The sequence below is a fragment of the Anolis sagrei genome, chromosome 1, assembly GCF_037176765.1.
Source record: "Anolis sagrei isolate rAnoSag1 chromosome 1, rAnoSag1.mat, whole genome shotgun sequence".
NCBI lineage: Eukaryota > Metazoa > Chordata > Lepidosauria > Squamata > Dactyloidae > Anolis > Anolis sagrei.
Genome location: NC_090021.1, coordinates 313770058 through 313823292, shown reverse-complemented (window position 1 = coordinate 313823292; position 53235 = coordinate 313770058). Strand labels below are relative to the sequence as shown.

The 53235-nt window shown below is 38.6% G+C and overlaps 1 protein-coding gene across 2 annotated transcripts; it reads right to left on the bottom strand.

Annotated features, from left to right (window-relative positions):
* Positions 1–1136: 1136 nt before the first annotated feature.
* SPATA7 (spermatogenesis associated 7) lies at positions 1137–52606 on the bottom strand. Of its 2 annotated transcripts, XM_060757097.2 has the most exons (12): positions 52166–52606; positions 38816–38890; positions 36457–36552; positions 30358–30405; positions 24759–24892; positions 13319–13797; positions 10714–10777; positions 9732–9787; positions 8880–8933; positions 4629–4706; positions 3204–3261; positions 1137–1997 (listed from the first exon to the last, which is right to left on the bottom strand). In XM_060757097.2, exons 1-12 carry the CDS (start codon positions 52218–52220, stop codon positions 1524–1526), a joined length of 1671 nt encoding a protein of 556 aa, XP_060613080.2. In that variant the 5' UTR covers positions 52221–52606; the 3' UTR covers positions 1137–1523. The 2 variants fall into 2 exon arrangements, with proteins under 2 accessions (XP_060613080.2, XP_060613089.2); XM_060757106.2 differs by lacking the exon at positions 38816–38890.
* Positions 52607–53235: the final 629 nt, after the last annotated feature.

Sequence of the window (53235 nt, the reverse complement as noted above, 5' to 3'; positions counted from 1 at the left end):
GACCCCTTGGGGGTCGTGAGGGGGGTTGCCAGAAGGGTCACCAAAGACCATCAGAAAACACAGCATTTTCTGTTGATCATGGGAGTTCTGTGTGGCCCAATTCTATCGTTGGTGGGGTTCAGAATGCTCTTTGGTTGTAGGTGAACTATAAATCCCAGAAACTACAACTCCCAAATGTCAAGATTCTATTTCCCCCAGACTGCACCAGTGTTCACATTTGGGCATATTGAGTATTTATGCGAAGTTTAGTCCAGATCCAGCATTGTTTGAGTCCAAGGTGCCCTCTGGAGGTAGGTGAATTGCAACTCCCAAACTCAAGGTCAATGCCCACCAAACCCTTCCAGTATTTTCTATTGGTCATGGGGGTTCTGTGTGCCAAGTTTGGTTCAATTCCATCATTGGTGGAGTTCAGAATGTTCTTTGATTGTAGGTGAACTATAAATCCCAGCAACTACAACTCCCAAATGCCAAAATCAATCCCCCCTCAACCCCACCAGTATTCAGATTTGGACGTATCGGGTATTTGTGCCAAATATGGTCCAGTGAATGAAAATACATCCTGCATATCAGATATTTACATTACGATTCATAACAGTAGCAAACTTACAGTTATGAAGTAGCAACGAACATAATGTTATGGTTGAGGGTCACCACAACATGAGGAACTCTATTAAGTGGTCGCGGCATTAGGAAAGTTGAGAAACACTGATTTAAATGCTTCCTTGGTTGTACTTTCTATTCCTTTTCCTTCTGAATTAACATTAGTGATGAACAGCCTCTTATGAATGTCCTTTCAAAGGCTCTTCTGGTTTTCTGTCGCTTTTCCTGTTGCGTCAAATGTGGCTTTCCTAGACATGGAATAGTGTTGTTGCTTCCTTTGGCAACTTGCAATTGTCGCTCCCATCAGATGACCACCTCTTGGTGAGAGATGGTTGGAATTAGTCCCGTAAATTATTTGATCCATGTTTTGAAAGCTGACAACACCATTACTTTGTCTAGGCCTTGCACTGCAATGCATAACCCTTTCCCGTTAAAATATATGTGGCAGCCTAGGATTCAGATAGAGTCCACGCAAGTGTAAGAAAATTCCTGTAAAAGAGTGAATTCTTTCTTGTAAGGAAATCAATAGATGCACATTAATTCAAAAGCAATTTTATTGTTGTGAAGTAGGATCCATTTATTAAAAATAAATCTTATAAATAATTAAACTGCTCTATACATATATCTATGTATACATAAGTGTACACGCATTTAGCTACAGATCTTGCTCTACAACCAGAGTTTTTAGCAGTTAATGACATTATGCTATATTACATATCACACATTGCTTGATAACGTGCTTTAGTTCATTAAAGTCTGATTCATAATACTGGGACCCCTTTTACAAGAGGCTGCCAGTGCATCCAGACAGAACAAAATTGAAAAAGGATTCTTTACTAAGGTTTTATTGAGTTCACAAAGATCAAGTCCCTCGCACAGTTGACTAGGTGTGCTGCCTGGCTTGGCGCTCCAGAGCTTGTTGTTTAATGCAGTGCGTTGTCAGTGGAGTTGGGAAGGGATTCGTCTAAGCTTTCTCTGAGATTGCCAACCTCCCTCAGGGAATCACTCATTTCAAAGTCAGCGTCACATGTGGTCGAACTGCATGTTGGTGGCAACATGCATGACGTTTCCAGCTTCCCATCTGTCACTGCAATGGAGGATGAGTCTGATTCAACATGTGTAGGCTCGTGGACCTCTCTGGCATTTTCATCCTGGCTTTCTAACCCCCGGAAATGTTCACTGCATGCAGGGGACTCCCTTGCTAGAATATCCATTGCCTTTAAGAGCTCCTCGTTCTTTGCCAGCTCGCTTTCTCCTTGAGTTTCAATAGGAAGTTGGAGACGTTTGGCTTCTTTGTTCTCTAGCATACCATACTTGTCAAATCCCCTTGAAGACTTCTCTTCCTTGTTGCAGCCCAAGTCTATTTTCAGTATTTCCAGCAGATGGCGCATTTTAGTCTAATATTTAAAGGAAGAAATAATACAGATGTGATGTGTGAACGCCTTCAAACTGCCTGTTAAAATTTCATAGGGTTTAGAAAACGTATTGCTGGAAAATTAGGTGGAACCGTCAGATTGATACCCAAGAACCAGCTGCAAAGCATTTCGAATTCCCCAGACATTGGAATATGGGACTTACACATGGTAATTCTTAAACACGTTTTAGAACTGAGTCAAAAAATCCCGGACTTGATAGCAGGTCCACACACAGACCTGTCAGTCCCGGGATATGGCCCCTGCCGTCCTCATAGCTGTCCTCTGTAGCGGATCAAGATAGAGAGTGGAAGGGGAACATTCGGCAGAATTTTTTTTAAACCCGTCTCTTATGTGCTGGATTGTATATGTATACATGCAAATATCTTAATATAAACACAAGCAGATTGATTCGCATATGTGCATATGAGGTCCAGCGCATAACCAAGGGAATGAAAAAAACCCACCTTCTGCTGGATCTCTCTCTTCCCCCCAATTCTTAATTCAACCTCTGTTTAAGATGATAAAGTGTAAAATAAAGAGTTATAATTGTTTTCCATTTGTGCTTCCTTTGAATCACCTGCAAGTCGTTCGACAGCCTGATCAGCTGATCAGCTGTTTCGGGCTTTTAAAAAACGCACAGCACTGGAACATGTGTTTTGCATGCCTACAGGGATATACAGTCATGCAAAGGTGCACTTTTTTCAGACTGAATCACGTTTTAAGCACGCCTTTTCAACACATGCTTTTTTTCCTCTTAACCTGATCCCGTCCGCACTTTGGCTAAATGTCATTTAACCACCCCTTTAACAATTCTTTAAAGCTTTACGGCTATAGCCACAATCTACATTTTTCTTTATCCTGTTGCATATTATACTACTCTCACAGCTGTGTAAGTTTGCTTAATAACCAGTGGCTTTACTATCATTCTCTCAACACATATGAAGAAGTGGGCTGATATCAATAAAAGCTCATGCTAGAATAAAAGTGCATGCTTTGGGTATTAAAGTAAATTTACTAGGGAGGTGTAGCTGGATGTGACAAGCACACCTGAGATTGCTGTAAATGTGAGTTGATAAACTATCCCTTCTCAGGTTATCTTCTTAAAGGAGTATTTTGGAAAGTGGACCTGAATCTGCCTTCCTGTTCCTCAGATTAGTAAAAATATATTTGTAAACAGGACATACATACCTCATTCAGATGACGCTTGTTTTGTTCTATGTGACGCTCAAACAACATTTCCAAAGCCCTTTTAAAAATGGGAATGTTTTGAAAAGGCGTTACTCAGAAATGTCATTTTTCAAAAGCAAACTACTAAAAATGCTAAACTTATTTTACACAGATATTCTGATCGCAGGACAGTTGGAATCTTTCCACAAATTATGATAGGACTTTAAAAAAAAATCAAACACTGAACCCAACAATACAATTTTCAGAACATGCCCCTGGACAAAGTTCAGTAAGGAAAATCAAGAAAGCTATTCATTCAAACTACCACTAAATGGGAAAGGGAGGAAGATTTATTCATTGTACATTTTATATATTCAGTTTTACATTTTCTATATTCATGTACGATCTTCAATGCTGCTTTAGTTATCTACACCTAAAAGATTTTAAGCTGGTACTTAAAAAGTAGTACTCTTGGAACCCAGAAAACCATACAAGAGAGGGGATCCATAAATAGGAACAACCAAAAAGAAAGCTGTAGTCCCAATAGCTGCCTATCTCACCTCCAAAGAAGGTCCTCCCTCCAACATATCTTAAAAACTGAATATGGGAGTTGGCAGAACCAATTCAACATCCAGCAACCCATGGCATCTCTGGGATTACAGACACCCATTATAGGTTCACACTGCTGTGAATCTTCCCATTATTGTTACAATTCTTTTATAATTTGCAGTTTCTGGTTTCTACATGTTGATTTGGGTATTTTGGAGACGACCTTGAAGATGAAGAATCATTGAAGCAAACCCAATGATAAACATATTTCCTAACTTATGCTTGCCTCTAGCTATGGCAGCAAAATGTTACCAAGAACAGCACATAAATTCACCTTGATTTTGAAAGCAGTTCAGTGTGTGGCCTACATTTGAATTTTCTTGAAAAACTGTAATTTATTCCTAAAATTAGAATCCTCTCTCCTATAAACACTTAGATAAAATGGAGTAAGAACTGTTAAAAATCTTTTGGCTGCAGATAACTAAAGCAATATTGAAGATTATATATGAATATATAAAATGTAAAACTGAATATTTAAATGTACAATGAATAAAATACAATAAATGAAATTGTTTTCATTTTCTTCTGCAATTGTCTTCTAACATCTGTTTGTAAGGATTGTATATGTGCCAAGGCACCTGCTGACTTATAGTGAGACCATGAGTTTCAAAGGGTTTTCTTAGGAAAGGAATACTCAGAAGTGGCTTTGCTGCTAGTTCCTTCTTCTGCAAAATAGCCTACTGCACATGGTATTCATTCATCATCTTTCATAAAAATATTAACTGATTTGTTTAAAAACTGTCCTTTAGTAGCCTCATTTCAACTCCCAAGTACATGTAATATAGACATGCCTTCAATACAATTCAAAATTAAAAAAGAAACTCAAATATTCCCAACCTGTTGGAAAACAATCCGAGTCTGAGAATCTCATCTGTGATGTCCTGGATGAAACTTAAATACATAAGTTCTTCTTCCCTATAAAGAAAACAAAATTATTGCCTTTAGCCCTCAAGTAATTATTTATCATACAAACGATAAGTTAGAAGAAAGGGATGCAAAAGTTAGATATAAGAAAGGGATGGAGATCAGACAAACATTAATCATTAGGAACAAAACACATTTGCTGAGCTTTAAAAGCAACTGCAACAAAATATGGAAGGAGATATTGGCTGGTATCTTATTTGTGATATATGAATCCATCTAATGCATAAATCCATCTTTTTGGTCAGTATGGAGGTTGGTGTCCTCTTCCACCCTTTGCAATGACCAAAGCCTCCCCAAACTCAAGGTTACATTCAGTTTAGTTGTATTTCAATGCTCCCTTTTTATATGTTTTGAATTATATTGTTCTTTTAAAATTGCCTTTGAAACTCAAGTTTTGGAAGTAGTCATCAAAATTAAATAATAGTATCTAGAAAAACCAGAGATGACAAACATTACCTTAATAGAGGCATTCCTCCTTCTCCCTTACATGAAGGAATGCAAGTTCCAAGATAACACTTTGGCTAAGGACCTCATCACACTAGAGAATGAATCCAGTTTAAATTCGGTTGCTGCCTCCTGCAGAATTCTGGGGTTTGTAGTTTAGGGAGGAGCCTTTAACAGCCTCACTAAACTAGAAACCCCAGAATTCTGCAGGAGGCAGAAACTGGATTTAAAGTGGAGATGCATGAGACATACAGGGAAAACTGGCACTGGGGTGGGTGCCATTGTTGGAGGAGACAAAGAAAAAGAAGGAGAGGGAGAGAAGGAAAGAAGAAAGGAGATGCCAGTGCATTCCCTCACCCTCGCCAGCTCTTTGTTAGCCTTGGTCTCACACTCTGCTTTTCGTATTTTTTTTCGATCTCAGCCCCCTCCCCTTCTTCTTCTTCTTCTTTTAAAAAACATGAGCATTAACAAAATCTATGGATAATAACACAGCCCAACCAAAAACACTTTTTTCTTGATGTCTTGTTCCTAGGGTTATTTGGGGGTGCTGATTCTGAAAATTGCATTGGATAGACAACATCAGCTTTAGATTATTAAATATAATTTTCTGTGGATGAGCAGATGGTAACTACTGGTTGGCATATACACTGTATCAGAAACTAGAGCTGATGTGGTCTATCCAATGCAATTTTCTGAATCAGCACCCCAAACCAAACCAAATCTAATGTTGACCAAAAACTGATTCATAACCCTTTTGGTACTAATTTTGGAGAGCGGTTGCTGGTTAAGTGTTCCCTGGTCCAAAAAAGGTTGGGAACCACTGCTCTAAAATAATTTTGTATATTCTAAATTCATACATTAAGCAATGAAACCCTGTATTATTAATTTGTGGTGCAATGTTATACATGTCTAAAAAGAAGAAAGCCATGGGGTGTCCAGTGATACCTACTCCCAGATAGAAATGAAAATGTATATATTTCAAAAGTCCTATAGTGAGACAACCTTTCCACGTTTCTTCCTTATAGTGTCCAGGTTAATTATGCTACATGTGAGAAGTGATGCTCTATTTCTATGTTTTAACTTTAATTGCTCAACACAACAATGGATGGGATCACTTGCCTAGCCAATCTGAAGGCAAGCAAATGCCACACTGGTTAGCTTTCCCTCACTTTTTACTGCATAAATGATTAAGAGAGATAAATGAAGACAAGTGGCCTAATACATTGAAGACTAGCAAAACTGAACAGATTGCCTTAAAATAGACCAGTGACACCCAACTTCCTCCTATCTATCCATTTTAAATTAGCTGCCACTAATATCTGACAGAATCCAAAATCCTGTTAGTCTTACAGAATCTATTGCTGAACAGTAGGTCAGAATGTAGGTAAATCCAACTCATTCAATGAGACTACTTGACTCCAATAATATGGTTTAAGCCACAGTATGACTGGAGTATTTGCTTAGTCCACATGCAAGGTGAGTATCTCTGCAGAATAGAATACATTTTGTTGCATGCACCTGGCATGGGACCTAAAACAACATTTCTTATTCCTTCAGCTATTTTAATTAATTTTAAAAGCACATCTAATGAAACCAGACAACACATTTGAAGTAACAGGAAAATAATTTAATGACTGAGATGTCTAAACAGAAGCATGCAAACGCAAACTAATGTACTACATACAAAACGCTTAATAGAAGGCATCAGCTGGCAGCATGCAAATCTGTTAATGTGCTGCTAAATTTCCTTCTATAAAAACAGCAGCGTCTTTCGAAGAGTTGCCTTGAGTGAAGAGTGTTAAGCATCACAAACACCTTATATAGCTTTGGCCCACATATTTGTCTGCATTCGGCATTCATTGCTTAGATTTGGAAAGCTTCCAGCTACTTGGAATTCTGTTCAGATTTTCAGTTAGCACTTTTAGTACAGCGGAAAAGAAATGCATTCCTAAAGCACTTTCAAAGGATTGGGGAATAATTTTCCCACCTACAGAATGATCCTGAAGGGCACAAAGAGAAAGAAAAAAAACTGCCTGATCTAAAAGATTAAGCTATCAATGGCTAGTAGTTAAACAAGTTACATCTAGCATCACAGGCTGTATACCCTTCTGTGTCACTTGCTGGGGAACACAGGGGACAAAAATGCCATACTGCATCCTGCTTGCAGGCTTCCCATAAGCGAGTGGTTTCTAAATGTTGATCCTCCAGCTGTTTGGGACTTCAACTCCCAGAATTCCTGCTGTTTGGTCAAGTTGGCTGGGGCTTCTGAGAGTTGAAGTCCAAAGCATCTGAGGGATCAAAGTTTGGTGATAACGAGAAGAGACTAAAGGACTAGATAGTTCATTCATCTAACCCAACACAGCGGTTCTTAAGCTGCCACAAGTCAATGGCAAAGATGACAAAAGGCAATTCTCTCAACACCATTTCCTTCGATTAGTCAAAATGTGTGTGAGATGTGATAGCATGGTGACACTCTTTTCCATGTGATGAAGGAGCAGGATTACCTTCTCTTCTATAAGAAACAGATGACAGACAGTCCATATCTATTCCTAATCATGCTGAGGTTTAAATAGTTAAAGTTCTGTGTTGCAAAGAAGTATGTGTGTGAGTGTAAAACCACAATTGGAATAGTGATACATGTAAACTTCCTTGCTTTCCTGTTGTCTTATGGGTACGTTTTTCTAAGAGAATGTAATGCACCGAAGGAAATAAAATAAACTGATGAGAATTAGAGAGTTCCAATCATTAAAAACATGCAAATGTGAGTAAATCAATAGGTACTGCTTCAGCAGGAAGGTAACAGCGCTCCATGCAGTCATGCCTGCCACATGACCTTGGGAGTCATATACGGACAATGCCGGCTCTTCGGCTTAGAAATGGAGATGAGTACCACCACCCCAGAGTTGGACACGACTAGACTTAATGTCAAGGGAAAGCTTTACCTTTACTTTAACCTATGGTATCACGTTCTTAAGTGCTACTATGGGTGATCATTCATGCCTGAGGATTGCCTTCCAGGGGTAGAGTCTTAGCATTGGATCCATAAATGACTGTGAAGACTTATTTTGGATCCACATGGTCTTTCACATTAAAGACATGTGTTTCCAGATGTGCTACATACTGATGGTCACTACTTAGTCCCTGCTTCAGACAGCTGCTTCTCAACTGACAGGGAAATGGGCTGCTGTTGATCCAAGCACTTGCTTACCAGTGAGTGAGGGAGCGGAAATGGGTTTGGGGTGGAGGGAGGTCAGGGCACTGTAGTTATAGTACTACTTAGGATGGAAGGGGCACATGAAATCCACCAATTATCTTACTTAATTACTTATTTATTTAGACAATTATACCCCGTCCTTCACAATCTCTGAGGAGGGACTCAGGGCAGTTTCCAAACAGGCAACAATTAAATGCCAAACATAATATAAAACACAGTAAAATACAACCATGTACATCAAAGTAGCTTATTTATTTATTTTATTTAGGGCATTTGTATCCCGTCCTATCTCACCTCTGCAGAGGGACTCAGGGCGGCAACAACCGGCACAGCATGGTGCCCACAACAAGAAAAAGCATAAATATACATATTATAATAAAAACAATATAAAAACATTAAAACAAATTACTGAGTTTAAGTCATCATCCTAAAAGCAGTTATACAATATACATAGCTGTAGATTTAATTTCTTTCTGAAACTCTAATGCTGAAATGTTGTTACTTACTCTGCCTGGATTTTTCTTATTGCTTCACGCTGTGCAGAGCCTGGAGAAGTCACCCTAGAAAAAACTGCAAAATTAGAGACTGTTCTACACCTCTATCTCATGTGTAGAATTAGCATATGGAAGATGTCAAACTGAATGTATGGGATAGGCAAGACCATAGAGATAGGCCCAGCAAGGACACACTCTGGTGTATGTGTTTAGTCTGTACATAGAGGTGATCTTTAAAGTGATATTGTTTTAAGGATTATTAATCCAGCACATAATTTAAAAATGTATTTTGGTGATATTACTGCGAGTTCCCTGCTGGAGACTGCTAGTGCTGTAAGAGAATGGTATTTCCCAGAATGTCTTCAGAAGATGACATGACCAACTGCCAAGATTTTTCAAACTATATCTTGTTTCTATTGTGCTTCCACCACTTGTCAAATACATCCCCTGTGTATTAAGCAAGGCTATATGACACAGGTCCAAAAGCAGCAGCATTTGAGGGATCATGAGACAGAGCCCTGGTTTTCTTCTTTAGCAGATGTTATTACAGACAGTCAAAATTTTGGCCTTTAACTCAAAAAGTGCATTATTTTTACAAGCCTTTGATTTTACATTGACTCTAGATTTTTAATGAAAAAACTTCAAGCAGGGCTGGAATTCATTGATTTTACAGTCTGCCTACCATACAGCTCATATGTTTATGAAAACACCACCTGCTAAATCTATTTTATGTTGGTATCTTTGCCATTAAAGCTGTGCACAGCCTGCATACAGACATAGTGGGCAGAAAACATTACCTTGCACCAAGCAAAACATGTACATATGTATTGTGTGTGTGAATATCTCCCCCGCAATTCCATGTACCTTGGTGAAGAAACCTGAGAAACAGTGCTCATTTTTTCAGGCCCTGCATCTTCTACCTACAATACAAGAAAACAATCAGATTAGGGGTAGAAATCTAGAGAAGTCATTAAAGTGGGGGGAGACAGGGGGAAGAGAAAGAAAAAGAGGAGCTATGTCTGTAAATAAAACTAGATAGATAGATAGATAGATAGATAGATAGATAGATAGATAGATAGATAGATAGACAGATATAGATATATAGTAAATCAAAAGGGCAAGGAGCTAAGTGCTGACCAACAATCCTTGGTACATATTCAGTGTTTTTCATTTTCTTGAATGTCTCTTTTAAGACAAATGGCTATGCCTTTCTACTCATATGGTTTTAGCTGGCACAAGATATTCATTCGCTAAAAATAGTTTGGACAATTCTACATTTGTTGCAAAACAAAGAAAAAGAAAAAAGGACTCCATCCTATATGGACTTTTCTTCAGTGGAGAAATCATGGAATGCACTCCTTCCCTTGTCCTTGTTCTAAGAAATACTCTGAAAGCAGTGTGAGAGAACCTGACTACCTTCCCTACTCAGGCCCACAGCAGTCCACTGGGGCACAACTGCTACCTAATCCAATGGTAGTGCAAAGTCGTTATCAAATACAAGTCAGTTTATCTGCATCACCTATTTTGGACCCTCCTATTTAATTGTTTTGGCATCACAGTACTTGCTGTGCGGAATACTGACAATCAGTCGATGCTGTACAATTACTAAAACAAGAATACTAGTGCTCTCTGATCTCAGAATACACTCACAAAAGCATATAAATAAGAGCTGCAATCCTTCACATTTTTACTCCTGCAGACGATACTGAAATCAGTCAGCTATATACAAAATTCTGTTGTAAACAGTGCTTAGTATGATAGGCTGAAGTGGCAGAGAATAAAGCTACTATCAGGCAGATTATTGCATTAATGATATTGAGGAATTAAAGGGAAACATATCACTTACGTCCTTTATGATCTTCTTAGAGTTTGCCACATTGTCTTCAGATTCTTCCAATTCAATGTGAAAGCTTAAAAAATAAAACAGCAGTAGTAATAATAATGAGGAAAGAGCTTTTGTAAAATTAATAATATACATTTTCTTGAACCCATTTATTAGATAATATAAACCTTTTGTTCCTTTAGTTGTATGTGACAATCTTAGCCATGTGTTACTTGTGCAATGAAGAAAAAACTCACTGGTGGGTGAGACATCCAAATGAACGTTAATCTGTTTATACCTAAGTAACTGCAACAAAAGACTGGTAGCCAGGGAATAGTAACAGCTACTATGACACAGCTATGGCACCCATAGACTTAAGAGATGTATTCATAGCTGGATGTAACCCTTTTTAGAGTGGTAGATGTTAAATTTAATAGATCCACAACCCAAATTACCATGCAATTTCAATTCTATGTTATTATTTTCTAACCAATTGGTAGTAATGGTTCTGAAATTGTTCAACAACCCTTCACAATGGCAGGAGCCAACAATATCAGATTTCAGATGATGCTGAGGACTGAAAGCAGGAATAGAAATTGAGGAAAATTGCCATCCTGCTACCTTCCTCTGGCAGGAAATCTTCAAGGATTATAGTTCTCACTATGTATAGAAATTCTTCAGTTCCAACAGACAGATCTAAATCTAGACCTAACAACAATAACAACGGCAACAAATTCCAAAGAACATTTCTGCATTCAAACTTCTCCTCTACCTGATGTATATTGATCATATCTTTATCTGTTGGACTCATGGAGGAGAATCATTTGAGAAGTTCTATCACAATTTCAACATCAGCTGCATCAGTCTTAGGCTGGAACAGCCCCGACAAAAATTTGAAGCCCATCTGCTCTGATCTACATGAAAGAGATACTAAGCTCTGAGCATCAAAATAAATGTTTGTTTTTCAACCTAAGAGCCATCAAATCAAGTGGAAACAATCAACAAGGCAAAATGAACACCTGGGATTAATCAGTTACAGGATTTTTTTAAAAAAGGGGGGAAATGAGAGAACCACATTAAAGGTCACGTATAGCTTTGAGCCTAGACAACTGAACCACATACAATTCTGAGGAATACTACTAACTGCTCAAGGATGCTAGCTGATAGACCTTTAGCTATCTACAGAGAGACCAACTATCTCAAATTACTATTAATCTACATTAGATTTAATATGGATAAGAAGACAAGAAAATAGCTGGTCATAAATTCCAGGTGTCAATTCAGGCCCTTCCTCTATGTGGGCAATGACATCACACGACCATTAATGTCACCCACAACTTTATAGGTGCTTTCATTTGCTCATCCTTTGATATAGCCTCAAACTTTTTACCTGGAGGAACCTTTGAAATCCACTGAACATGATAATAGGTGAGCACATGGTCCTATGGGTGGAAACATTTTACTATGGGGGCAGTGCTCTTCCTGCCCCATGCCATAGTCACATACAGTGAGCACCATAAGAAAGCTTATGATATGACTGAATTTGGGATGTAAAGAATATTCACAAATTTCCTCAACCTTGACAAGAAAGGCTGTCTCAAAATATTAAGGCAACCATTTAAACTGGTCACTATATAAGATTTTAGTATGAGGCAGAGTAAAAGCAGCAGTCCTTGGTTTTCACTGTTTGTTTTATAAACAAAAAAGCTGAATCCTGTGTTTGACATAAATATACATCTTTTTACATTGGTTGCAAAATGTCAAGTAGCTCTTCTAGCCTCCAGATTTGCAGTAAAGGGCTAGTGCATGTTCCCATCACTATTGTAGTGGCAGAGGGAAAGAGGATGGTTACTGGGAGGCATGCAGTTGCCTTGGCAGCATTAAGAAGGAAAGAGCAGCTATCTCCCCTCCAGATCTCCAGTATACTTTGTAAAAGTCTGAGAAGGAGAGAGTTGCTGTTTGCTTTCAGATGCAGAAGAGCAAGTGGGATTCTGGTCATGTGCCCTGAACCCTCCTCCAAGTGTGGGCAGACTATTACATGCTGCACTCTTTTGATATACTATCTTGACCATTACATTTGCACACAACACAATGTTTTGGAGAAGAACTTTTGTATTCTGCACAAAATACAAGGTTCCTTTTTGGGTACAGGTGACATTTTTACAAATGACCAAAAATAATTTGAAAAACATAGAATAACATGCAACTTTGTAGCAGCTTTGCCCAGAGGGGAGAAAACTTTTAAACTGTCCTGTTTGCATGTGAAAACAAATTAAGACAATGCATTGTTTAGACCAGTGGTTCCCAACCTTTTTTTTTTTTTTTTTTGATGAGGGTTCCCTTTGACTAGGGATCACTCTCCAACAGTTTTTGGTCAACTTTAGATTTGATTTTGTTTGGGGTGCTGATTCAGAAAATTGCATTGGACAGACCATATCAGGTCTAGTTTCTCATACAGAACATACGCCATTGTCAGCAACAGGGAAGGAGTGGCAGAAATAAAATAAATAAAAGGGAAGGAGGCTCACAGACCAGATTTTCATTGTCATTGCCTCCTGGTTGTCCACGGCTCACAGGTTAAGAACCACTGGGTTAGACTGAACACAACCAGCTGAAGAAGATTCTGTACCTGCTTACGTCGGTCTGTGTTTCTGCTTCCACTAGTTGATTCAAAACATCCTGTAATTTTGGTCGTGCTGGCATGTAGTATCTGTACTGCGAGAGGAAGGATTTCGCATCTGATTTTAAAGTGCGGGGCGTGAATGGTTGCTGGCCATTAGTAAAACATTCAGCATGCACATCAATCAGATCTTTACTGCTTATTTTGGACTCAGCATTATGCACTTTCTGGGAGTGTTTGTTTGTGATACTATCTGAAGAAGAACTCCAAGACATTTTGGAGTGTAGCCTTTGCAGACTCGATGCACTGGTGCTTGAACTTAAGACTGAAACATTGGAGGCTTTCTGAGCAGGTTTTCTGGCAGATCTTCCAGTACTTGGAGGAACTATGCGATACTTTTCTGGAAATGACAGGCAGCGCACAATACATTTCTCTTCACTTGGTGCATATGATGGCAATGCCCTATTTCCTTCTGCTTCCAAGGAGTCCTGGAGACACAAATGACAAATTTCCATAATATATTTTTTAAAAAATTCATTCTATAATTGATTTCCATAATATTTTTATTGATTCATTTCAATAAAATACCTTGTTTAAAAAAGTACCATATGTACTCGTATACAACCCAAACTCATGTATAAATCAAGGGCAGGTTATGGGCTGAAATTATAATTTTTATATGACCCATGGATAAGCTGAAGGTCATTCCTAGGAGAGGGGATACACCAATGTCCTCTTATGAGGGTATTTATTTATTTATTTATTTACAGTTCTTATATTCCGCCCTTCTCACCCCGCAGGGGACTCAGGGCGGATTACAGTAACACATATATGGCAAACATTCAATGCCAGTTTGACAAACAACATTTAACAGACAAATACACCGAGGCTATTTAACTTTTTTTCTGGCCGCCAGGGGAGCTGCTGCTTTTCATCGTCCATCAACGACACCGATGAAGTTCTTCCACATTCCACATTCCCCGGAGTCTTTTTTTCTTTATGGCCTCATAAATTAGTTAAATTTAGCCTCCCACACAAGGTGGTACCTTATTTTCCTACTTGACAGATGCAACTGTCTTTCGGGTTGCAAAGGTCGACAACGGGCTACACAATGGCTGGACACCCACTCCAGCCCGGGCTGGCTTCGAACTCATGACCTTTTGGTCAGAGTGATCTTAATGCAGCTGACACTCAGCCAGCTGCGCCACAATTCCGGTGTAGCTGTGCCACTCTGCCATTTCCACACCCAAGAATTCAAAAAGGCCAGAAGTGGTGCCATGGGGTATTGAAAGTGGAGGAGGTTGCCATTTCTTTTACATTCTTCCTGGATAGACTAAACTCTTGTCTTTTGCCAATCTACTCATTGAAGGGGATAGTATGTGTGTGTGTATGATTTAAAGTACAATATTCACACTGGCCCATGGATAAGTTAATTCAGTGTTTTGGGGTTGATTTTTTGACTAAAATTTCTAGACTTATATTTTAATATATAGGGTATTAAGCAAAAAAAGCATGTAGAAAAATGTGGTTGCCATGTAGCACATAGGATTAGATATTATTTGTCTAGCCAATACAAAATTTCAGTCAATTATTTGTCTGACACTTAAGCATTTCAATTAAGCCTTTGCTCATAATATGGGTATGGTCAACAATCTCAGGATCTCTTACTTAAAGGAGTCAGAGTAGCTCCTCACTGTTATATTTTTGCCATAAGTTAGAGACTTCCATGTTCCACAGGCCTTTGATCCATTATAAGAGATGGCTTTCCTGAAGTATAGATTTTCTTCCTCTAACTTTTTTTTAGCTGAGTGCCATTTTATCCTCCTCTTTTCACATTTTATCCTTCCTCCTTGTTTTATTGTATAAACTTAGCATCCCTTATCTAGGACTCTGAAATACTCAAAAATTAAATAATTTTTAAAGTAATAAAATAAACAAATCAAAACATTTGTGCATATTTTTCCTCAAATTAAATTTTATCTGCCATGATTTCTCCCTTATTTACTGAAGAAGCTGCATAGAAGTGCCTGAAATTTAAATGCTATTGTTGAGAGAAGAGCATTAGTACAGTTACTGAGGTGGAAATGAACCATTATTTGGGGGTGTTCTATGTGAGATGAGTTCATTTCGTAGCTCCAGCACAATAAGGTATCGAACCTCTAATTTATGGCAACAGTGACAGGGCCACTTGTTAGCAAATGCTGTAATGACAGTCGTTGTTAGAATGCAAAACAGAAGTACAGCTGCAGTTCATTACTTTGAAAACAGGTATGACTATAATTTTTCACTCTCCTGCTCTAATGATATAAAAAAACAAATAGTTCAATGTCTTCCCCAATCCCATTCAACTATAAAAGATTTTTATTAGTATATTTCTGACCTTTTCAATTAAAATAGCTTTATGTCAAACTGGAAATCTGGAGATGTCTAGGTTTCAATTACAAAACAACTGAAACCTAGCCATAAAATAGATGGTTAAATAAATAAACAAACAATCTAGAATTCTGAAATCCAAAATATTCCAAATTCCAAAATTGTCCACATAGCTGAGATAGTGACACATTTGCTTTCTGATAGCTCAGTGTACATAACCTTTTAGTTTGGTACACAAAATTATTAAAAATATCGTGTATAAAATTACCTTTAGGTTATGTGTATAAGGTATAGATGAAAAATAAAAGAATTTGGTGTTCAGATTTGGAGCCCATCTCCAAGCTATCCTATTAGGTATGTTTGTACAAAAACAAGTATTCTAAAATCCAAAACACTTCTGGTCCCATATTTCAATTGAAAAATTAATATTTTATTCATGGAAAAGTGTTTGTAGAGTTCTTTAACAAGAAAAGAGTACCCCGGGATTACTGGAAACACTAGAAATTAGGTCCACAATAAAATATAATAGAATTAAAAGAGAAAATTCATAACCACTTTATGAAACAGAATGAACCAAAATGTTTTCAATGCACAGAGCTAAATAAAAAAGATAGTATAGAAAGTTGCACAGTTTTAGAGAAGCATTTAGCCAGCTGTTGTAAGCTGATAAGAAGAACAACAAATATACTGTTCTTGTTCCCATTGCCTTCTGGTTATACTTAGGGCATAAATTACACAACTGAAATTCAAAGGTTATCATGTCAGGGATGTTCTGAGATAACAATCCTATTTCTTCACACTCAAAGAATAGACTGTGTGTTCTTCACACATCCTGACTTACATCTCGGAATAACTACAGGTTCCAGTGTTCTCCTTGCAGTTGCAACCCTACCCATCACCAATAATATTCCTATCTAGTATTTATTTGATGGGGGGAAAAGATTTCATAACAAAATCAAATCACTCAACTATCATTCAATGTAAAAGCTAATGCACCCTTTGTGTTGTGTTTATATTTAGTTCTTTTTAGGCAAGCGATGACTACAACTCTATGAGGCAAGGTTCAAATCCCTACTCATCCATGGAAACTCACTAAGTGACTTTGGGCAAGTCATACTTTATCAGGCTCAGAGTAAAGAACATTCCTCAATCTATAGTCATTGTATGTCAGAAACAACTTGAAGTCACAATAAAATACAGAGAAAGGCATTAGAAAATACAGAAAATATTAACAATATTTTAAAAAAGCAAAACAACAATATAACAGCTTGGTGGTAGCAGAATCACAAATTGAATGTTCTTCCCAAGATAATGGATTAAAATGTACTCTTTCAGACTATCCACCTTGTAGAACTGTCATAGATTGATGTGGCACTAAAGAAGAGTAGATATTTCACAAAACTAGAAATGCCAGGATTCTACTAAATTGAGCATTGAGCCATAATGCTGCAGTGTAGATACAGCCTTTTGATCTTGACATGGTTGACTTTGATATAGCCATCTACAGAACAGGGGACTCCACAATGGAAAAGGCATTAAGAAAGTTGGGTTTCAGATAGAAGTAAGAAGTCAGCATTCTTGAAGTCTTTGATTGACTTTGAAATGGAGAAAGTCATTTAGTATTTTCAGAAAACTGTAAATGGCAACAAGGCGACATGTCCTGTTCCTTGGGGATTCTTTCTATGGCTTCGAATCTATACCAAGGTATGAAACCAGAGGAAAGATACTGATGGAAGAGCTAACCTTCAACAAAGCATGCGTATCTTTCACACAGATCCCAATGACTGGTGGAGGTGCTATTGAATAACCCTGACAGCACAAAACAAACCACAGAGCTTCCTAGCTTTGATTCACATCCCAGACGCCCAGCTCTAGTCTTGAAAAATACTGCAGTCTGCACAAATAGGGTATGTTTTATTGAACAGGAGAACTTTATAACACTTGCTCAACTTGACGAATTTCAATGTGTCAAGGGCATAATGACGTTTTTCAAGTCAGTTAGGGAGCTTTTGGAATGCATATAGAATAAAAGAGTACAAAGACTGATTTCAGCATACAGCAATGTACAGTACACAGAAAAAATCACTGCAGTTAGAATCTTCTCTGATTGGTACTATTCGAAGTTCTATTTTGGCCTACAGAGGCCAATATGGCACGGACTCAGGCCATTTGAAGGGATATAGCTCAATATAGTGGAAAGTGTGTATCCTCAGTATCTCCCTGTTTTTATTCTATTAGTACTCTATGTTTGTCTGGAGAGCCTCTTCTCTCTGTCCCACCAAACTGTCTTGGTGGAACAGAGATGGAGAGAGAGCCTTTTCAGTGGCTACTCACAGACATTGGTAATCCCTCCCTAGAGAGACCAGGAGAGCCCCTTCACTGTTCTCCTTTCAATAGTGGGTCAAAACATTTTTGTGCTGCCAGGTTTTTAAAACTGATGAGAGTTGAACTTTTAATGTTATCTGGTATATAAGATTTGCATATAGCTTTTGATTCATTTTAATATTTTAAATGTCTAATATTTTAACTTATAATTTGTTTTTCCCATAGTAATACTTTTATTTTGACTTTTCCATTGTTTTTAATTTAGACTGTTTCAATATGTTGTAAGCGACTGTTTCAATATGTTGTAAGCGACCTTGAATCCCCTTATCAGGTGAAAGGCTAGATGTCATAAAATAATATTAACAACAACAACAATAATAATCTTGGAAAACTGTGGTTAATCATAACTATGAGCAGTAGAAACAAAACAACTTTCAAACCACAGATAGAACAAGCTAGTTTTCTGCTGCTCCAGAGGAAGGATCCAAAGCAATAGATTAAAATTCTAGTTGAACATTAGGAAAAGCTTGATTTTCAAAATCAGAACAGTCTCTGAGATCTGTCACCAGATTCATTATTGAAACATAGAACTTTAACGTTTATTATTACAATTTCATTTGATAATAAAATTAATTTTAATGAGGCCTTGAGTTTAAATGTGTTGTCTGAGAATATAAGAATGTACAGTGATACATTGAGGTAAGAGTTTAATTCGTTCCGTGACTGAGCTCTTAACTCAAACTGCTCTTATCTCAAAGTGAATTTTCCCATTGAAATGCATTGAAATGCAATTAATCCATTTCGGCTCCCGCCTTTTTTGCTACATAATTTTAAAATAAGAAAATGTACTTTATAAATAACAAATACTGCATAAATGTATATTCAAAGGGAACAATAAAAAGAAAGATCAGCTTTAAAATGGTGATCAAAATTGTAGCAAGGAAATCACAAAGTACAAAGAAGCATCATTTTCTTCATATTGTACTCATTCCAGTCTCCCTCCCTCTCTTGCTCTCTCCCTCTCTCTCTTCATGAAGCCAAACATACCAGGCTAACAAGAGCAAAGTGGACAGCAATCTCCCAAAGTGGATAAGAGGAAAGCAGGCAGCAATCTCCTTAATATACAGCATATTAAAATCATGTAAACAACAATCTAAAGCAGACAAGAGCATAAGGCACGGAGGCTGCTCCCTGTACTCTGGTGCTAGGGATCCCTCTGGTGCTAGCTCTTAACACTGCTTTTATGTCAAGAGACAGCTCTTAAAACACTCTTATGTTGGGACGCTTGTAAGTTGAGATTCCAGTGTAATTGTGAAAATGGTAAATTCTTACCTGGAACAAATTAAGAGATCTCACAACAGGAGCATATTGATTAGTTTACTGCTTGACTAGTTTGATATATACAAGGAGGAAAATTTGATACTGGTATTGTTTAATATATTTAGCTTCTAACACAAGTATCCTACTCTACTTAATTATATCATGCTAGATCAATGAGAGTGCACTGTATGTCTTACAATGTAAATAATAACTCCCATTTACTTAGTCACAAATGAGACAACATCAAAAAGCATCTGCAGATTTACATAGATTCAGAGTTACTGAACAGATAATACTGGGAGCCTAACCATATGTTTGCACTATGTATGACGCAGGATTTTAGAAGCTACTGCAGTATTAAATCCTAATGTGAATACTTATAAATGCACACTCATGGAAGAATGGAAAATGAGGCAATCATGAGATGCCATGCTCATCATCATCATATATAAAAATGCTAATGAATATCACTTTCAGGGAAAAAAGAACAAAAGAAAATAATGGAAATTCAGATGAACAAGTAAGTGCTGAGAATGAGCTAATTTAAAGAGACATTGATTAAAGAGACATTGAGTTATCCAGGAAAAATGCTTGTGAGCAAAAGATGAACATACAGTCTAAAAGCCGACGTGTTTCCATTCATTCATAACTATCTGCTTGTAATACCACGTAGTGTTTATATAATAATGATTAATTTTGGCGTCTTTTTTGAGGAGATACTATTTTCCATTCTCTATAACAATCAAAGCCTAATACTTCTTCTCCCTAATAGCGGCTGGGAGGTGGAGAGGGTTAAAGAAGCATGTGGCTACATCCTTGTAGACAGACACAGAATCATAGAATCCTAGAGACCACAAGCACAGTCTACCCAACCCCCTGCTATGCAAAAATGCACAATCAAAGCACTCCTGATAGTCATCCAGCCTCTGTTTGAAAATCTCCGAAGACTACTTTCAGACAGCTTATTCTACTATTTAACAGCTCTTAATTTCAAGACTTTTTTCCCTAATGTTTGGATGAATCTTCCCCGTCCCCTGTCCCGTGATTTGACTCCATTGTTCCATGTCCCAGACTCTAGAGCAGCAGAAAACAAGCTTGCTGCTTCCTCAATATTTATTTATTTAAAACATTTATACCCTGTGGAGGGACTCGGAATGGCTTCCAATCAGGCAACAAGTCGATGCCAAATATAATATAAAACACAAAATAAATACATCCACAAAATTAAAATTATTCTAAATATACATTAAGAACCCGCTCGCCAGATGAAAATCACCAGAATTAAAATCTTTATAGATATTTCATATTGAGTATCATGTCCCCTCTTAACCGGCTATTCTCCAAGCTAAACATATTCAGCTTCCTAAGTCCCTTCTCATAGGGTTTGGGTTCTAGACATTTTACCATTTTGGTCACTCCTCTCCGGATACGCTTCAAATTGATTCAGATTTCAGATGGATATGATTCAAGATTCCTTCTAGAGTTGTGTGCTCAGAACTGGAATGATTCACACCATCTGCTGAGACCTCCAGAGGATCCTAATAGATCTTAACAGCTGATGTGATCACTCTGCATCTGCTTCTGGGGTCATTGCTAGATGCTTCTTTGATGTCCCTTCTCAATTCACCACTTGCTACTGAATAGTTTTTAGGAGGGTGATAGTGGCAAGCCCAGGGGATGTTGAAATAACAGGTGTAGAATAGTTCCAAATCTGGAACTATTATGCTACACTGTGTCATACAGTACCTTGACCAGAGTGACCTATTTACCATTAGGAGGTTTTTTTTAAAAACGTTATTATTTTGTTCCATTTCAAATGGGTAGATAGCAAATTCATTTCTAAATCCCAAATTAGCATCAAATCAAAAGCTTGTCTACAACTATATTGTCAAAAGTTTTCATGGCCAGAATCACTGGTTGTTGTACGTTTTTCAGGCTGTATGGCCATATTCCAGAAGCATTCTCTCCTGATGTTTTGCCTGCATCTGTGGCAGGCATCTTGAAAGGTTGTGAGATCTGTTAGAAAGTAGGAAAATGGGGTTTATATATCTGTGGAATGTCCAGGGTGGGAGAAAGAACTCTTGTCTGTTGGAGGTAGGTGCGAATGTTTCAATTTACCATCTTGATTAGCATTTAATGGCCTAACAGTTTCAAGGTGTGGCTTCTTACTGCCTGGGAGGGAATCCTTTGTTGAGAGGTGATGAGCTGTTCCTGATTCTTTCCTGTCTGGAGTTCCCCTGTTTTTCTGCAACTGTTCCACAGGACTGTTGCAGAAGATTGTCTGCAACTGTTGCACATGATTTTTATTTAAGAGCTTACGAAGATATGAGACCAACCTTGATGAAAAAGGTAACAGTAACTAAAAGATGAAACCTCCCATCTTTAGTTTAACATCCCTCCATTTTATGTTCATCGAAATCAACCAGCCAAACATTTTCCTTATCCTCATCCTCTCAGAAAAACCACCAGGAAAAAACCAATTATGCATATTGTAGCTCTAACCACCACCAGTCATGAATAACATTCTAAAGCACGAAGGTTCTCCGGAAATTTAATAATGTTATCACTCATATTGTCAGCTATTCAATAGTCGCGCAAGAATTAACCAGCTAATGACCAGCATTAGGCAGCAGCTGGATGCAACTACACTCTTGTGCATATTTTAAAGAGAAAAGGAATCTCATTATTTTCTATCTTTCTCTGATTGCTATGAAAATGATATTATTCTTTCAACTATTTGAGTAACAAAAGCTGCTTCTTTTGCCTGGCTTAATTCTTTCTACTTTTAATCAACAAGATTAGCAATGATGGCCACATTGTATGTGAAAGAAAATTTGCACATTCAACTATAAATTGCCTGGCAAGAAAAAAAACTTTAGACAACAAATTCTCAATTAAGTTTGTATTTTTTTAATAATGGTTTTGCTGGAGAAATAAGGCTACAATGCAGCCAAAGTTAAGTACTGAAGTCCCACTGATTCTAAGTTTATCACTGAAACTGATGTAGTCACCAAAGTCTGCCTACTCTCTTTTCCTTTTTTTCAGATATGCCAGTGGTTGCTCATAGAGGTTTCTTGGTGTGAAACATGTGTTCATGTGCCATGGCCCTTCACTAGCAGCTATCACCATATACACAACATTTGTATCCAATATGTATGTAAAGCAGAGTTGCCATAAACATATAGCAAGACATTATTCAGATAGATAAGCACCCCTCCTTGGAGGTTCATGTCCAGATTTGAGGTACACTCTTTTGTCTGTTAGCTGCTGAAATCTTTGAAACATTGCTTCTATACTGAAGGTAAAGACATTTTTGGGCAGGAGACACCATGGTAGAGCTGATGAGTACCATAGCTTTCTGACTGGAACGATAAATCCCCACAGTGCAATTGGGGGAAATGAGGTTACATTCTGACAGAAGAACGTTCTATGATGCAAATAAATAAAATGAAGCTAAATTCTTGACAAATAGAACTACAGAAGAACTATGATTAGACATCATGTTAAGAATGTAATCAATTTGTTGTTGTTCATTCGTTCAGTCGTCTCCGACACTTCGTGACCTCATGGACCAGCCCATGCCAGAGCTCCCTGTCGGCCGTCACCACCCCCAGCTCCTTCAAGGTCAGTCCAGTCACTTCAATTTAGCACTTCCTAAATCAATACACTAGCTAGAATGCATTCATGCATTTTCAAAAAGCCAACTGAAAAACAAAAAACAAAACCCCAAACCCACAACCATATAAAATGTGTATGTGCAGGAAACATGTGCACAATGGGTGGGGGGAGCGGGGGGGGGGGGGGGGGGAGAACGGGACCAGAAGTGTTTAAATTTTGGAGGATGTTGGAATACCTATAACTGCATATACGCACTTAAGAAACCTTGGACATGGGAATGCCAAAGTCTAAATATAAAATGTATTTATGTTTCATATATAACCTGAAGTTAATGTATTCACAATATTTTAAACAATTTTGTGAATGTAATACAGTTTGTATATATCAAACCATTAGAAAGTAATGGTGTCACTACCTGATCCACCCATGTGGCCAATGTCAAATTTTGCAATTTCAGGGAAGGCACACTTCAGCTGTATTAGGATAAGAATGACTCAGAATATTCATTTACAGTTTTTTGATTTCAAAGATAAAAAGTTGTAGGTAGTATATGAGAAGAAAGATATGGTGTAAAATAAAAATAATTATAGTAGAGTTTCACTTATCTGACATAAATGGGCTGGCAGATCGGATAAACAAAAATGTCAGATAATATGGAGTCTCGGATAAACTATCGGATAAACAAAAACGTCAGATAATATGGAGTCTCCTACTGTTACCTGTCCAACGCAGTGCTAGACACCTAGAATACTAACAGCAGGGACTCAAAGGGTTAAGGCAAGGCAATGTCTTGGGTCTAGAGTGGCCCAGCAGGAAGTGCCCAGATGCGGAAGAGGAATGTGGAAATCACAGAGGGAAGGAGGGAGGACGCTTTCACTTCTGGTCCTCCTCTTTCCCCCCTTTCCTCCATCCTCCTTGTCTTGACTTTGTCACTTATTAGGAATGGAGAGAGAGTTGGGGAGCGCTCCTTTAATTGAAGGGGAAATGCTGGAGGAAAAGGGGGTATTGGATAAGAGCATTGGATAAGATGGAATGTCGGATAAGCAAAGGTTGGGTAAGCGAGATGCATACTGTATAAACAAGGATTCAAATTTACATTTTATTAGCATTGGTGTTTTAATATTTGTTCTACTTTTTTAATATATGCATTTTATTTTATCTTGTGTTTTATCTATATATTTTAACTATGTATTCTTCCTTGAACTATGAAAAGAGGTAGGTAATAAATACAAGTTGTTGTCATTATTATTATTATTATTATTATTATTAATAATAATAATAATAATTCTGCAGTTCAAGTGCTCCATATCCAAAGAAATGTTTGTGTAAGCAAATTCAAGCATATTCTACCAAAACAACCAAGTTAGAAAATATGTGGTGGAATAAGGCATTACAAAAAACAAACAATGAATGCTGAAAACCATTCATGTCTTGTTTAAAGTAGAATCAACATTTTAAAAATGGATGAAATGCAGCAGAGCAAAAGAAATGCTTCTCATTTTGTAGGGTATTTTCTGAATCCCATGAATTCCAACGTTTCTCCAGTATTTCAGGAAATTTCACTTTAAACAAACAGCTAACCTACTAACAAACAGATCACATCACTACAACATGGTTCACTGAAAAATATAGCTGACACTTTTTTAGTCACAAACCAACATTTTAAAGTCACAAATCAACAAACTAAAAATGAACAGGAGCGAAAATTAATAGATCTGTTAGGGCACTGATCTATTGGCACTGACCAACTTTTGGTTCCAACCATTGACTGACAGTGATAAAACCAAATTTAAATAATAATAATTACACTCACCTTTCTATAGAAAGCTGATATAGGTCTTCTGCTCTCCCTGGAACTAGCTCGGGATCCATTTCTAGATGAAATCATTTCCTTCTCACACTTTTCTACTTCTTTCTTGAGTTTCTCTCTCCGTTGCTGATCTGAAACTTGAGAAAGGGGAAGGAAAATTAACCAAACTTCTAAATAGTAGGGTTCTTATTATGTTCTTATGATTATTATTTATGTTATAAGCTATTTTGTGTTAGACTGACTGAAAAAATTCCAAGTCATTTTGTGGAGTAGAGCATGACAGTAGGAAATGATGAAGTTTAATTTAGCAATTTATCCTTTCTTCAGGGTTTTATTAAGGGCAAGCAATCTTAACAAATTAAACGTGCAAAGTGACAATTGTTTTGAAACAAGTTAACCAATCAAATGCAACTAAAAGGTCAGACATGGTTTCCCCCCCCCCCCCCCCCCCAGCACTGAATTGTTAGCAGCAATGTCAAGTTAAGGTGAAAGGCTACTATCAATTGGTTCTGAAAAATGAGCAGATTTTCCTGTAAAACCAGGACAAATTCTCAAACATTGTGTGGAGATGACTCATTCATTCTGGCTCAATGTTACATATGTCAATGAAGCCACTCATCACTAGGAGTGACAGAATAAACCTTTTAAAAATTAAATTGCAGGCTATATTTCAGAGGAATTTATAACTCTTGTAGATCAGCATTCACCATAATAATGTAAAAATGATATGATCACACACACCACAAAATATGCACATTTGAATATGCTGAACCCGACTGAAATTGGCTATATGGTTGATGATAATGTTTTAATGTGTTTTTAACTTAATGTTTTATTTACTGTTTTAAATTGTTGCTATTTGTGTTTATATTTGTATTATATTGAGACTTTGAATTGTGGCCCGTTTGTAAGCCGCCCTGAGTCCACCCTTGGGGGTTGAGAAGGGCGGAATAGAAATATTGGAAATAAATAAATAATAGTCCATCTAACCCATTATTTGCTACCCTGACTAGCAAGGCATAAGATGTAGCCATACTATCTGAGGATTCATTAACTTTTTAGTCACAAACCTTACACAAGCAAACAATTCACTTCAAACTAAAGCTATGGACATTCATCTTTCACCCACAATATACTTTAATTTGACCTATAATAAACCTGAAGAATATCTCTGTACCATTATAAGACAATATCTCAAAATAATGGGACAGGTTGTATCTGAAAGAATATCCTAGATTTGATTTGCGTTTGGGACCATTTGAAGAGGGTTAAAGAGAAATTAGTGTTATTCAAAAAACACAACACAGCTACTTATTCATAAACTATACTAATGTAGTGGCCCATTATATTAGAGCCTGTACTTTTTATAGCAGCAGAGTGGAAAGGAGAGACAAATTGTTATTGGCATCATTAATGCCATAGTGGAAACTGCTGCCAGTTCCTAGCTGCTTAATGTCTGCCTCTCAAGAGTATCTTCACAGCCACAATATTGCAGGAAGGCTGGTTTGAAAAATCACCTGTCTTGTACAACATCTACATTTAGCAGCATTTTTTCTGCTTTTGACAACTTTCTCCTCTGCCCATTGCTTCGAGAGGATTTTTCTGTACTATGGCCATAGTTAAATATTGTAGAAGCCACAGTGAAGATTTCAAAGTAAAACAACATTATGTCAACCACAAGGTTTACACTACTGGGAGTTAAACAGTAAAAATGATTGGAGACTTGCTTTTATACATTTCCTTGAAGTCACTGTTAACTTTGAGAGCATAAAAATTCAACCCAAGTTGAGCCCAGAAGAAGGCAGGAAGTTACAGCAGTTGGATGGGGTTGTGTTAATATTTCTTCTTTCAGTTCCAATACTCTTTTTCACCACCATATTAAGCTAGGAAAATCAGTGAGTCAGGCAAGTTTCCATCTTTTCGTACTCTGGCTGCTTCTCTCCTATATAATTAATCTCACTTCTCCTATATTTAGGGACACCTTCACAGTTATTTGTTTTCAAACTATGGCAATAACTGTGATTGATGACTGTCATCACCGAACTCTCGTGGTTTAGCACTGACATCTTTCTGGAATCTCTGAGAAGGAATATCTTCTGGAGTACAGTTCTTTTTCTCTCTAAAGGAAGAAGCTCTGCTTAATGTAAAGGTATTATTACTTTATTTCAGAAAAATTTATTATCTGCTATCAGACGGTGATTAGTTTGTGATGTACAGAATCTCTCTCTGCACAGGGCATCCTCAAGAAATTATGAAAAAGTGTACTTGTGTTTGTCAGAAATTGCCATAGAAACACTCTGATCTGAATATGTCTGTATGATGTATCAATTTTTACTGCTTGTATTTCTATTTTTGATTCTGTATCTTTATTTCATGTGTTTTATACATTTAGCCTTTTAAAAAGCCATACAACTGGAAAGCACTGTAAGGGGATCTGTCCAATCTTCTGCAGATTTATATATTTTTAAAGTTGTTTTAATTGTCTGCTCACTCAGATCTTTCGTCACAAACACAAAAGTGTGACCAGCTCTATCAAAAAAATAAAAGGCTTTCCACTAGGCTATGGGAACCAAGATCAAACAGGATCAAATTCTAGTTTATAATCTGGATTTCTAGCTAAGCTACGATATACTATAGTTTGTTGGTCATGATGTAATAACAAAAAAGGTTTCAAACCAGATAAGGTAAATAACTAATTGCACTGAATGAAATGAGGAGGAAAGAATGTGAACGTACATAAATTGTTTTAATAACAGCAAGCTGTGTTTTGACATTGTGTGTGAACTTTATTTCTCAGTTGATCACAATGTGCAGACAACACTCTTAATATAGTCTAAAGAAAAACTGCCAAGCTGATGGGGGTTTCACAGTGACTATAATCCAGACATGAGCACTGGCACCTGTTTCATTTGGCAGAACTTTTGTCACATTTCTGTCACACTTTCTACGGTGGCAGAATTCCTCCAGCAGAATTCCTCAATCAACATGCCTAGAGTGATTCGCAGCTTAGATGTTACAAATTTTGCCTGCTATTTTAAGTCAGTCAGGTCATTCTATAATCCACACCAGCAAGCCTGATGGTATGGCAGGATGCCCACTTTTCTGTTGGCTAAAATACTGGGGAAAGAACAGCTGAAGCTAAAGATGCCATTGTGAAAAACATATTCACACTGCGTTCAGACAGTTGCAGCTGGAGTGTCATATTTGTTTCCTAAGAAGCAACAACCGTAAAAATAAAACCTGTTGCATACACACATCACTTACTTATTTTAAAAAGTGCTACAACAGAACACCTCCCCCCCCCCCCCCCCCGTTATTTTATTACATTATATAATAATATTAGAGGACTGCCCAATCCCTAACTTATGGTTTTGACTTCCTAGCACTTTACTTCTGGCCCAGCCCTACAATTTCTGCCAAGCCCTTGCTCTGCCCTACCAAATCTGAACATGCCCATTTTTCTTGGCTATTGGTTATGTGCTTTTGAATAACAGTTTAGCGCCTGATCAGGACTGCCCAACCCTAACTTATGGTTTTGATTTCCCAGCACTTTACTTCTGGTCTGGCCCTACAGTTTTGTGTTTGAACAAGTCCTTGCTCGCCCTATCAATCCTGAACATGCCCACTTTTCCCGGCTACCGGTTATGATGTCAGCTGTTGTCTTTTAAATTATGTTTTTATTGTTTTGGTTTTATTGTTTTTAATTATATTTTATTATTGTATCTTTTAATTGTGTTACTTTATAACCCTTGTTTATGTTGGGCCTGGTCCCCATGTAAGCCACCCAAGGAGAGATGGTGGCGGAATATAAAAAAATACTATCATCATCATCATCATCATCATCATCATTATATAAAGTGAGAGCTTCAAATCTAAGCATGCCTATTCAAAAGCAAATCCCACTGAACTCAAGAGAGTTTGTTGTTGAATAAACAGGCTGAAGTCTGGATTGTCACATTGTAATTGCAACCTACACACGTAACTATTTAAGAGTTGCAATAAATGAAATTACAGAAGTTGAAGTTATTGAGATTTACTTCTGGTAGTAGGTCATGACAGAAATTTTCAAAGAAATAGCTGTGATAGTTTCTTGAAGTATAAAAAGAAAGAAAAGGGGGGGGGAGAGAATGTGGAACACTTTTAAGATAAAATTTTATTTTATCATTGACTTTTTGTGTATATAAACCTACTTTTTCTCATGTAGGCGATATTTAGGCCCCGTGTATAAAGTGCATACATTCAGCTTTAGGAATGGAACAGAATGTAAGAAAAAAAGATGCAAATCATGTCCCCTGCCCTAATTTTTCTAACTTTTAAATTCTTACAGATCTGAATCACTTAGCCCAGCCCTGTGTAGATATCTTATACAAACCACAAATGAGTCCCTTGAATTGAATGTAGTTTCACTGGTGTGTGCCTTCAGGTAATTCCTGATTTATGATGGGGAATCTACCATATTGCATGCCTTTTAAAACTAAATTATGTTGCCACAATTAGAGTGCGCATTAGATTTCATGGTGCATTAGAATCACATACATAAACTACCAGTCGAGGGGCTAGTTGGGAACCGGGTGAGGCTGACATGTTTGTCTGACGGAGAAGTGTAGCCTCTCCTTGCCTGTTTTGTCACATCTTCTGATTCCTCACTTCCCTCCCATCCATCCTCTCAGGCCAAGCAGTCAGTTGGTTGGCAGTGGTGGTTTCTGTGGGTATCTTTTTTATCAAGTATGAGAACGGCTATTAATGCTCTTTTAACTTCTTATTTATTTTTAATTGGTGCTCAATTTGTAACTATATTTTGATCTGTTTCCTACTATATTTTAATTTGTTCCTCCCCACTGCAATCCACAGGGGAAGTCAGGTAAGAAATCATCAACGTCATCAGGATGCTGATATATGTAACTGGCAGATAAGTTTTTGAAATATGTGAAGTAGTATTTCTAAGTATCCTTTCTACTTCACCTATCACACAACACAGAAAGATGCTATATGCACACATCACCAAATGATGATGAAGGCATAGAAATGACAAGAAAAATAATTGACCTATATCTTGAAAACAGATAGATTAATATCTATTTTAATTTGACAAGTTTATCTGATAGACTAGAATTCTCAAACTAAGTGTTGTACAAATGTACATGTTTTTACTATGTAATTACCTAAAATGGTAGAAACCCAGACATTGTATCTAATGACTTCAAGAAACATTAATTCAAACTTAAATGCAACAAGTACAAAAGAGAATGTGAGCATACATTCATTCTAATGTCAGTTTGAAAAATGCATGTGTGTGTGTGTGTGTGTGTGTGTGTTTAACATATACTCTTCATGTCAGAAAGTGCATTTGACTTTTTTCTCCATATAATCTATATATAATAGAACAGGGTTGTCAGACTCATTTTCACTGAGAACCACATCAGCCTATGGTTGTCTTTAAAGGGCTGTTTGTAATTGTGAGGCTGTATAAATGTAGCTATGTTGCCCTGGTATTGAAAGGCTTGTGAGCAGATTGGGTTTAGCCCATGGGTTTTGAGACATGTGATCTAGAACAATAAATTACAGGGTATTCATTGCTAACAATTCAAGGCAAAATACTTACATTTTATGCTATTTACTCTGCTTTTCGGCACGGAACAGTCTACAGCAGCTGAAAACAAATACAAGTAAAGTGAGCAAATTAATACTTTCTTGAAGCCTTGCAATTTTCACCAAAGAAACGTTTTAAAGAAAATTTATGTCATTGTTATTCAATATGTTACTCTTTTAATCAGCAGATGTATTTCAACGGATTCAGCTAGATACTTTAAAACTATATACAACTGGCCCTTACAGGAGTAAGGGTCCCTTCTAAGGAGATAAAAGGTCCTCCATCCATCTCATCTGTTACTGCCATAGTCAGGGAGAGGGAGATGAAGAGGCTGGCAACCAGTTTCATTATGGATAGGCCCAGAAGCAGATGAAAGGCCCTTCATTCATCACAACTGTCATTTCCCTGGCCAAGGAAGGAGAGAAAAAGAGGCAGGCACAGCTCCATCATGGCTGGACCCAGAAGAAGATAAAGGGCCCTCCCTCTATTCCCAACTGCTACTGCCCTGGCCATGATGAAAAAGAAAGGAAGAACAGTTAGGCACAGCTCCAACATGCTAGGTCCAGAAGAAGATGAAGGGCCCGCCTCCTCCCATCCCAACTGCCACTGCCATGGCCAGAAGAAGAGGTGGGCACCGTTCCATCATGCCTAAACTCAGAGAGGGAGGCAGAATTGGTTGGACGTAATCCCTTCCCATACTGCCTTTCCCTTTTGTGTTATGTCTTAATTAGATTGTAAGCCTGAGGGCAGGGAACTGTCTTGTTGTTCTTTTACTTGTAAAGTATAATGTGCAGTGATGGCACTGTCTAAATAAATGATGATGATAATGATGACGCTCTGTATTTATGGAAAATGTAATTTGATCACAGAAAATGTACACTCTGTAGCTAGCCCTATACGTTTCTACATTTAAACATACACAACACGTACACACTAGGCCTGGGTAACAACGGAAAAAATTGTTTCTAAAATCGATTCGTTTTTTGGGGGTTTTTGCGTTTCGTTATTTAAAATAATTACAAAATTTTCCTTTTAAAAAGTTCGATATTTACGAAATTTCGTTAATATTAACGAATCAATTCGTTAAAATGGCGGACGCGGTTGCGCAACTGAAAATAATAGGGGTGAGATCTCTATTCTGGTTTGACCACGCTTCCCAATAATAATAATAATAATAATAATAATAATAATAATAATAACAAACCACTTTCTGCCTTCCTGCATGTAAGGCACAGTCAAAGCACTACTGAAAGATGGCCATCCATTCTTAATAATTATAATAATAATAATAAATATAATAAATATAATAATTTTAACCTGGAGAAGGAAAGAGGGGGGAAAGAGAGGAGGGGTGAGATCTCTATTCTGGTTTGACCACGCTTCTCAATAATAATAATAATAATAATAATAATAATAATAACAAACCACTTTCTGCCTTCCTGCATGTAAGGCACAGTCAAAGCACTACTGAAAGATGGCCATCCATTCTTAATAATAATAATAATAATAATAATAATAATAAAATATATAATAAATATAATAGTTTTAACCTGGAGAAGGAAAGAGGGGGGAAAGAGAGGAGGGGTGAGATCTCTATTCTGGTTTGACAACACTTCTCAATAATAATAATAATAATAATAATAATAATAATAATAACAACAAACCACTTTCTGCCTTCCTGCATGTAAGGCACAGTCAAAGCACTACTGAAAGATGGCCATCCATTCTTAATAATAATAATAATAAATATAAATATAATAAATATAATAGTTTTAACCTGGAGAAGGAAAGAGGGGGGAAAGAGAGGAGGGGTGAGATCTCTATTCAACAGGCAGGTCTCTGAGTGCTGCACTGCTGTGTCTCTTTGCCCAATGCACGCAGGCCAGAGTGAGGAACGAGGTGAGGTGACGACAGGAGGAGAGGAGAATTTGATCCCCTTAAGCAGAGGCCAGGGAACAGGAAGTGGGGTAAATGCCGACCGCTTGCAACCAGGGGAGGGGAGGGAAACAACTATAAAACTTGCACCAGACATACGGAAATAATAACGAAACAATTACAAAACAATTACGAAATAGCTTTAAAAATTCATTTCGTTTTTTAGTTGCTCCTGAATGGTTTGTTATCGCTTCGTTATCAAGAAAAATAACGAATTATTAACGAATTACGAAATTAACGAACGAAACCGCCCAGCCCTAGTACACACCATGCTCCAAGATAGCAGAGCTTAAGAAAATATGTTTATTCTGTTCTAGGGAATTAATTGAATACAGGATATGGATATTCCTACACGAAAACCAGCTACAGAAAACAAGGCTAGTGATGCATGAAAAACAGGGAAAATCAGAATCACCAAATCAGCATGTTCTAGTAGTGAACTTTGCTACAAAAAGCATCTGATTTCCAATAACAGTTAAGCCTATAAAATAGCCCCATCTGAAAGGGTGAGGTACTTCTGCAGTCTGTTTAAGAATGGAGACTCAAAAATGCAGATCAAAATGATCAGTGGACAGATCTGGCACATAAAGAAGTATTTATTTATTATTCCTAACTACCTTTTGGGAAAAGAACTATACAAAATGACAGAAATAAAAACAACAGAGTTCAATTTGTTTTCAAAAATTACTTTAAAAAAAGATTACAATGGAGTTGCATGAGGCAAAACAGAGGCATGCTGATGAAGTCAGTGTAACAACCTGGGAGATAAGGATAGTTATAGTGATAAACAACACTTTACAAGTAAAAACACAAAACAAACAACAACAACAACCAGCCCTACCAGTAGTATACACTCAGAAACACATACACACACACACATATAATACAATACAATATTCAGTTGTGGTGGTAGTTTCCCTTACTGGCATGAGAAAGGCGACAGCCAGCAAAACTCAAAAACAGAGAAAGTTTACTTAAAGCCACAGTGCAGTTTGGTGTATAAAAAATTGAGGAACTTCGCTAACAAACAAGCTGCATAAGAAGGAGAAATTGGTGAAGCAGCTGCCTCATTTTCTCATCCACACTTCACTAGTACTTGCTAAATAAGCTTATGCTGAGTGTTCTTAATGAGCGACAGTAAGCTAAAAAAAAAAAAGGTAACTTCTTGCCTTTATACTACATCCTTAATATTGCACTGTAATACCCATCAGGGTGAAACTAAATCATAGCTTCATAGAATCATAGAATCAAAGAGTTGGAAGAGACCTCATGGGCCATCCAGTCCAACTCCCTGCCAAGAAGCAGGAATATTGCATTCAAATCACCCCTGACAAATGGCCATCCAGCCTCTGCTTAAAAGCTTCCAAAGAAGGAGCCTCCACCACACTCCGGGGCAGAGAGTTCCACTGCTGAACGGCTCTCACAGTCAGGAAGTTCTTCCTAATGTTCAGATGGAATCTCCTCTCTTGTAGTTTGAAGCCATTGTTCCGCGTCCTAGTCTCCAAGGAAGCAGAAAACAAGCTTGCTCCCTCCTCCCTGTGGCTTCCTCTCACATATTTATACATGGCTATCATATCTCCTCTCAGCCTTCTCTTCTTCAGGCTAAACATGCCCAGTTCCCTAAGCAATTGCAAAGCCCATTAGCATGAATCAGCAAACTATAAGGCACAGCAGGTTTAGATTTCTTAATGCACTGTGAAAGAAAATGCAGTCCCAGAAACTATTGTACCTGGTAAATGATTAAGATGAATAAAGGTACCTAACTCAAAACTGCATTGTGGTTGTTTATTTCGAAATTAAAGTTCTCTTCTCATTCTCTGCTCAGGGGGGAAAGGTAACATTGGTTTGTATTGCTGAGGGAAGGAAATGGAAAATGTATTTGCAGAGCAGTTGAGAAGTATGTATCCTTATGGTTAGAAATGACATCTGGAACCAACTGCCATTTGGTTCCCTTCCTAACGGAACTGTCTCCATCAGTGCTTATTCTACTTAGTGGCTTCAAAGGAAGGGTAAGAACTATTCTGTCAGCTCAACTGAAAGCAACTGCCATTTGGCTCATCATATGTCAGAATGGCCTTCAAAAAGGGAAGAACAGGTAAGACAGAGGTTTCTTTTCATCAGGTTTATTTATGGCCACTTGATACTATAAGGGGTACAGAATACTCTGGGGAATGACTTTCTTAACACTGGTCGCAATACCATAAATGTGTGTTTATTTGTTCAGTTACTACTGATTCTTCGTGACCTCATGGACCATCCCATGCCAGAGCTTCCTCTTGTTGTTGCCACCCCTAGCTCCTTTAAGGTTGAGTCAGTCACTTGAAGGATAACATCCATCCGTCTTGCCCTTGGTTAGCCCCCTCCTAGTTTTTCCTTCCATTTTCCCCAGCATCATAATCTTCTCCAATGTATCCTGTCTTCTCATTATGTGGCCAAAGTACTTCATCTATGCCTTTAATACCCTTTCCTCCAGTGAGCAATCGGGCTTTATTTCCTGGAGTACGGACTGGTTTGATCTTGTTATGGTCCAAGGCACACTCAGAATTTTCCTCCAACATCACAGTTCAAAAGCATCTATCTTTCTTCGCTCAGCCTTCCTTATGGTTCAGCTCTTGCAGTTTAATTTTAAAAACTATTCAGATTGAAATATTGGCATTGAATGTATTCAGTGTGGCATTTTTAATTTTGCCAGACATTTTAGAGCAGTGGTTGTCAACCTGGAGGTCCCCAGATGTTTTTGGCCTAAAATTCGCAGAAATCCCAGCCAGTTTACCAGCTGTTAGGATTTCTGGGAGTTGAAGGCCAAAAACACTTGGGGACCCCAGGTTAAGAATCACTTTTTTAGAGAGAAAACAGTAATTGCAGTAATGCTAGGGCTTCTCATTTAACTTATCATTACAAATACACAGTAGAATGCTGGCCAAGGCAGGGGTGTTGGTAATTTCCTATTAATTCTAGCATAGTAGTTTTTAAATGCCAGCATTTTTTTAAAGGCAAACTGTATCTATGCATAAGCATTTCATACAAGCAGAAGGTGAAATGAAAATAGGAAGGAACTGAAAATGCAGTTTAGACAGGTCAAGATACAGTAACTAGTCTAAAATTTATTTATTTATTTGCTATATTTGTATACAGTCTTTCTTAACCCGGAGGGACTCAAGGCAGCCTTACAACAGGCAGCAATTCAATGCTAAACATATATGTATCAATACACAATTACAATTAAACAATTAAACCATAATTTATTAAAAAACATCAATTAAAATCACACCATCCAAAACGTAATCCAGGGCTGTTCCATTTATCAACACATTAATTTGCAGTCACTTAAATGCACTGCTCCATTTATTTGTCAAAAGCTTGGTCCCAGAGCCACAACTTAAGTTTTTTTTCCTGAAGGTCACGAAAGAAGGCGCTGACCTAATTTCGTTGGGGAGGGAGTTCCACAGACGAGGGGCCTCCACTGAGAAGGCTCTGTCTCTCATCTTCACCAGTTGTACCTGCGAAGGGGGTGGGACCAAGAGCATGCCCTCCCAGGACAAACTTAATCTCCGAGGTTGTTCAGAGAAGGAGATATGTTCAGACAGATAAGCTGGGCTGGAACTGTTTAGGGCTTTATAGGATAAAGCCAGCACTTCAAATTGTGCTTGGTAGCAAACCACAGTCCATCTATTCCAATGCAACCGGAGCCCTGCCACATGCACAATGGAGGACCTTCTTATAGCAACATTAGAGGCACTCCAAGTGGCCAGCTACTAGTCAAAGGACATTTAATAGAATGCCAAGTTTGCAAACTTTGTGGGGTTTTTTGTTTGTTTTTAAATACAATACAACTGTTCGGTTCGCTCCTGATACGATAGATAAATAAATAAATAGCAGACTGGCAGCCAGTGGAGCTGGCGTAACAGGGGGGTTGTGTGCTCCCTGTACCCTGCTCCGGTGAGCAATCTGGCTGCTGCCTGTTGGACCAATTGAAGCTTCTGTACAGTCTTCAAAGGCAACCCCACATAGAGTGCATTGAAGTAGTCTATTTGGGATGTAATAAAAAATCTCCCCATGAGCGTGGATTTAAAAGGTCTCCCTCATCTTAGAATGACACTTTAATCACCACACTATACCATAGGTCTATTGCAAAAATAAAACACTTGTACAGAATTCAAATATGTCAATTTTTACCTTTGGCTGAAAGGATTTTATTGTAATGGACAGCCATGTGGTCCCTGATCAGGTACTGGTTACTTAATCTGCGGGAGGAGGAGTCAATGCAGAAGGCTATAAAATTAAATCAGACATGAATGTTATTACAAGGTGCCACCTACTATTGCAGAATAATAACAAATTTCAAAGCAGAAAATGCAGATGTAGAAGGGAGACAATGAAAATGACCCAAACACACCTGGAAGTTGTTTTTTTAGAAGCCCCTTAAAACAAATTTAAACTATGAACATTTAACAACAATAGTTTTGCACAATACCAATTTCTTTCAACAGGATTTACACAGATGGAAATGTTTCAAAAGGTTTGTGCTCAACTCAGAACAAATGTTGTGCTCTATCTTCAATATTAATTTAGCTTAGAATTGGTTTCATAAGTAAATAGTGTGCCTGCGGGCTAGAAACTGGATTTGGTGGGGCCAACAGCAATAATTTTATTAATGAATGGAAATGTTTCCATTCCAGCTTTCCACCTCAATTTAGAAATATATGAAGGCGCTCACAGTAAAAAATCAAATGCACCTCACATTCCAATAAATGATAATAATTTTTTTTTAAAAAAAATTAAAGTCATATCTGATTTTAAAAACCCAAGATCTTTCCTTTGGTCCAAACCGGAAAAAGTAGACTGCTATAATAGGAAGAAATACTATAAGCCTCAGGTGAGTTGGGAGAATCATCTTGAAACAAATTATGTTATAATATTACTAACAGGTCTGAGCCCTGAACATAAATTTGGATGGGAAGTCAAATAGTGCCTCACATAAAAGACATAAATATATGTCTCACCTAAGATTAAGATGTTTTTTAAAATATCTGAATTAACAGTGGGCTTAAATAAATTAAAGGCTGATTCTAGATCTGACCATGATGTGATTTAATTAGTTAAATACTTCAACAAAGGTTCTTCTATGTAGTTTAAAGAGTTCTAGCTTAAATTGGACAATATTTTCTCCAAATATTTAATATTTTCTCAAATATTTCGGATATGAGAGAACTTTCAAATTCCTTATAACAGTTTCCAAGTGGATACGCTCTTTTTCACAGTTAACAAAACCAAATGGCATTAGCACTTTGGATTCCATCTTCACTGTTTCACTGTTTTTAATAACATTTACAGTAAGGCACATGTATCTGTGGAACTGGTATCTGTGGTTTCATTTATCCACATCTGGTAGAATTGCTCTCTCTAGGCATGTCCTTGGTCCTCGACTGCAATCTTATGGTATTCTTGGACCTTGGATCTATGCAAATTCACTGCCCAACACACATTTTGGTGCCTCAAATCTTAGACCTGTTTCTTGGTATACTTGATATGCAGATTCCAAAAATACTTGATCTGCAGATTCCAAAAATGTTTCCTCTATTGACTCTAGTTTTTGAGATACAGAACATATGCCACATACCAGTCTTCGTCTGCTTGCCCATAGAAATCCACGATAACCATATCTAACTAGAGCTGCTGCGGTCTATCCAATGCAATTTTCTGAATCAGCATCCCAAATAACCCAAGGAACAGGCCTAAAGAATTGTTTTTGGGCTGTGTTATCCATAGTTTTGTGTAATCCATGTGAATTCTGGAAATGTATCCCCTGCAAATATGGGAGTCATTTTGTTCTGTACCAACTCCCTAGACCCAATGTAGCTAGTGCAAGTACATGACAGGAGAACACATTTAATGGTTAATTTGCAGGTTGGGTAAAGAAAGAATAAAAGGAACACTCACAGTACACTGCCAAGCCATGAACGAGGGAAGCAAGTGATCACAGAACCATTATAGAGATGTTTCAAAGATGTAATGTCTACCGTTTAACAGCCATGGCAGCAAACCTGATCTTTATATATGAAAGTGAGATGAGATCCTCAAAGCAGCTACCCTAAAATAGCCCCATTATGAAGTCAAGGTGACAACTCTGGAGCAGAGTTGTTTAAGGACTGAAGTCTGGGGATGCTGAGAGTAGATTTCATATCATCCAGAACTGGAGAGATGAAAAGAGCAGGAGAGGAAGGTAGCTAATTATTTATAAAGCAAATATTTAAATTCTAATTAGGAATCCCTTGAGAAAGCTTTCTCAGTACTGGAGGCACTGTTGTATACAATTTAAGTACAGATCTTGAACTAAATTATCTATTTAACATACGTGTGTTTAATATAAACATAGGCAAGCTTTAGCAACTGCCTTCTACACAAAGATGTACTATTTAATTAGTTACAAACTAATTACAGATAAAATAGCAAAGAATGCAAACATTTAAATTAGGTCATATTGCAATTGTTTTTCATAAATCAAGTTATTTATCAGATCAAATGAATTACGTACCATTACTTTTAGTACTTAAATGTCCTTTGAATGGGCTTGCTGGGCCATACCTAGGTATGGCTCGGTATTCAAACTCTGAAATGAATGAAGAAGGAAGAAAAGAAGGAAGGAAGAAAGGAAGGAAGGAAGGAAGGAAGGAAGAGACAGAAAATTAGAAGGAAACAAAAATACAGTTTCCAGCAAACAGAATACAGAGCAGCTCATATCAAATGCCAATGTGGTTTATTATGACTACCTATTGTGAAAACCATGAGGCTGTGGGTAATTCTTTAAATGATGTTGTTGTTGTTCATTCGTTCAGTCGTCTCCGACTCTTCGTGACCTCATGGACCAGCCCACGCCAGAGCTCCCTGTCGGCCGTCACCACCCCCAGCTCCCTCAAGGTCATGTTACACAACCTTAATTTAATATTCTTACATAAACAGGAACACAGATCAGAAGAGCATGACTAGTAGCTGATTTAAATAATTCTGTGCTCAAACCATATATTACAGTGTATGTTTAAACGAGCTTAACTCTACATAAGACTGGACTGCAAATGAATATGAAGACAAATATTTAGTCATTCTGAGTCCCTTCTCGAGGGAGAAAGGGCAAGATATAAAACGAAGTAGATACCCTATATACTAGAAGATAAGCCGAGCTTTTCAGGACGGATGCTGTGCTCTGCCCTGAGTCCCCTTCGGGGTGAGAAGGGAAGAATATAAATGTTTTAAATAAATACATACATTTCAGTCCTTTTTTGAGCTGAAAAAGCGTGATTGTCTTATAATGGGGTCAAGCTGGGCAGCGGAGCCCGGAGGCCATTGCTTGCAATACATGATATAGTTCTCTCTCCTCTTCACCTCCCCTGATAGTGTGTTTTCTTTTCCAGCCAAAAGGGAGGGAAGGAGGGGAAAAAGATATATTTCATGTCCTCCTTGTTTGTATGGCTCTCTTTCAATAATAATAATAATAATAATAATAATAATAATAATAATCTTTATTTATACCCCGCCACCATCTCGGGGTGGCTACCCACCCAATTTCCTGGCTTTTTTGTATATCTAAATGTATTAATGTTATACGTACATTTTTGTTCCCTTGGAAATTTTCCCCTCATATGTTTGAAGGTCTTTGCAAATCCTATATACTTACAGATATCTAGAGATTTCCATGTACCTCTATATCTGTTTCTATATGGATACATTATTTTTATATGAATTTTCCCCTCACATGTTTGCAAGTTTCTGCAAATCCTATATATAGATAAATATATAGAAATAACTATATATCTGTATATCTCTGTGTGTGTGAATGTATGTGTGTGTGTATATAATTTATATATTAATTTTCTCCTCAAATTTTTGCAAGTCTTTGCAAATCCTATGTTGATACAATTATCTATGTAAAGAGATATGTCTAGATAGATATATATGAAAATAGATATACAGGGCTTGCAAATATTGCAGAAGGGAAACGCACATATATTGAGAGAGAATTTGCAAACTTTTCAGGGGGAAATGCATATGTGAAATTAGTATATATAATTATAGATCTATACCTAGTTCTGCATTGTTTATAAAGGCATTGAATGTCTGAGCCCCCTGTGGAGATAGGGTGGGATACAAATGAAGTTCTATTATTGTTATTGTTATTAAGTTATTGTTGAACAGTATTGTTTTTGTTGATCCTACTTTTCCACTTACAGAGCTAGTTTACTGTTTTCTTTTGAAATACGGTAAACATTCAGAGACATTTAACCTACTGATGCCTCAAGTAATGTAATTTTATTGGACTCTATTTTTATTTTGAAGTTTACCAGTAGCTGCTACCTTTCCCACCCTTGGCTTATACTCGAGTCAATAAGTTTTCCCAATTTTTTTGTGGTAAAATTACGTCCCTTGGCTTATATTCAGGTTGGCTTATACTCAAGTATATATGGTAAATTATTTTTCTTTCCACTTAGAAATAAACTCCTACTCTTGTTACTAGTTCAGTAGCAAATGACCTGAAATTTGAGTTTCAAGTTGTTTAAGAGTATGGCTTTGGATAGACGGAGATGACACCACAGCCTTTTAAATAGCAACATTATTTATATTTCTGAAAACCTTGAGTCTTGTTTCTTCAGTGACTTTGCTATAAGAAGGATGATTAAAAAAACAAGATTTTTTTCCTTTGGGTAAAGTAAGCCTTTTAGAGATGTTTTATATTGATATTTTCACTGCTTGGCAGAACTGCTCTCTCTTTAAAAGCTTATTTTAAAGTAGGGTGATAATTCCACACAAATGGTCCAATGTATGAAAAGCGTATGAGAAGCAGCTTTTCATATGCTTTTAACTGTCCCACATTCAATTTTGTATAAACAAAACCAGAACTAAAGGGGATAGAGAAAGCTTCCTTATAAATAAACCAATTTCCCTATAAAGCTGAGTCTTTAAGGAACCAACATACTAGTTAGAATAGTTTTTAATCATTTAGGCATTAGGGTATAGTGATACTGAGAAAGTGATTCTGTTGTGAAAAAATAAACAAGAATTACCAGTATTCTAAGTACTACGATAACTACTGTAGCTGCAATGTACTGTATAATGAATTGTTTTTGTTCTTGTGTACTTTAAAATCATTTCCAAATATCATGGGGTAGTCTTGGCAAGATTTATTCAGAGGGAGTTTTTCTTTACCTTCTTATGAGGCTGAGAGAGTGTGATACATAGGTTCACTAGGTGGATTTCCATGGCTGAGTGGGGATTCAAACCTGGCCCCTTCCTGCAGTATTCTAATCTAACACAAACTGGAACACCTCACTGGCTCTTATTAGAGATGTAGTACATATCAAATCCATTCAATTATTTTTAATAATTTAATTACAGTTTGGGATTTAGTTCATCAACTTTGTTGACCTGCGTGCAAGATATTGGAGGAGATGTAATACTATTAATCATAAGTAATTTCAACAACATAAGGAAGGTTGGAACTGGTATGACATGAGGACATAGAAGAAGGGTGTACCTGCAAAAAACATACTTCTATAGTCTCACTCAATAGAGACACTTAAATATAATGTCTTTGAATTACATGTTCTGTACAACTGGCTCTCCACATTCGTGGATTTGATTAAAGTGTTATGAGTAGGAATCTCAAGATCCTCCAGCATGACTCTATGGTTATTTTCTGCAAGAAAATGACCACAGGTATTATCTCATGTTAATTTTTTGCAGTTTTTCTACTTTCATGTGTGCCCCCACCTCAGTGAATGTGGAGGCCCAACTATCCATCGAACATAAAAGACAGATTTCAAGTTAGAAAGGACAGAAATTAAGTATTGCCCTGTACAAGATTATTTTATTCTCAGATGTTATATAAAAATGCAAAATTAAAATACATGCATGGCATGCCAGATGTAAAGTATGTTTCCCTTTGATGTGCTAAACTGAAATACGGAACTTTTGTAAATTCAGCACTTTGTGTTTATGTGTGTTTGAGAACTGCTTTGGATTTCTTCAATACCATTTTCTTACAGTTAATACAGGAAATGGGATGAATAAAATCTACATGACAAATGTTGCACTGAAACTGTGCAAATTTGAAATTACGGGATCCTGCTTTTATCTTGATTTCACTATAAATCACACAAAAGTTATTATTTTTGATAAAATCCATAATTTAGCATAGCAAACATGGAAAGGGGATATTTCTAAAATATCTGGCTTCTATGCATTTATTTAATATTAGGAAAACAAATTGATCGAACACTTAAAAAATTAAATCATTTTAAGTTGGTCAAATTGGGTAGGAGATAAATATTCCAAACAAAATCTGGCATAAAATGGAAAATAAGGTAAGCTATATATGGTGACACAGTTCTATTATACTTTCATTTATCTTCAGGACTCATGAAATGGGATTTTTAGAACAGTCACAATTTTTGTTTCTCACTTTACCAAGAAGAGGTTTTCTAGATCTGTGAGTCTATATAAAATGTGAGGTATTTTCTATAGGAAGTAAACATTTATACTTGCATACACAGTAGGTGGAATTGTCACATAGTGCTCTCTTTTTGAGTGAATCTTTGTAATGCTAGGAATACCATACTTGCTGATATTTTTTAGAAATTATCTGTTTTTAGTTCAATTCTCTGTTTTTATAGGGTTTCTCTTTTCTGTTCCTCTTAGGTACCTTTAAGCATGCTGTAGGCAGTATCTCTAAACCATTGACATCTTCTCTCCCCCCCCCCCCCCCAATTGCTTAGAATATCTATAAATGTAACTATTAAGCATTCACCCTCACAATATCACAGTGCGACTTGCTTAAGGCATTAGGTTTCAGAGGTAATAGACAGTTGAATGCAGATTTCCCTTGCATAATGGCAAAAACAACTGTCACAATATTACTTATTTATATTCTACCTTTTCTGGCATTGGATCAAAGGTGGTTTAAAACGAAGATTAAAACAATGTAGGAAGCAACACGATCTCCAGTTCAACTCCTAATCATATTAAAGACTTGTGGCAGTTAGAATGACAGAGCTGGCAAAGGCAGTAAATATAATTCAGTGGTCCCTTGCTTTGAAGATGGATTTATCAGTTTCAATTAAATTATCATGTTAAAGGTCATGGAGATCACCTTTGCATCTGAGAATATACACTCAGGGGCAGCATTGTTGGTTATGGAGCAAAATGTAGCAAAATACTAATACTAATAATAATAATCCTAGACACTTGGGAAGTATCCAACGTATGATCCAAAACAACAGCCAGCAGAGTGATCTTGTTTGCTGTGGACTCATCTTGTTGCGTTTCAAATAATAATAATATACTTTATTTATATTCCACTCTTATCTCCCCGAGGGGACTCAGGGTGGATTACAGAATATATATACAGCAAGCATTCAATGCCATTATAGAGTTAATAAGGATAGAATACACAAATGGAGGTATAGGCTTTCCCATCTTTTTCTATATCAGGCATCTGGAGGCTGTGCTCAACTCTGGCCATGGGGAGGTGCTACCACTCCATCTTCCACCCAAAATATATATTAAAATAATTTTATCAGACCAATTAAAATATGCAAGGCTTTTGAAGATCACCAGCTTCATTTTCAGGCATTTATGTTACAAGTTGTTCTAATTTTTTAACTTCCAAACCTGTTGGAGGAAACTTGTGAGCTTCAAAAGCTTCCATAGTGTATTTTGAATTTTAGTTGGCCAAGTAAGAAAAGAAGAAGCTAGATTAAGGAGGAGCCTGAACTGTTCCATGAGGCAAGTGAGTACTCTTTTCAAGTTAAGGGACTAGAGTAGGACTTCAACCGTTCTCTTGGATCACCTGGCAACAACATTGAGGAGATTGCTATATACTTATAGCATTTGCTTACCGGTTTGTCACTTCCTATTTAAAATAAAATGAAATACTCCTACCACCCAAAAACATGGTGAAATTGCCACCAGGCCCCTTTTCCCACAAATAGTGGGGACATCCCCCCCCCCCAATGTCCCCAACATTTGGAGAAATAATTAGAAAAATACGTATTTTGGAGGAGCAAAGAGGGGCAGCCCTCAAGAACCAATGGAAAGCTCAGTGAGACTCACTAAACTCTGATTGTATATCTTGGCCTAGCCAGAATGGGTCCTACCAAAAGGCAGAGTGAAATAAATGCCTAAGGAGCACAAACAGGTGATAATGGTGGTGTTGTCGAGCAATTCAGAATGGCTGTGGATTAGGCCCAAGCCATTGTGGCTAGCCTGGTGAGAAAAGAGACGCCAATACTCCAGAATAAATCTCACCAAGTTGAAGAGAAAGCCACCAAGATGTTTATTTCATTCCAGCTGGAAAGGATGACGATTGCAGTAATTCTGCCAAACAAATCGACATGCCCATTGGGCAAGAGATACAGTATTTATAGGCTTCAGATTCAAAAGTTCCCATGCCCACCCGCCCAGCCACCCCCCCCCCCCAAGCTGGCGTTGTTATGATTGGCTGTGACGTCAGCAAGCCAGAAAACCAGCCAATGGCAACCTGAACCCTGCTTTGGCTTCTCAGCCAATGAGGTGGAAGGGAGGCGGGCAACAGGGAGACAATGAAGAAATGTCTAGCTAGCTGGATTAAGATGACCAATGTTTGCCAAATGGCTGGGCGATAACCTTTAGGCCCTCAAGCCTAGCCAAGGTTATTGTTTGATTTTTGGATTAATGTCTTGATCTAGCCCCTAGAGGCTACATCCTTTGTTTTTACAGTCCTGAGATATGGAGTCAATTGAAGGAAGTTAATGTTGGTTTCTGGCCAGTTGGGTTGTCACAATGGAGAGGCTGTAGCAAAGTTCCTGGTTCCTCGCAGATAGGAAAATGCCCTTTATGTTGGGTGATACCATATGTCCTTAGACCCTTTTGTTCTGGGTGGCCTAGCTTTCTGCTCTCTGATGCCCAGGCCAATAGAGCCATTTAATTATTGTCCATGCAAATGGGCTTGGTGAATCCTTTTGTTAGGGGATTAGGAGCTCAGGAAGCATGAGGGGACTTCCTGAGCTGGGCGGGTTGCTGGATTTTGAAAACAGTGGCTTTTCCTTCATATTTTATAAACACATATGGGAAAGGGGAACATGCAAGGGGTTCATAAGGGTTAAATCATTCAAGACCAAAAGGGAGCCCTGGCAGCCCTCCCTCCCTCCACCAGAGGTTCATATAGATCAGTGAAATATATAAAAATTCATAAGGGTTTGGTATAGGGTCCATAAGAGTTCCAAAGTCCATGAAAAGTTGATTGAAGGTTTCTAAAAGTTGCCATGTGGGGCCATGTAAAGAGCCTGAGGTTCTCACATGGGGGAGAGATAGGGGATTATGGGATCATTCCAGCCTGGTGTCCTTGGTAAAACCCTTGGTTTTGAACTATCTTTTGCAGAGTCCTGGGGGGGGGGGGGTCACCTCTGTTATCAGTGGCATGTCCCAAAATGGTTCCTTTTCTCCCAAGGCAGAGTTCAGCATGCCACTTGGCTTATCTTTCCGTCTTTAAATTAGCTTGCAGCCTTTGGTTGTGTTGGAAGATGCTATGGACATCTTTTGTTAATTAAATGACAATTCCAGCCAACTTTTTTTACATGCAATGGGGAGAAAGATTTCGTCTTTTGCTTCTGGAAGGAAAGTGACTTTGCCTGACCTTGTACCGAGTCTAAGATTACTGCAGTTCTCTCCTATACTGGCAATGAATTGATGCTCCCTTTCCCCAAGTGTCTGCTTTTAATTTTAAGTCCAATTTTAATCAAAGAGTGGAAAATTCAATATGGAAAGCAGTATTGTGAAATGCAGCCATCTAACTACCATTCTCTCCATTCTCATCTCAACATGACAAATATTTGCACAAGATTCAAACAAAGAAGACAAGGTATAGGCTGAATAAGAAAGAAGGCAATAGTGAAAAGACACTTTTAAAAATTACTAAAGTCATTCTTGATTCAAATACAGTTTGATTGGTCTTACCCCAAACATGAGGAAAAAGACAAAAACAAGCTGAAGCAAATGAAAGACAGTTGATCCTTGAAATTGATCCACACAAATAATTAGATTTTTATCCAATACATAGACCTGATTTGGAGTGATAGGGAAAAATACATGGGCACACAATAATATAAAACCATGCATATTTCCTTCTGAATTTGTCCTGGCTTCAGGGTCTAATTTAACAGGGATGCTCATGGATAATAAAGCCCTAAATTACTATGGTCTCTAGCATATCCTTGGGTCGTGGGGGAACTCCTCCACCCACCTGCGGTGGAGGAGGTCACTGATGACCCAGCAGCTCGGTGTCGCGATTTCGCACACCACTTTGCAGGCAAAGTCGCCCAGATACGCCTTGAGCTTGACTCCAATTTCATCGCAGTGCCAGAAGAGGTGACGGAGACATCTGCTTGTCCAACCTTGTGGGATTCTTTTAGGCTTGTTCTTCCTGAAACCGTGGAGGAGATTCTTGGGGCTGTGAGAGCGACCACCTCACCCCTAGACCCGTGCCCATCTTGGCTCATTAAATCAGCCAGGGAGGGGCTGGTTGATTGGTTTGTATTGATTATCAACGCATCGTTGGAGCAAGGGATTTTTCCATCTAACTTGAAACAGGCTGTGGTTCATCCACTCCTCAAGAAGGCTTCCCTTGACTCCACGGTGCTGAGTAACTACAGGCCAATTTCCAACCTCCCTTTTTTGGGTAAGGTGCTGGAGCGGGTGGTCGCCTCCCAGCTCCAGAGCTTCCTAGATGATACCAACTACCTAGATCAGTCACAATCTGGTTTCAGGCCTGGTCATGGCACCGAGACGGCATTGGTCGCCTTGGTGGATGACCTCCGCAGAGAGCTGGATAGGGGGAGTGTGACTCTGTTGGTTCTCTTGGACATCTCAGCGGCTTTCGATACCATCGACCATGGTATCCTTCTGGGTCGTCTCTCTGGGATGGGCCTCGGGGGCGCGGTTCTATCGTGGCTCCGGTCCTTCCTAGAGGGTCGAACCCAGATGGTGAAGCTGGGAGACGCCTGCTCGGACCCCTGGCCTTTGACCTGTGGGGTCCCGCAAGGCTCTATTCTGTCGCCCATGCTTTTTAACATCTACATGAAACCGCTGGGAGAGATCATCTGGAGTTTTGGAGTTGGGTGCCATCTCTATGCGGATGACGCACAACTCTACTACTCCTTTCCACCTAATGCCAAGGATGCCTCCCGGGTGCTGGACGAGTGCCTGGCCGCTGTGTCGATCTGGATGAGGAAGAACAAGCTGAAAATCAATCCTGACAAGACAGAGGTCCTCCTGGTCGATCGTAAACCGGATCGGGGTATAGGGTGGCTACCTGTGCTGGACGGGGTTACACTCCCCCTGAAGCCACAGGTCCGCAGTTTGGGTGTCCTCCTGGACTCGTCGCTTACACTTGAGGCTCAGGTGTCGGCGGTATCCGGGAGGGCCTTTGCACAATTGAGACTTGTGCGCCAGCTGCGACCGTACCTCGAGAAGGCTGATTTGGCCGGGGTGGTCCATGCCTTGGTCACCTCTAGAATGGATTACTGAAATGAGCTCTACGTGGGGCTGCCCTTGAAGACGGCTCGGAAACTCCAACTGGTCCAGCGGGCAGCAGCCAGGATGCTAACTGGGGCTCATTACAGAGAGAGGTCAACCCTTCTGTTTAAGGAGCTCCACTGGCTGCCATTTATTTTCCGAGCCCAATTCAAGGTGCAGGTGCTTACCTACAAAGCCCTGAATGGTTTGGGACCACCCTACCTGCGTGACCGCATCTCCACCTACGAACCCACACGCTCGCTCCGGTCATCTGGGGAGGCCCTGCTCGTGATCCCATCCACGTCGCAAGCGCGCCTGGTGGGGACACGAGACAGGACCTTTTCTGTGGCAGCCCCCCGACTTTGGAATGCCCTTCCAAAAGATCTTCGCCAGGCCCCTACTTTAGCAGCTTTCAGAAAGAACCTAAAAACTTGGCTGTTCCGATGTGCCTTCTCAGATTAGGAATCCCCACCCAAGTCCTAGAAGCACTTTAGCACAATTAACATTACTGCACACCGTACTATTTTATTCCCATGCTCCTCCTACCACTCTAGCACTTTTAACCCTGTACCCCACTGCGCTGGCCGGCCCAGTTTTAAAGTGTCATGATGTATTGTTATTGTTATTGTCGTTATTGCTTGCTTAACTTATTGATTTGCTATGTTTTCTACTGTTGTGTTGTTTTACTGTATTGTGTTCTGAGGCTTCGGCCTGTGTAAGCCGCATCGAGTCCTCCGGGAGATGCTAGCGGGGTACAAATAAAGTTAATAATAATAATAATAAATAATAATATGCTTTCACGTGAATGACTTCCACCATCTTTTTATTAAATGTTTTGTTAATCTAATTAACACAGTTGAAATCTGGAACAAAATATCTTTTTGGCCATAGTTACTTACTACAGGGCTTGTTCCACGTTGATACTCATATCTGTGTGCCCTTAAAACAGCTAATAAAAACATCTTTAGGAAGGGTAACAATAGGATTTCCCCTCCTTACATGTAGGGCTTTGATTTGACCATTTATAACAATGTGGATTTTTTTTATATTGTGCTCCTATTTTTTCATGTCAAAATCTGCTGAACAGTATGTTATTCCAAAGAACTAAAATACATTTCAAAACTAACATAATCAACGGTAATTATTTTCAATATTTTCCCTTTTATTACTAAAAGATATATGCCTCTGATGCAACAGTTATGAATGAAAATTATGTAAATTATTATTTCTTTGCCACAAGTAAGATCCCATTTTGTGTGTCACTGATTAGCAATAAGGCTATTTTATTACTGTTTCTACTGTAGACAAACAGACATTGAGAGATAAACAATCCAGTCAAGGCCATTAGCTCTGAATAATAAAGCTATTCTAGACAAAATTTCAATAATGTAACCTGCTTCATTTAAATAAAAGTCTGTGCTTCTGGCTGGAGTTGTTTTGACTCATGCATATCATAAAGGAGTGTGTGTGTGTGTGTGTGTGTGGGGGGGGGGGATATATTATCTACCTGAAATTGGTATCCTATGTCAGGGCTTCTTAAACTTTTGAACTTGTGACCCCTTTCGTTCTTAGAAATGTTTATGTGATCCCGGTATATAGACATACGAAATAGGTATAAAAATCAAATATTTACTGATAACAAATCAGCATTTGCAAGACATGCTGAACAGGCAGATTTTCCTTTTTATGAAGTACAGCTGAAGTATCTTCTGGAGAGTTCACTGTTAACACTGAACAACAGATTACTGCAATTGTTTAAAACAGGTGATGCTCAGAAAGCTTTTACTCCTGCCCAATTTTTTAGGACCCAACACTGAGCTAAGAGGGCACCCCACTTGGGGTCAGGACCCATCATTTACGAAGCAGTGTCCTAAGCTATCCTTCAAGTGAGATAACCTATTATTCGGCTGTGGAATTCCCTCCCTAGTGGGATTCGATTGGCCCCTTCCCTCCTGTCATTTCACAAACAAGTGAAAACTTGGCTTTGGGAGCAAGTATTTGGCCCAGCATAATTATCTGTGCAATAACAGTTGGAAATGACCCTGGATTGAGGAATATGATTATGTTACTGGCTTTGGATCTATGCACTATAGCTGTCTAATGTTTACATATGTTGTTTTAAAGCTGTTTTAAATTGTTGTTTAATTGCTTTTAATTGTTGTTTAGGCATGGAATAATGCTAATTATGCAAGCCGTCCTGACTCCCTTTCATTAATGAATGAATGATGCTTTTCACTAATCAAATAACTTTCAAATTCTTTTTCAAAGGTATCTGCTAGGAAGATTAATAGGAATTCCCAAAGGAAACTGTGGGTCCTTTCACACAGCCCTATATCCCAGAATATCAAGGCAGAAAACCCCACAATATCTGAGTGTGGACTCAGATAACCCAGTTCAAAGCAGATATTGTGGGATTTTCTGCCTTGATATTATGGGATATAGGGCTGTGTGAAGGGCCCTGGGTTATCTGAGTCTGCATTCAGATATTGTGGGATTTTCTGCCTTGATATTCTGGGATATAGGACTGTGTGGGAGGGCACTGGATTACCTGAGTTCACACTCTGATAATGTGGGATTTTCAGCCTTGATATTCTGGGATATAGGGCTGTGAGAAAGGGCCCTCAAATAATCCACTTCAAGACAGATATTTGCATTGTTCTGCCATGATATTCTAGGTTATATGGCTGTGTGAAAGGGCCCTAAATCCACACTGCCATATAATTCAGTTCAAATCAGATAAATGTGAGGTTTTAGGGCCCTTTCACACAGCCCTATATACTAGAATATCAATGCACAAAATCCCACAATATCTGCTTTGAATTGGGTTATCTGAGTCTATACTCAGATAATGTGGGATTTTCTGCCTTGATATTCTGGGATATAGGCCTGTGTGGAAGGGCCCACACGTTATCAAGGCAGAAAACCCCACAATATCTACTTTGAACTGGGTTATCACAGTCCACACTGCCATATATTTCAGTTTAGAGCAGATAATGTGGGATTTTATTCGGCTATGTGGAAGGGACCTAGGGGACCTTCCAGACTGGTCCTATATCCCAGGATCTGATCCTAGGTTTTCTGATTTAATCTGCACTGCCAGACTTGATTGGAGGTGAACTATAAAACCCAGTAACTACAACTCCCAAATGTCAAGGTCTATTTTCCCCAAACTCCCTCTGTGTTTATATTTGGGCATATTGAGTAAGTTTGGTCAAGATCCATCATTGTTTGAGTCCACAGTGCTCTCTAGATGTAGGTGAACTACAACTCCAAAACCCAAGGTCAATGCCTACCAAACCCTTCTAGTGTTTTCTATTGGTCATGGGAGTTCTGTGTGCCAAGTTTGGTTCAATTCCATCGTTAGTGGAGTTCAGAATGCTCTTTGATTATAGGTGAACTATAAATCCCAGCAACTACAACTCCCAAATGACAAAATCATAACTTTTTGAGTGATGGTCACTCCTTGTGTAGTGAGACGCTTTGTTGCCAAATTTGGTGTGATTTCGTTCATTGGTTCTTTTGTTTTTAAGGTACTCATTATGCACAGAGCAATTATATATAGATAGATATATGAAGGGTTTTCGCAAGATACTTTGCGTCCCCATACATTTTGCTATTATTATTTATTTATGTATGTATCCATATTTCTTAGGAGGAATTAGTTTATTATTTATTATTTAGAAGTTTTATATACCGGCCTTCTCACCTCTTTCGAGGGACTCAAACCGGTTTCCAACCATAATATCACATACAATCAATAAAATATCATAATTCACATTATAGTAAAACATTAAAACAGCAATTACAATCAATAACTACAATGGTCAGTCGTCAAGACTAAAATCGTTGCTCATCATCATCCATCCATATCTCAGGGCGTTGACTCACTCGTGGAATGCCTGTCTCCATAGCCAAGTCTTCACCTGTTTCCTAAATGTCAGGATAGAAGGGGCGGTTCTGATCTCCGAGGGGCCACCACCGAGAAGGCCCTGCCCCTCGTCCCCACCAGACGCGCTTGCGAAGCCGGTGGGACCGAGAGCAGGGCCTCTCCAGACGATCTTAATAATCTTGATGGTTCATAGGGGAGAATATGTTTGCTTGTAAAACTGAATTACTGTGGCGCGGAATGATGCAAGTAGGCCCAAAAATATAATAGGTCAACAAGCTGAAATGTTTGGAAACCTCTGTAATTGCAGGTCAAGGTGTGTGTGCTTAATAGTAATTCTGAAACAAACAGAAAGTACATTTGTACCCGGGGTGCTGGAGGGCCGAAGTTTGCTCAGGCCTGCTCTGGAGGGCCTCCTCTCTGTTTCCCTCCCTCGCAGGCCCTCGCTGGGTTCCTTACCGGGGCTCCACCCTCTCCTGCCAGCGCCGCCGCCGTCCTCCATCCTGACTCCCATCCTTCCTTCCGGCCTGGCCTTTGCCGCGCCTCCCCCGCCAGCTCTGCCCTCCCGCGCCGGGAAGGCGAGGGAACCTCAGCCGCGGGAGGCCCGGCCTAGCAGCAGCTTCTGAGGGTTGCTATGGCTACCGTGGCTCCGCCGAGAGTATGACGTCCCTCCCGGCTGGGCCCTGGCTACGTTTCCCTAATCTCTGGTCCTCTGAACTCTTTTGGACTTCAGCTCCCAGAATGCTTCGGGGCTGAAGCCCAAGGCGTGGTCATGGGGGCCAGATAGCTGAGGCTTCTGGGAGTTGAAGTCCAAAGCCGCTGAAAAGCCATCACTGTAAACAATGGCACCATTCCAACAGCTTTCTCTCTATACCAGGCGTGGGCAAACTTCGGCCCTCTGGGGGTTTCCAGCATGCTTCGGGGCTGAAGCCCAAAGCGTACTCATGGGGCCAGATAGCTGAGGCTTCTGGGAGTTGAAGTCCAAAGCCGCTGAAAAGCCATCACTGTAAACAATGGCACTATTCCAACAGCTTTCTTTCTATACCAGGTGTAGGCAAACTTAGGCCCTCTGGGGGTTTTGGACTTCAGCTCCCAGCATGCTTCGGGGCTGAAGCCCAAAGCGTAATCATGGGGCCAGGATGTTGAGGCTTCTGGGAGTTGAAGTCCAAAGCAGCTAAAAGCTAATCACTATAACAATGGGACTATTCCAACAGCCCTCTCTCTACACTAGGCATAGGCAATATGGATATGTACTCTTAATGCAGTTTTGGGACATTTTACAGATTTTTTTGTCGTGTCAGGAGTGACTTGAGAAACTGCAAGTCGCTTCTGGTGTGAGAGAATTGGCCATCTGCAAAGATGTTGTCCAGGGGACACCTGGATGATTTGATGTTTTTATCATTCTTGTGGGAGGCTTCTCTCATGTCCCGTATGAGGAGCTGGAGCTGATAGAGGGAGCTCATCCGCCTCTCCAGGGATTTGAACCTGCCTGTTGGTCTTCAGTCCTGCCGGCACAGGAGTTTACCCCC

Coding starts and splice junctions, on each gene's coding strand:
- SPATA7 (XM_060757097.2), bottom strand. CDS start 52,220: ATGGGAGTCAGGATGGAGGACGGCGGCGGCGCTGGCAGGAGAGGGTGG. Junction 9,788..10,713: donor CTAAGAAGATCATAAAGGAC/GTAAGTGATATG, acceptor CTTGTATTGTAG/GTAGAAGATGCAGGGCCTGA. Junction 8,934..9,731: donor TCTCAGGTTTCTTCACCAAG/GTACATGGAATT, acceptor AGTTTTTTCTAG/GGTGACTTCTCCAGGCTCTG.